The 71,617-nt window shown below is 44.3% G+C and overlaps 3 protein-coding genes across 3 annotated transcripts in view; 1 reads left to right on the top strand and 2 right to left on the bottom strand.

Moving 5' to 3' along the window:
- The first annotated feature begins 28,580 nt into the window (after nt 1-28,580).
- On the top strand, nt 28,581-31,105 carry LOC104563933 (homeobox protein NANOG-like). Its single transcript, XM_061988823.1, has 4 exons — nt 28,581-28,749; nt 29,098-29,369; nt 30,104-30,193; nt 30,689-31,105. The coding sequence occupies exons 1-4, from the start codon at nt 28,581-28,583 to the stop codon at nt 31,103-31,105; spliced, it is 948 nt and encodes a 315-aa protein (XP_061844807.1).
- A 7,710-nt stretch (nt 31,106-38,815) lies between these two features.
- LOC104563932 (homeobox protein NANOG-like) lies at nt 38,816-44,631 on the bottom strand. The gene is made up of 4 exons (XM_010210536.1): nt 44,451-44,631; nt 41,092-41,360; nt 39,615-39,704; nt 38,816-39,178 (listed from the first exon to the last, which is right to left on the bottom strand). The coding sequence occupies exons 1-4, from the start codon at nt 44,629-44,631 to the stop codon at nt 38,816-38,818; spliced, it is 903 nt and encodes a 300-aa protein (XP_010208838.1).
- Nucleotides 44,632-68,975: 24,344 nt separating this feature from the next.
- SLC2A3 (solute carrier family 2 member 3) overlaps nt 68,976-71,617 on the bottom strand; it is an 11,072-nt gene continuing 8,430 nt past the window's right edge. The window contains exon 10 of the mRNA XM_062007832.1: nt 68,976-71,617. This exon is cut by the window's right edge and continues 117 nt beyond it. Coding sequence (XP_061863816.1) covers nt 71,519-71,617 — 99 coding nt within the window. The 3' untranslated portion in view covers nt 68,976-71,518.

Consider the following 71,617-nt stretch of genomic DNA (forward strand, 5'->3'; position numbering starts at 1 on the left):
GTGGTCAGTCTCTCACAGATGGGCTCTGCTGCTTCAGCTGAAGGAAATTTCGAGGCCAAAACGGTGATGGAGCTCCAACTCCTTCAGTGCCTGAGAGATCAGCAGGGTTGCTATAAGGAGAAAAACAACAGCTAGCAGCACCTAAGTCCATTCAGGAAACACTGTGAGGAAAGCAGTCATCGTACTAATGTGACAGGACACAGGCATGAGTAGAAGGTGGAGAAGACATTAAGAGAACAGGTAGCCAGAATGGAGTGCTGGATGAGTCCTTGCTCTACATATCACCCATAACCTCTACATCACTGAGTTTAGGCACAAATTTCAGTCCTTAGGATATTAAAACGTCACATGTCTCAAGCAGGGAACAGAGAGGTCATAGTGCATAAGTGACTAGCACTAACTGTAGAGGTATCACTTGGGACTGGATTCAGGCCCTTCTGTTTCTGTGTACATATTGTTTCTGTGGTCATATTGTGAGTTACAGGTTGTCATTTCTTCTGTTTCCATGAGAACTACAAGACATCCAAGTACAGAACATCACCATTCAGCTTGCAGGTCTTTTTCCCAGCCTTGAATTTTATGTACCACATGGTTAAATGGCAATGTTCCAGCCAGCTATAGCAGCGAGAGTATTCTTCTGTTTCATGATTTGGCTTTTCTCTCTGCCAATTCAAAAGAGACAGCTTCTGATTTCAAAGTTACCATTGAGAAATATTACTCAGCTGCATCGTTGATATTTGGCCTATCAGGTCTCATTTGGTATGTTTATTTTTGCTATTACATTAGATACAGCATTCTGTATTTAATTTCCTTGTTCTCCCATACACACACACCCTGGGGAGAACTGAGCTGAATGTGAGGTCTCTTCTTGCTTACTGTTTGCCCACAGACTGATTTTCTAGACAAATGTGACTCTGAATGGTTTAAAATAAAAATTTCATCATAGTATTATAAGTAAGCAGAATCTCGATAAGTGACCAGGTGTCCAGAGACACTGTTTTCTGTGACCAAGTAACAGCAACTCTTGCCAGACTGCCAGGGCACAAGAAGGGCCAGCTGCTCCCTAAGGATGAGGACTCAAGTCAAGCAAGATAAAGCAGACAGCAAGGAAGAAGCCTTGCTAGCCAGAGCCCGTGCCAATGTACCCAGAAGAGTAGGGGCAAGCCTAGGGCTAGCAGTCAGAATCAACCAAGAGTCCAAGTATTCAGGCAGGCAAGACAGGTCCTAGGTCAAGCTGGGATGTCAGTCCTCAGGTCAGTATTGGGTCCTGTGAGGACAGCCAAGGTCACATATAGACCCAGTGATCACCAGGCTGGTCCAAAGAGATGAGACAGATCTGAGATCAACCTGGAAATTCAGTTCAGAAGTCAGGGAACACATCAACAGGACCCATGGCTGGCCAAGGGCAGAGATATCGGCATAGATGGGAGAGATGGAGACAAGCACACCTGCACCATAGCTCAGACAGGGAGTAACACCACAGACCTGAGCTTAAATGAAGCTCCTGGGCCATCTATGGGCAGTGTGTCCATGGAAGCCCCAAGTGAGGGTGGTCAAGGCAACTAAGGGGTTTTTTTAATGCCCTTGAGGCCCAAGAAACATGGATCATAATAACAGCCTTCAGTTTTAATTGTGAAAACAATTTGAGGGTTGCTTGCCTGTGACATAGGAATGTCATGGCCTTGCTTTAGCCAAGAGCTGATTATAATGCAAATAGGGGCTGAGTGTGGTAAGGTCAACAGGATAATGTAAACAAGAACTAAGCACAAAGATCTTTGGCATGGATTAGGGATCAACATGTGACAGAATCATTCCCATAGCTTCTGGGAAAGTATACTGTAATATCATTTGATTAGCAGACTGTGCCAACAACTAGCTACAAAGACCTTCAGCAGTAGAGACTGAGGAGGAACACTTGATCCACTTGATAAACTGAGGTGTGCAGCCTCACATTGTGTATCTCTTCCCCCCATAACTTGTGTGATCAATTTTTTCTACCTCTTTAAGACCAGCTTGAAAATACCAGCTCCTGAATTTGTAAGACTTAAAGACCCATTAAAGCTGCTGTTACTTAATTGAGGAGTATGGCCATATTGTGAGTTACAGGTTGTCATTTCCTCTGTTTCCATGAGCCAGATTCTCTTCAGACTAGGTTGGTCCAAAACTCTGAGTAATTCTATTGATTATATTAGAAGATTAGCAATACAATTGAGAGAAGAATCAGGCCAAATCATAGCTTTACAGTTTAATGACTAAAATGGGTATAAGTTAATGAATATTTATCCTAGTCTCACAAAAATAAGTCAGGAATAGGGTATGGAGAGATGTTCATTCCCAAGTACTCAGTACTGACAGCAGGGCTTTTACCTCTCCACAGTACACACAGATGGACAGGAGCAAACAACTTATCTTGACTACTGCAAGGGATGCAGCTGGATTCCTATAATTCTTTGTGTAGCCTAACATGCCTTGTTTTTCAAGGAGTTTCCAGTGGCTATATATAGTGGTCCAGTTTAAGGACGAGCTTGTGGATAAAAATACTTTCTTACTTCTTTAAGCCAGATGAGTGGAGCTGCTGAAATGCAATGGCCATGGATACTGTAATTACCATTCCAGTCACAGCAGTTGGTGGACTGAGGATTTGCTTCTCTTGCATGAAGCATCTGTGTATTTTTTAAGTTGCTCTTTTAAGATCGAATGCTGCTGTCAGTTACATGTCATAGCTCCCATTGAGCCAGTGGAAAATTCTCTAGGTTACCACAGTCTTTCAAATGCAGACAAGTGTTTCAGTGATTAATGATGAGACAAGACATTAGTATAGCAAGAACTGGAACTTATTGCGATCAGTCAGTCAGTTTAAAGCAGAGATAGCTACTTATTTACATGGCAAACTTCTGGAATCTGCTGCCTCAGTAAACTGTGGACAGAGATGGCAGGATGGGGTCAAAAGGCACCTGAGAAATTCATGGTAACAAGTCCATAAATACACACTTAAGTGACAAAGCATGGTTCCCAACTGCAGTCATTGTGGATGCTGAGGTAGTGTGACCGTATCATAACGAGCCACAGATAGTGGCTAGGCTTGTCTGCTCTCCCTAAGAAGCATATCCTCCTGCTACTATTAGATACAGTGTGTGGACTGTGCTCTCTTCCTTGAGGGGGCATTTTCTCTGCATTTAGGTTTACTTCTGTTCCTCTTGCAACATGAAGCATGAGACAAGGCTAGCAAGTCTCCAGAGATATTCCTTTTGGCACCCTGGCCTTCTCTTGCCAGAGATTAATTTTTCAAGAGTCAAGGAAATAGACTTTTTTCCTTCAAAATGCCTCAGTTGAATTGCTACAGTGAATTAATCAACTGTTTGGGTGCTAATTTAGCAGGTGTCTTTAAATTCCCTTTTCCCATCAGCCTGTGCATCACTGGGCTGCATCAGAGGAAGAATAATGTTAGCAGACACTGTCCCTATTCTGACTGCTAGCTGCCTCCATTTCCACATCAAGAAGCTTCTCATTGGGGATATTTAGCACTGTCCAGTATACTCAAGACTCTCCATGATAATCTGTCCATTCAGGATACTGGTGACTTTTAGAAACTGGGGAATGTTAGCAATATTTTGTTATCTTCTACATACAAGCAGTAGGGATGGCCATCTTCTGTGGGTGAAAACTCTTAGTAGAGGATCAGAGATAACATTAGTCCATTACTTGATGGGGTTGGTCCGCTCACAAATAGGAATATAGACAAAGCAGAGAGGTTTAATACCTTCTTCACCTCTGTCTTTAACACTGGTGATGGGCCTTGAGACCCTCAGAGCCCTATCTGGGAAGAGCATGACTGGGGAATAATAAACTCTTACCCAACCCTGAACTTGTCCAAGACTTGCTGCTCCATCTGGATGCACATTAATCTATGGGACCTGGTGAGATTCATCCCAAGGTACTGAAAGAGCTGGCCAATGTTATCATAGGACCCCTCTCCATTATTTTTAAGTGGTCTTGGGAACCTGGAGAGGTCCCAGTTGACTGTAAGCTGGCAAGTATCTCAACTTTCAAGAAGGTTAAGAAGGAAGACCCTGCTAATTACAGGCCTGTGAGTCTCAGTTAAATGTCTGGAAAAATTATGGAGGAAGTTATTTTGAGAGTTACTGAAAAACACTTGAGAGACATCAGAGTCATTGGTCATAGTCTACACAAGCTCATAAGGGAGAAGTCCTGCTTAACCAGCTTAATTTCCTTCTATGACAAAGTCATCAAACTCATTTACCAAGGGAAGCCAGTAGATATGGTGGGTTGTGAGTTTAGCAAATCTTTTGGTACTGTCTCTTGCAGTATCCTTCTGGATAAATTGTACAGTGCACAGTTAGACAAGGCCATAATATGTTGGGCAAGCAGTAGGCTGAGGGTAGTACATGGAGTTACATCAGGCTGGCAGCCAGTCACCAGAGGGGTTCCTCAAGGCTCAGTCTTAGGGACAGTGCTCTGTAATGTCTTTATAAATTATCTGGATTCAGGAATCTAACCTATGTTAAGAAAGTCTGATGATGATATCAGACTAGGAGGAGCTGTGGACTCCCTCAAAGATAGAGATCTGGATAGACTAGAATACTGGGCAATCACCAACTGTATGAAATTTAACAAGAGCAAGTGCCAAATTCTCCACTTGGGACAGTGGAGATGGACCACTCTCAAAGAATTACAGATTATCTCAAGTTGGAAAAGATCCATAAGGATCATCAAGTCCAACTCTCTGCTCGTAACGGGACTACCTAAAACTAAACCATGTAACTAAGAGCATCATCAAAATGCTCCTTGAACTCTGATAGGTTGGATGCCGTGATCACTTCCCTGGGGAACCTGCTCCCGAGAGCAGGATGATGCTCTTAGTCACATGGTAGCTACAGTGACTGGGAGGGGGTGTCAGACCACTGCAAATATTGTCAGAAAGTGGCTGAGTAGCATCAGTTAGTGAACAGAAATCCATGCTCAGATCTAGATTAGAGAAGACTGGAGTTTCAGCTGATAATCAACAGTTTCTCACTCTGGAGCCTAAAGGAGAAAAGCTGCACTCTTGGCCTTTGCTTTATAATATGATGCAAGAAAACCCACAGTACTTTTCTCTCAGTGGCACAGGAGAGTTCCTATGATTTTCACTACATTACTCTTTCCAAAAGCATACTGCAGCATTCTTTAAACTCCAACTAGATACAAACAGCTTCTTTCCAGGCCTTTACACCTCAGTGACCTCAGACTGCAAATCATTTCATGTGGTTCCCCCTATCCCTCAGAGTCTAACCTTAAAGACATCCTTTGACCTTCAAACAATTCTTAGTTATTTCTGGCTGAAAGCCCACAGTCCAGGAATCAGCATCTCCTTGGATAAAGGTTTTCCAATAATAAATATAGACTGCAGAAATGGAAGCAAGATGAATAACCTGAGTTTATTTAGATATCAGACAACTCGGGCAACAAGACTTTTTTACCTCTTTCTTATACTCATGACCCAGAGACACCTTGGTCAAGGATGCTGTCCACTTCACATTTGGAACCAATTCCATTCTCTCTGGGCATTTTTTTCCCTCTCTCTTCATCAGCCATCCTTATCCTAGCAGGTGCATGTAGTCCACTAGGACAAGGGAGAAGCAACCTATCTTCCATTCCCTCAGGAGTGACAGAAAGATAGTGTCTCTAAACAAGGGAGAATATTGGTACATGTCTGGTTGCTAAAAGTCCCGTCTCCCTTCCATTATAATATTTGAACATCTTTCTTTGGATGCAACACTCAGTCACTGAAAGGTGATGGTTGTACCCCCAAAGAAACTGAGCAGGGCACTGGGCACAGATAGGACCCATACCAGGTTCACCTATGCACGAAGTTCACCAGTTCATCCCTTCCCAGCCCCACAAAGCATAAGAAAACTTGCCTGGAAATTTTCATGCTCTTAATACTTACTCCCACCAAGCTCACAAGGTTCTTCAGGCTTTGGCAGATATTTTCATTTTTTATGTAAAAAAGCCGCACCACATATAAGTCTATGATTTTTGAGTGCACCTTTAAGAAACTGAGAATTCTACGGCAGCAGTTTGTATAAGGGCTCCAGGACAAGTACCATGTGATGGAACAGTAATTGGATCTTCTCGTCTGAAAGATCTTCTCCAAGAAGTAGAATTCATCACAGTAATGATAATTTTTGATCCAGTGTTTCCAAGGCTTTCCAGTCTCACCCCACTGCAGTTTGCATAGTAGGTATGTCTCTGGTGGAGCCTTATGGGGGTAAAAATTATCCTTTCATGCCTTATTAGTTATATACATGCTGAAACAGAAGAGAAACTTTAAGGAATCACTGGTTACAATTTTGTTTTCATTAGTTCTTCAGTACACAAAAAAGGGGGAGGGTGGAGGAAACAGAAGGAGAACTGAGAAGAGCAAAACATAAGAGCAACGCAAGGAAAATGGAGAGGCATGGAGGGTAAAGGAACCAAACCCTGAACCACCTAATCATCCCTTTGTCCACAATGGTGTGCAGAACTTTCACCTCCTCACCCCTTCCTATGTCTGTCTTCCTCCCCCTCAGTGTATTCCCAAAAGCTTCCTACGTATTTTTATGTCTCAGACATTTTTCCAGGCCTCCTGTGTAGTTCCTCTGAATGTAGGGAGCTGCTGCAAATTTTGTAAAAACAACAAGTATATATAAAGGAAAACGACTGATAACTTATGAAGCTGAGTATTTCTCCTTATTGGATTCTCTTGTTGTTTGTATTTTCATAAGCACAATAACCACAATCCTACATGAGTGAAGGAAGAAGTGCTCTGTATAGAAAGATGCAGCACCCAAGAATGGCATTTGCTAACAGATAGTCCATCTCTTAGGTACAGATCTATTCAATTCAGAACATACCTCCAAATATTAAGTAAATGTAACTCCACAACAACTGCCAGTTATGGTCATGAATGAAACCCCACCACTATCCGTACTAAGGACAAATAAAATCTTTCAGATCAAGTAACTGCTGTATATTCTCTAGTCACAAGACTCACCACCTGTGACAAAAATCATCTGAGTCAGAAAGCTTTGTCTTCTTATTATCTCTCCTTCCTCATCCCAGCCTCCTATATGTTAAAATACATATGTACATAAAAGAGTTGATAAATGACAGAATGTATCTGTTTATTTTCTCCATATAAACTCTGTGTATATAAACCACAGAAACTATGTATGCAGATTTCTCTATAAGACTTTCTATTGAATTTATGTAAATACAGCAAATATAAATGTTTTCACATGTTTAATTCCAGTAAAGGAATAATTTTGTTATCATACTTATCATACTTATGTTATCATACATTCTTCTAGTATGAAATTGAAAAAAACAACAGAGATATACAAAAGGGAAGCACAGGCTTTTTTTTTCTTCTGATTTGAGGAGGAAAAATGCAGCAAATATGCATTTTTTTTGGTATTTCTATTATGTTATTTGGAAGTTGGTGTTTATTAGCTTACATTTCTTTAAAACTTGCTGATTAGAGAACACATATATATTATAAGGATATAATATATACTATTATGTATTATATAGTACACATAACATGTACTATAACATGTATTATATAAAGACAGTGTGTGTGTGTAAGCGAGACAAATAGACAGTGGATGAAATTCACGAAAGAAAATACATCAAACTCTCCATATCCAAGCCAAATCAGTTTATCTAATTCTTACAGAAGGTATCTTTAAGGTTTTGAAAAGCCATGTTACAATAGATTAGACAGGTCTGATTTGTTCAAAGGTATCTGTACTTATTGAAATCTGACTGTAACAGACAGGTTGCAATTTACAGGTCTTGCTTAAGCTGGTCTTAAGCACTCTCTTGCCTTTGTCTTGACTATAAAATATTGCACTTTGGATAAGCTATTGCAATGTGTTTCCTGTGTGTGTTTTCGGGGACACAAAGCTATTTCTTTAGAACAATCTTGCAGTACACTAATCTTCAAGGAATAGCCACCTTAAAGATGTTAAGCCAAGCAAAATGTATCGTGTAATCAACTTAATGGAACAGAAACAACAGTCTGCATTCTTATAAATATTTGCCACAGATATAACTTGCTATTTTTAAAATAACAAATTAATGTAAATTTAAACAGATCTAACAGAAGGATAGACAATAAATGTTTAAAACATCATTAACCATTCCCACAATACAGAATATATATAGAATCTCAGCACCTATTGCGTGTTCTCCTCAAAACAGAGCAGAATATACTTAAAATAAATTGTGAGTTTACAGATAAATTGGCCAAAGCCATGCAATCACTTTGATTTATTTTTATTTTTATAGTTATGACAAACAGTTCTTGCTGTTGAGCACTGTTCTGTGTGGTACACATAGAGTTCAACTCAAAAAAAAATTAAGCACTTACTAGCTGGTTCTTTGATACAAATATAAGATGAAATTAAGCAAATAATTTTTTTTAAGTCCTAAATCTTCTTAAGTTTTCTTTCTCAGTTTGGATCATCAATCTTGTGAAGGTGAACTTGCAAACCTTTTCAGAATTTAAGGGCTGGAGAAAAATACACCAACTGTAAAGGCTGATTGAGTATTTGAAAGGTGAATTGTTAGGAGAGAAAATGGCAGAGTGTTGACAGCCAACATAACTGTCTCCTAGACTTTATTTTCTTTACCATTAATATGCAGCTGCTATGTAAATGTGCACTAAACCTTGAAAATATATTGACTGTTTACAAATATCTTTTAAAATGAGTTGTTTATACCTTTTCTTCTTTCCCATTATCCGTAACTTGAACAGGAATGCAATGAGCTTCTTTTAAAATATACTAATATTATGGAAGCAGCTCCCAAAACTAGTATCTCTCATTAAAACTTTGTGTAACAAACTGCATCATCATGGATATTTAATAATTTCCCTTCCTTCCTCTAAGATTTTTTATTAGAAACTATTTTACATTCTACTTCTTGCAAGGCAATAACAGTAATAATATCTAAAAATGTACAAGCATAGATGTATCAAAATTTCTTTAACCTGCGCTCCATTGCTAATGCTTTGCACTCCTTAACTTTGCAGTAAAACTTGTTTTTTCCCCTCTATGAAACAGAAAATGTTTGGTCTGACACTTCCTGTTTGTTTTGTGGCACAGAAGCTGCTTCAAGACCTTGACACAGTTGAAGGGTGAAGAGGCACTTTTGGACTCACTTGCTGCCCAGCTCTTTCCTTGGCCCTTCCCCAACCCACCCACATCTTTCTTTTTACTGGCAACTTTTGTTCCCCCACCGTTTTCTGTTTCCCGTGATGGTTTTATACCAGCAGGGACTCCCCCAATAGGCTTAGATTTTGGTGTGCCCCTCACCCACCACAGTTACACCAGGGACCAGCGCTCCCACTCAGATATGCTGGCACCAGTATCAGCCTTGCCCTTCCCCAAGCAAGGCAGAGATTTTGCACAGACAGAAAGCACACCCTCAGGAGACTTAATGAGGTGTCCTTTTGGGCTGGAGCAATGACAACACAGAGATGAAGCATTTTTTGGTTTTCAGTCAGAAACTGGTTTTTTACCCTCTCAGCTTTTCCTTGTTCATGGCTTCTCCTCTCCCTGTGCCGTCCTCCTTTCTGTTTCTGTGCATGCAGATGGGTCCCAGGGCAGTGGATGATGGACCACACCCCCAGACTATGCTGGCACAGGCTGATGTAAGAGGAAAGGGGGGAAAAATAGCTTCACTGGTTGCTACCGTCATGACAGGTCTTTAGAAGTCTGCCCTTATCATTATTCTTTCCTCACTCCTTAGCTGGGGAGTGAGGGTTAATAAATGTTAAAAAGGTAATGATTGGCAACCTCTTGAAAGCCTGCATGTGAATTTGAAAAGGATGATAATGCTCTGTTGGCAGAAAAGAATGAGACTTATTCTTCTGTGCAGGAAACCCCTTGTAGTGGTGCAGCTGTTCTGTGGGGCATGCAGGCCTTTGCTCCAAAGCACCCCAATCTCAGCTCTGTGGAAGCACGGGCATTCCGTGTCGCCAGATCTTTCCATGCTGTCAGAGCTTTGTTAAGGATTAAACGCTCACAAGTGCCCCTGATGAGAAACTTCACTCACAAGGTATCAGCAAAGCTTACTCGCCTTCCCTGCCAAACCCAGAATGGCCTTACCATTATCTACATGTGCAGCAGGAAGTTTGAACATGCTTTAGGAACAGAATTGTGTTCCTTTAAGAAAATATATGATAGCTCAGGTGACCAAAAAGGGGACGGTTCTCTCCACAGTCAGGATCTTGATGCCATGGAGGTGCCAGTCAAAACTCAATTGCCAATGGGACTATTAAGCAGGTAATTCTTTATTGCAGTGCTGGGTGCATGGGGGATTTTTCCACCACATGTGCCTACCCTAGCCTTTAGATTTTCAGCTCATTTTTACAACAAACATGCATATTCGCTACATTTCCAAGAAAAAGTTGGGTTATACTAATTATTTCTAAGAATTTATTATCATTTATTCTGCCCATAGTCCCACCTTGGTCCACCTAAGTTACGCCTCTGTCATGCTTCCTTCATGCCTTCCTCCGTGGTCCTCAGGGGTTGTTGAGGATGAAGATAGTTGTCTTCCTCACATTATCAGTTTCACTTCTTGCTGTTGGGCTGCTTTCCAACCCACAAGTCCAGAGTCAACCAGTTCCAGTTCTGTCAGGCATGACAGGTAGCAGAATAGAACAGTGAACAATGTTACATTTATGCAGATTCAAAAGCCATGGGAAAGCAGAAATGGAGTGCAGAACCAAGACAGTGCTGAGACTGGTTGATATCAAAAAAATATCAAGATACGGAATTTGGAAACAGAGCAAGGACATGAAAGACAGAAGATTCCTTTAGCTAATGGCTACTAATAGTTTAATCAGTATATGCAGCTGTGGCTTATGTAAGGCAAATATAGTTTATAAGAAACATGGGGAGAGCAATAAAATGATTCTGCTTGCACTTGCAATCGGGGTCCGTGCCATCAATCTCCACACAGTTCCTCTTGTGATCCTTCATTTTTCTTCATCTTCATTCTGATTGGTCCCCAGTTACTTAATATAGGAATTTTTAGTAACAGAGTCTGCAAGCTTTTAGCAAAGTCTGCAAGCTTAGCAGTTTAGCAAAGCCTAATTAAATGGATTTTAACAACTTCTACTTATCTTAAAACTTTTACTTATCTTAATAATCTTACACAAATCATTCTCTTATTAATCATTGGGTTATTGATTTCTTGAGATACCTTATGTACCTATTCTTCAAACTTAATGCATCTATTAATCAATCTGCTCAGCATGCCATGGAGAAATCCATCAGGGGTCTGCCCAATGCTGCACGAATGCAGAGTCTCCAATCTCTGAAGAGATGTTAGATTTACTCACTGTCTATATTCCTCCTCTTATTCTGTCTCATTAAAACAGCTGTTTTATTAAGCTATTTGTTGTTCAGACCTGTCTTCCTGAGATCCCTGCACCATCTCTCTTGCACAGAAGTGATCCTGTCGCCAGGCCAGCTGAGATGCACACATCCTTGTGCTGGTGAGTATACAGATAAGAGTGCAAGAGGCAAAATTCATCTATTTTGAGATTTGTAAAATAAAATCACATTCCTCTCCTTTAAGATCTTTTGGGGTTTTGTTATATTAATTTCCTATAGAGACATCTAGGAAAGATAGTAGCTCCCAAATCCCACAGAGTTACTACTGTTCACCTAACTGCTACACTGGAAAAAAAAAGAGTGCTGCTCAGCAACTTTGACAGCCTTCTTCAGAAAACATGACCAAGGCAAAACTAGCAAGGCCCAACAATCCCAGGGTGACACCAGGGAGCAGCTACAATTGCCAGTCACTCAGGAGGTCATATTCTGCTTGCAGATTAACTGCACTGTGGATTCAGAGGCCTTAGCTGGTTCCCTGCAGGCTAGCTGGGTTCATTAGCTGAGGCATGGCACTGCCTGCTCAGGTCCAGAAACATTGCAAATACTGTCACAGGACACCAAGCCTAACCTAACATGGACCAGATGTGTCTGCAGTGCTACAGAGACTCTGCAGACATGTTCATGGGACTAGGAGCCCAGGAACAGGAAGCAATGACGCTGGATTGACCCTTCACAGACTCGTGAAGGGATCAGCTCTTGCCCTCAAGGCGAGCCCTCCATGCTGGCAGTGTTCTGTAGTCTGGGAGAGTACCTTACCTCAGGCTCGACACTGCTTGGATGCACAGAGCCAGGTCTGGCATGGTACAGTGAAAGAGCTATTCAGCCCTCCAGAAACTGGCCTTGGGTTTTTTTTTTTAACATTACGCAACATACCCCAAAATTGCATGAGTTCTGGTTTCCTTTTCTCTTTTTATGGAGTACCTGAAGAAAATTGCTGAGCCCTTTCTCTTCTGAGAGACAATGAGCCTCAGTGATTTCAAAGCTGGACAGATGTTGACACCAGCTTGTCAAACTCTCTTGGCTCAAATGCTGGCTGCCTCAGAAACCACCTGCCTCTATGAGGGACAAAGCGCACTCTGAGGGCTGTTGGCTAACCAATGTATACCACCCTAATCTGACATACAGGCTTTGTGTATAGCTTGCAAAAGGATGCAAGATGTGTATGGCCAGTGTGTTCATTTTGGCATAGTTGTTTGTGCATCTATTGTAAGTATCTGGCAACAATGCAACTTCCTGAAAGCTGAGAAGGATCACAGATACTACCAGAAAAGGTCTGCTAGGAATGCATATACATGTGAGGTATTAAATGTGCTGTATCTGTCATAAGAAGAAAAAAAAAAAAAAAAAGGAAGCTTGCAGTAGAAACTAAGCTCAAGACTGTGATAAACTCACCTAGCTTTGATGGAAAAACCTACATTACTAAGGAAGGGGCCTCTGAAGATTTCAGAATGAGATGCACAACACACTTAAGATGATGACGCTCAGCCTGTAAGGGACTGAGTGGAGATTTGATGGGAAAATTTCCTGCAGGACAATGTGCAATATGTAGGTATGGGATTGTACTTTCCGAAACTGCAGCAGCTCTGATCACTAGAATGTGCCTACCAACGTCCTCCAAAAATGTAAGCAGTATGCGATGGGCTGACACCAAGTAATACATGTATCTATCTCTTCTCCAGAAGCCATTTCCTATTCTACACATTACTTTCATCTCTTGCTCCACAAACCATATTGCTTGTACACGTGACCCCTGAAAGCCCTTAGTGAATTGACACACACTCATTGCAATAGCTGTAATTTCTTAGGATTAGTGAATTTACCTGTGATTCTCACTCACATGCAACCAACATTACTGAATCACACAGGGGCATAAAACTGACAGCCTGAGATACAAGAACATAGCAATTGCTAGGTAAGGTTCTCTTTCAGTCTTCCAGACTTCATTATGTTCTTTATACTGCAACAGCAACAAGACATGCTCACGTGGATTTCACACAGCTTGGGGAAAGAGATACTCTTGCTGTGCTGTGACAGCTTCAGATCACATTGTCAAGCCACAGGTTAACCTTCCATGAGGGAGCTGGCAACAAAAGGCTGGATGTGTTGGGATTCCAGATTCCGAATACTCAGGGCTTGAATTGCCTCTTCCTGCTGCTGTAGTATTCTAGAACTGGATGAAAATGACATGCTGTGATAATAAGTTAGCCTTCCCACCACAGAGTGGGATCTCTTTACTTCATGTCATAAGATTAATGGTTGTGTCAAAAACAGATAGTCCTTTCCTGAGACTATCAACATGGATGCCCAAACATCTGCCTTGTGCAATTGGATGCCCAAACATCTGCCTTGTGCATCGTTGCAGTGCACAGCACAAGCCATGCTCAGTGCTACCTGGAGCACCAGCTACAAACATGCAGGGCATGTGCTGGCAGAAAAGCACAGCTGGGGGCAGTCGGTAGAGCCTTGTCAGGATGTGGCTGTTGTCCCACACTTGAGCTATAACAAATCTGCAGCAACTTCCAATGACCAAGAGCACTGCCTGGGGCTGGCACTGATGGTCAGGGGTCTGCTGGGTAATTAATAAGCCTTAAAGATGGCTCCTGTAAGAAGTTGCTCACAACTCTCCCCAGCTCTGAGTCAGACCCACTTCTGGGGCTGAGTCAATTAGACACCTCCATGATCACTTTTTAAGAAGAAGCTGGAAGAGGAGGTTTCTTCCTCCATCTTCTTCCTTCTTCTCTGCCCCTTATTAATTTTCTTCTGGCTGGTGGTGGTGCAAGGAGTAGGAACAGTGAGAGAAACAACCATGCAGACTCTAAGGTCAGTGATGAAAGAGAGGAGGAGGTGTGCTGGAGCAGAGACTTCCCTGCATTCTGTGAAGAGAACTGGTGAAGCTGAGATTTATTTTCATTTCTTTAAAGACGCCGCATTAGCGGTAGAGACTCATTTTACTAAAGCTGGCCCCAGACCAGGGGCAGCGATTCACTTCATTAAAGGCCCCAAGCCAGTGACAGTGACTATGGCTGGAGAAGGCCGTGTCCTGTTGGGGGGACCCAACCACTTCACTGCAGACCCCTAGCCAGGGACAGTGATTTTCTTCTTTGAAACTATGGCTGGAAGAGGCCATGTCCCAAGGGAGGGACTTGCAGAAACTGCAACCATGGGGAATGATCCACGCCTGAGATATTCACCACGGACTGCGTCCTGTGTGAGGGACCCTGTATCAGCAGAAGCTGCAGCTGCTGGGAACAACCCACACCAGAGAAGTTCATTAAGGACTGTGTCCCGGGGGAGGAACCCCATGTTGGAGCAGAGGAAGAATGCAAGGAGTCGTCCTCATCTGAGAAGACAGAAGCAGCAGAGCCCATCTGTGAGAGACTGACCACATCCCCCACTCCCTGCCCTCTGAGCTGTTGAGCGGGGAGGAGGTAGAGATATTGGGAGCAGTGAGCTGGGCCCGGGAAGAAAGGAGGGATGGGGGAGGGAGATCCTAAAGTGCTGGTTGTAATTTTCTCATCATCCTACTCCCTTTTTGCTTTTATTCCATTCTGTTTCTTGTAGAATAAGAGTCTGGAGTCTGTTTTGCCCAGAACTGTAATTGGCAGTGAGCCTTCCCTGCCCTTGTCTTAATTCACAACAACCTTGCTTATCTTTTTACTCACATTTCACTGGAGCCTCTGCCATCCTAACAAGGGTGGGGGCGAATGTGAGCACCGAGCAAGAGACTGTCGTGGTGCTGCTGTGCTAGCTGCGCTAAACCACGACATGCGTCCATCGCTCCTCTTATCCCCGTGCTGAAAATGCTGGAATTCCAGTCCATGGACAGTCCTTAGCTGCACCAGTACCAATAACTGTGGAAACCTTTCTTGGCCTGTGGTTCAACCCTGATGTCTGCAAGCTTCTTTTCAGACACAAATACATGAGCATCACAGAGACAACATGCTAGGCAGTGGAATCTGAACTCTGTCCCCAATTCATCTCTGTGTCCCATCTCTTCATTTGAATCTGTGTCTCTACAGAAGGAAAAATAAAGCTGCAGCAGTAGGTAGTAGATGAATGAAGGGAGATTCTCTAAGGGCATGGTGGCTGTGCAGAGGATGGTAGGACCAGGGGTTTTAGCAAAACCCCATGGAAGAGAAAAAAAAATCCATAACAATTCAAGTGAAATCTGTTGTGGGACAGGGAATGAAGGAAATTGTTCTTCTCTCTGGCCTCAGTTTGTCCTGAATCTCTAGCCTTAGAAAAATACATCATGAGCCAGAACAGCTTTATCCTTACTTCAAGCAACAGACTGTGTCCATACTAGGATTTTGTCATCATGCCTAAAGGAGAAGGAACAGGGTTAGCTGTGAAATGGGCTCAAATCCAAATCCTAAACAAGTTAAAGTTACTTTGTTGGGTTTGGATCCTATCTTTGTGAATGGTTTGAAGCAGGATAGCTCCACTAACTACATAGAGCTCCGGCAGGACTATCCCTGTCTGTCTGTTTGTTATGGCTATTCTGCTGCGAGTTAGAGCCCTTACAGTTCTGTTATTGGGAAGGACAAGATGAATGGTCTCCTCCATAGATTTTTTTAATGTTTAACTCTAATCCTGTCAGTTCTGCAAGAGGTAGTAAAAGGGCTTAGAGAGCACCTCTGCAAAGGAACAGATGGATTTGGGCCAAAAAATAATCAAGCATGCAAGAAAACCAAAATGGAAATCTGCAGTGTGATATGAAAAAAGGTATCACAAACTTGGGAAATTCCATTTTCCCAGAAATACCTTTCCAGACTGACTTCAGCTAAGCTTGAAGACAGCTGGCCATAAATTGGCAGGTTTTTTTCCTAGAAAGTACCTAGAAATTTTTCCTAGTACCTAGAAAGTTTTCCTAGAAAATACCCCAATGAGGTATTTTTATTCTGATTTACAACACAAACAAGATCCCCTCCTTCCCTTCCCTCCTTGCCACTTAGCTTCCCTCCCAGTTAGCTTCTCACCTAAATGCTGTGTTGTCTTCTGAAATAGCCGCTAGCCCGGGGCATGCAGCTGGGATGCCACAGAGACAAGTTTAAAAAAGGAGTATGAACTTAAGTCTCACCCAGGAGTGGCTACCCAAATAATCTACCTCTCTTCAGCCTGGAGATCCTTTCCCAAATAAATAGCTGAAAACCAAACCACAGAAACTTTTTGGTTCTGTCCAAGCAATCTTCCCTATAAAAGCCAAAAAAATTCTGGTCAGCTCAGCTCTCATTCCTTCATGTACCATGATGAGGTCAGTCTCTGAATTTTAAATAAGGGGTAAGCACTGTCAAAGCCAAAGGGAATGCTGAGCTAGTTGGTATTCATGGCACACTGAAAATACTATGGATATTCAACATGATAGCATGGTAAAGTCCTCCTGCCCTCAACAGTGAATGGCCATGAACTCCTAAACCTCACTGAGCTACAGCCACAGAACCTTTGCTTTGGTGGTGCTAATAGATACTCTTATCTCCTCCAGTCTGGAATCCTGTCACCTTACCATCAGTCAGGAAAGGAGTTCCCATGAGGCTGTGTGGCAGGACATTAGATAGGTGGATAGGGCTTTCTTCTGAGAAGCAACACAATTTGACACAAATAAGGAGCATCTGCACACATGACAACATTGAAAGAACTGGAAGCTGGGCATTTTTTTAAAGAAAGTTACTTTGGCTCTTCTGATCATGGAAAGAAGCCTGGTACAATCTGACTGATTTAGGAGGCAGAATTGGAAAGGAGGCGAAGCTGCCAGGCAGATACCATGCCCTGGTTTGCTTGGAGAGCAAACTATTGCTCTCCAGAGCATTAGTGCTCTAGCAATCATTGCAGATTGCCACCATGCCAAGGGGGGGACCTACTCCTTCATTCCTCTGTCTCAGGACCATCTCTCTCTCAGGTCAAGGCCACAGCCACTGAGCCTGGATGGGCTCTAAGCCGCAGGGCTCGTCTGTGGTCATGATCACACCTTCTTTTTTTCAGGTGTGAGATGGAGCTGATTGCATAAAGCAGAATCCCCCTGAAGAGATGCTTACTCGGGTTAATGCAGTTACTTGGACTGATGTAAAGCAACTCACTTTCCATCTGGAATGGTGTTCTCTCAGAGGCTGGAAGGGATTTGAGTGCCATAGCGGCCCAGCCCGGATAAAGCCTCTCTCTAGGAAGCAGCACAATACAGAAGTGCACTAAGGAAGGCCCACAGCCCCACTGCAGTTGTGTTTTGGGATAGACAGCAGCCAGCTTCTACACAGCCCTCCTGGAGAGGGGGGCAGGTGTGGGCATCCATCCCAACAACCCAGCTAAGGTCCAGAGGAGAAGCTGTTTTAACAGGTACACAATGAATCCAAACAGCCTCCTGCCTGCTCAGTGCAGCACCTATGGCTAGGGTACAAACAGCAGTAGTGTCACAGACTGTGTACTCTCCCTAAATATGAACAACAGTCTGGGCAGGAGGTACTGACAGCCTGTGGCCCTCAGGCCAGATCTTCACCTCTTCTCTGACTAACACATGTGAATTGCCTAATGCTTGCTGCAGGACTGGCAGGACCACCACAAAGCCTGGTGCCTCAGCTTCCTGTCAGGTTGGGAAAAAAAATAAGGCGGCATTAGCAGTTATCCACTACTAAGTGCAGTGCCAAAGGTAGGGCAAGGAGGTGAGTATTGACCTGTTTGTGGGAACTAATTAATTAGGACTGCATTTTGCTTTTGTCAGCTACTCTGAGGAGTTGATTTTCAGTCCTTCCTCTAACCTGATAACTTAGATCATTCCAAGCCAGGCCATGAATATATTATTTTGTTACAGAACTACCCAATGCAAGCACTGCATTTGCTTGCAGTTTGGACACTGCTTCTTCAGGTTGCTGCCAGAGTATTTAACCAACATCTCAGCAGGATTTTGCAGCTGCTTAGTGCAAACTTCACCACTATCCATAACCAAGCCACAGAGTTAAATGCTGGCCTGGGGATGTACCCAAGAACAGTGGTCCCTGTGGCAGTCTTTCACTGATATTGAAAGCTGCCTGGAGCTGGGTCTGCTGAGGAACATGGGTTTGTGATGGATCCAGCACAGTGAGATGGTAGAGAACCTTCAGCTAGCCTGGACATCTACCATATTCTAAGTACATCACTTCCTAAAATACTGGATCAAAAAAGCTGGCCAATTATCCCTCTTCTGACAACTTATGTGAAGGGAAACTCTCCTTCTCTTGCAACATTGGTTAGCAAACAGTGTTGGCATCCTCCAAAGTCAACTGACTGCAGCACAAGGACAGGACTGGGTTTGTGTTTCCCCCACCCACATTGATATCTTTTTCTTTGTATCTGACCCGTGTTTTCCAACTGAGGCTGCCTCCTACATCTAACTGCCTAATTCATGGTCTTCTTGCTGTCATCTGTGGTCTCAGACCAGCACACAGAAATTCCTTTAAGGCTCTGAAGGCAACAGCTGGCATCTCCTCCTGTCAGCAGTTCCACTTCACTGGTACAGGGGAGATCTCTAACTGTGTGAAAATATAGTCTAAGCAAGAGGCAGAGCTGTCTCAAGGGTAATGCTGTGCTACAACATACCTGATCTCACCACTTTGCTTTCTAAGTAAAAGGTGGACTTCCCCAACGTATACCTCAAATAGAAACAGCCATGAGCATGTTATGAACAAGCCTCAAACCAAGCCTACTAACCAGAAGTGAAATCCTCTACAACATGTGCAGTCCTCTCCCTGTGGAGAGGATGAGAAAGAGACGTAGAATCACATGTGGCAGATTTGAGTCAGGGCATTGAGTACTCCACGGGAAAATGCTCAGACACCATAACCATAAACGCAATCTAGGAACCTAGATGGAATATGTTGGTTTTCTGTTCTTTTTTTCTTTATCCTCCCCTTAATTTAATGTGGCTCACCTTTTTTTTTTCTTTCTTTTTTCTATATTTAACTATATTTCTTTGTCCAGGAATACATGCATTGCCATATTTAAATAAAGGGTCAGATTATACACTCAGGTTGTGTTATAAGCACAAAAAAAATTTCAAACTTCAGTTTCCCCTGAGCTGCTGTGAAACTGCCTTTGACTGTCAATAGGACCAGAATCCAGCCCTGCTGAGGAATTCTCTCACTAACACTGAAGGAATAGAAATCAGCACCTGGACCACTGGGCTAATTCCCTCTCTTTTGGCCATAGCTTCAGGAAGTTGAAACCAGATGTTCATATGTTTCACCATAGTGGAGATCTTAAAGCAAAGAAGAGGATAAAACAGCCTGATTTTCTTTTCCTCCAGTCAGATTGCTGTTAAGCAGACTGCCAGTAGGCCTTGGTATTTCCAGGACTGCATCTTTCAGGGCTGTAAGGGACAGCTTTTGGGTGCTCCAAGCACCTCTCTCAAGCCACTGGAATGTCATTATATGAAGGACACATGCAGGCGACAGGACTTGAATTGCATGACCAGTTTACAGTATTCTTTGAGCATCTGATCACAGAGGAGTGCAACAGGGGCTGGCCTTCATCACTGCACTGTGCCGGGTAACATGCTGTTCAATAGCCTGCTCTGGCAGCAGAGCAAAGCTGCTGCCTTGTACCCATACAGGGTGCAGCTGGTGGACAGACCAGAGATGAGAGCTCCAGCTGGGGTCAGCACACAGCTTCACAGAGCAGATGGGTACTGATACAAACCGAAATCTTCAGAGGTGTCAACGTGCTGTTTGTGAACTGCAGTGGCTGAGGAGAGATGAGCTACATCCGACTTGGACATTTCTTCTGCAGAAGTGGGGAAGTTTGGTGGGTGCAGTAAGTGAAGAGAGACATCCTCTGAACATGATGTTACCATGCCAGAAGGCCCTAATGGATCGAAAGTCAACACCTGCATGCAATATTCTGCAAGACTACTTTGCATCTGAAGGCAATTTTGACACTATTATTAGACTGTTTACAATTACAGAAAAGCAACTTAGTCATGAACGGGGTTAAGAGAAGGTCTTCTCAGGCCTGTCTCAGCCCCAGAGTTTGCATGAAGAACACAACTGGGATTAGAACACAAATTTTTAGCAAGATGTTTATCCTAACAGACAGTCATGGCTGCCTCTCCTCCTTCGAGACTAAGCTGTGCTGGGAAAGTATTTTTATTTCATCACACCAGACTCTGGGGATCTGAAACTCTTTCAGTGTATGACTCTGTGGCTTTTTTTCTGACCTTGCAGCCTGAGAAGAGACAGAGTCAATAATATTATCCCTTTGATTTTTTCTTTGCTGCCCTAAAAGATGTGCTTTGACAGCCTAATTGTCTCCATGGACAATCTAAAAAATATTAAAACCAGATAATTTTTACTAAATTTTACCTTTAAACCAGTAGCTATTGTCAATGCTATATTCCCCTTCCCAGTCTCCACTCTTCACTGGATTCAATTCCTAGACAAATGATACCCAGTTTTTAAAAAGTTACAGCCTCTCACTCTTTGTCTCTTCTTTGTCTCTTTCCATCTCAGTCGACATCTAAATATTTTTAGACAAAAGCAGGTAAATCTTTTTTTTTCCATCAGTCCCAGACAACATCCACTTGAAGATCCCATTCCACAGTCCCAGGCTTCATGGGCTCTACCATTCAAATGTAGAGCAGGTGTCAGCCAGGTGGGAGCCTCCCAGGTGGGAGCCTCACACTCTAACACTTGCTAATTGCTCATGAATGCATGTGCAAGAGGGGTCATGGAGAAAAGGAGAGGGTGGACAGATGGGGCTAAGGGCCAGGCAATGTGGGGATCCCTGTCTCAACCTCTGATACATTTGAAAGATAAGTGTCCTTTTCCCTAATCCCAGCCTTCCCTGCATTTAGACACTTGACTCACAGGTGATCATCTCTCCTGGGGACTTTCTGTGGTTTAAAAAATCCAGATGGCACAGATTGGGCATAGTGACCTGCCTGAAAAGATTATGTTAACTTGGAAGAACTTTGTCAGTGGGATGTGTCAGCAGTACTTGCAGACTCTGTGTCAACTTACGACCTGCACAAGTATCATTACACTCATGATGTAAGCCTCATTAGTTCTGTTCTGATATTCACTAACAATGCTGGGATCATGGGATCAGCGTCAGTTGAGAGGTGTGAAAGAAAGCAAGTGTCACAAAACACAGTGAACCTAAGAGCCTTCAACATATGTGGAATCTAGCTACTGCTTCAGTGCCTGCTCAAAACCAAGTCTCCAGCAGAAATGGATTTTGCAGGGGCTTTTCCCCCTGGGTGAGCTACAGGAAATTATCCCTGTCAGAATGGGGAAGATGTAGCAAGTAAAGACACAGACCCCAGTTATGGTGCAAGCAGAAGCAGAATTGGAATAATTTATTGTACAAGCATCCCCTTTACTTATACCCCCCTTAGTTCCTTCTAATCAGGATAGGTTTTGTTCAGCGGCCTTCAGAGCAGCTGTGCTGATAACTTGTTTGCTACTTGCATCTCCCGCTCAGGCAGAGGCTCCTCCAAACAGTTAACATGTGCAGGCTGTGTTCATGAGCCAGTCCACTTCTTTCTCACACTGTATCGAGTCCTGCATCTTGGTTTCCCACATCTACCCCTTCTTTGTTTAATTGCTGAGGAAGCAGCACAGTCTGTATTTGAGCATGCATTACTTTATTCATTGTTCATGTAATTGTAAAGTGCATAAATCCTGCAATACAAGGCAAGCAACAGGCAAATGCACCCAGCACTAACAAGAATGCAGTTCCCATCATTAATATTTGCTTTAACTGAGCACCCAGTCCTGACCACAAGCTCAGCCTGAAAAAGGATTCCAGTCACTCACTTTGTTTGATGAGATCCTTCAAATCCTGAATACTCGTAAGTACTAACTCTGAATGATCACTTGAATTCATACAACGTATGCCTTCAAAATCCTCACAACCGGGTCCTTGTGCTAGCAATAAAAGAATCTATGGTGGCTCTATTCTGCGAAGTGACATGTCTGATTGAGTCAACATAGGTAACAATCCAGTTAGCACTAGTTAAATTTTGCAAGCCAGCATCCTAATTTATTAAGCGTTGCTAAACCTTGAGCAGTGTCAATACTAGAAAAAGGGTTTGTATGCGTAGCTGTACTAAGACAGAGTGTATCTTGTCCCGTGACATTTGCTAAGGTGATCCAGACATTCTATCAGGGCTGCATGACTACTCATCCTTTTGCTGTTACCCATAACAGTACTTCTGCAAAGACAAAAATCCCATTCATGTTAACTCCTCTTGTGTTGCGCTGCTCAGTGTTATATTCTTATTTTTCAGATGTGGCTGAAGGTATCGTGCAGGAACCTACTTTGATCCTGTGGAGCCACAAGCATACCCCCATCCCCAAGTTATTAAATGCAAGGGTCCTTCCCATTGACCCATAGCCATGTCTCGGACATGGACCAAAGGCTGTTTCCAGAACACAGGTGAAACCACAAAATGATGATTCACACCTGTTACATCTCCATGTTTATGATTTAAAACATTTAACACAAATGTGGCTTTCCATAATTGTTCAGAAGGTGTATCTCCCATATTCTCCTTCTTTTGTTTAGTCAGCATTTGTTTAAGTGTTTTGTGGATACGTTCAATGGTAGCCTGAGCAGTGGGCGAATGTGGAATTCCTGTTGTGTGTTGGATGCCCCATTCTTGTAAACATAGTTGTGTGGCTCTTAATATATATGCAGGCCCAGTGTCAGTTTTAATATGCTGTGAGGCTCTCAGATGCAAAACCAGCTAATCAGTGACAGTGTACAACTTTTTTCCCCTGTGTGTGCGGTGGCAGGCAAAGATAAATGCAGAATATGTGTCTATGGTGACATGCACATATTTAAGGTGATCAAATTCAGTAATATGAGTTACATGTTTGCCAAATCTGTAAAGGAGAGGTGCCATGAGGATTGACTCCCATTTGAGGCACTGGTGTGAGAGATTGACAGTCGGGACAAGCTAAGATTATGTTACAAGCTTGTTCTATGGTTAATTGAAATTGTTTTTGTAATGCTTGTCTGTTTGGGTGAAAAAAGTTATCCAGGACCCAGCTTCTTGAGGCAGCCCTTCCTGGCTGATGGGACCGTGAGCAGTTGCTTCTGCCTCAGCACCCTGCGCTGCTTCAGCGCCCACCACCACCGCACAAACCATTCCGGGCTCCTTCCCGCCATGCCACTCAGACAGAGTGAAGCCAACCAGTTAACCTCTCTACACTCATCATCTGGGTGACATAAACTCTGTCCTTGCTCAGAATCAATAGAGCTAGGGTCAAAAGGAAAAATATTCTGCTCCTTAGAATCTGAGTGTCCCACTGCCAAAAACTGTAGCATCTTTTGACTCTTTACACATTTCCTCTAAGGCTTCAGACACCTGATGCCACACCAGCAGATGTTGTGCAGCCTTTTTAACAGTCCTGGTGGCTGCATCACAGAGCTTTTCACCTATTTTAGTCAATATTGCCCTATCAAAAGTACCCATAGGAGGGAAGTCTGGCACACTCTTTTGAACTCAATCAAGAAAAGTTACTAAAGAGAGCGCAGTCACAGTTCACTGCTGACTGTCCAAGATGCATCATAACACACCTAGATTTATTTGCTGTTTCTGGATAATTGAATTCCCCATGACTCCCCAACCACTCACCTCCTGTCCTTCAGAAAGGCAATGATGGGTGCAGTGTGTGATCCTGATCCCCCTATGGTTCAGTCGGACTATGCTGCCAGAGCAGACTTCTGAAATCCTCTTGTGAAGTCTTTGCCTGGGATCCTTAATGTAAGGATCACTCTGCAGGGGGCCCTTAATGTAAGGGAAGCCCCACGTTTAGCACCATTTGCAGCGAGTCAAGACATGGACCCTGGTTATGGTACAAACAGAAGCAGAATTGGAATAATTTATTGTACAAGCATCCCCTTTACTTATACCCCCCTTAGTTCCTTCTAATCAGGACTGGTTTTGTTCAGCGGCCTTCAGAGTAGCTGTTTGCTACTTGCATCTTCTGCTCAGGCGAAGGCTCCTCCAAACAGTTAACATGCACGCTGTGTTCACATGCCAGTCCACTTCTTTCTCACACTGTATTGAGTCCTGCATCTTGGTTTCCCACAGGAAGCCTCAGAAAACAAAAAACAAACAAACAAACAAAAAAAAACCCAAACAAACAACAAAATCACACACTTCTATTTCACTTCAAAAATCGTAAGCAGCTTGTGCTTGGGGAACAAAAGACAAACCACCTGACACAGAGTATCATTTTGGAGCACCATGGGGGAAGTGTTTTGGGTTTTTTTTTAAGGCTTCATAGGACCTTCCTACACTGAGAAAAAGAATTTGATATTCTCCTCTGGTGGTTGAAACAGCAGAAAGGATTTGAACACAGCTATACCTCTAACTATTTCCTTTTAATAAGAGAACATCTGACTAAGCCTGTAGAAACAACTACACTATTAAAAGGTTAAAGCGAAGACAAGAGAATTCAAGCAGAGAGGATGGTTGGAAGGTCTTTGTCCAATATGCACAATCTCTCCAAGTTTCACAGGACTTTGTACAACCTTGGCCCCAAGTGATGTTGCTTCCCAAGTCTTCCCTAGTCTTCCCTCAGGGAGACTATTTCACTATTTCCTATTCCAGCTGATAGGCACTAGTAGAGAAAGCTTCCTGAGAAGAGTGCTTACAACCACAACACTCCAGCATCATGTGTGGCAGGCATGCATGAAGTGTTGGTTAAGAAAGAAGACCCAACAAACCCTATAAATTTGGGTTGGCTCCATTATCTACTTCTCACATGTTTTTTGGCACTCAGTTTTCCTGACTTTTCAAGAGTGCCTTGATTTTGTGCCATGGCTCCTCTGTCCCAGTCTGCCTCTCCATTGTTAACAAAGGGCCACATCATCCAGTAATTCTCAGGTGATTGAGAGACTGGGTTGTTAATGGGAGGGAGAAGCTTTGTCCTTTTCTCCACCTGCTCCCCCAAAGAGTCAAGAGAAAGAAAAACTGTATTTTAATATGAATGAATGTCTAATTTTTGTTATTTTTTCTTGAAGCCCTTCCTTCCACAAACACGATATCTTGGGTCTAGACTGTGAACTGTGATCACCCTACGGGTGGGCAGGCTCTCTGGAGCCAAGTGCTAGGTGATTACAGAGGGCTGCAGCGCTGGAGAGTTTTCATAGCCTAACTTGATGAGTGATCAACCTTGGGGGAAAAAAAAAAAATCAAAAGTGCGTGCTTGAGAGAAAAGACAGACAAGCTCAACAAAATACAAGGGAGGGATTTCTACCTGTCTTCCTCAACTAAGTACATTCCCGACAAAGGATGATGGCTCCCGGGAAAGAGGCCATGGTTCCCTGTTCACTAACACCAAGCCTGCACTCAGCTTCCGAGCAGAAGGACACAGCGACACTCAGTGACACTTCACAGTATTCACCAAAACACGGATGGCCCAGGTTAGAGCTAGCTGCAGGATGGCAGAAAAGCACTTAATCTACATAAAATTTGATACTATCTCTATCGGTGTAACACTAAGCTGCTGATTAAAATGAGTTTAACAACATCCTGAGGTAGGAACTCATTAGCATTTCTGACCCAGCAGTATGAGCTCCAGAGCTGGATTTACAGTGTCAGACAGGTGCTGCTTCCCCAGCTCCAGTCTATGTAAACTGTCTTGTTTGCATCACTTCGGCACAAGGTTGAGCTCCCTACTGACACTAATGAATCCCTTGCAAGTAGAACTGGCTGGATGAAAACATCTTCCAGGCATAGTCCTGTCTTACCTGTACTTAGGCCAAGACCACTTTTAGACCTGAGCTTCTGTCTCTACCGTTGAAGGACTATGAAGACCTGTAAGGGCAAGTGTCAGCCCAGTGAGTGGTTACATTTACTGCCATACACTTCATGAGCCAGCTTGCACTTAGTCACTTGACTGATAGTTCACAGTATTAGGCACATGATGAATTGAGAACTGCAAGAGAGGGACTGGCCACAGTATGAAGGGAGAGTGGGACACAACCTTGGGCCAAAAACCCAAATTGTTGCCGCTATTTGGTCCTATTGAAAAGAACAGGGCTAGACTAGATTTGAACAGTTTGCTGTTCCACCTGAAAACAATGCAAAAAAAAAAAAAACAAAAACAAAAAAACCCTATTAGAGGATACTTGGCATCTTCTCCATAAGTCATAATCAAAATGTATTTTTTAAAAGCATGCCACAGGGCAGATGTCCCACATCAAGCATTCTCTTAAACATCTGCATCTTGCTTCCCATAACATCCTCTGTGCCTGTATGACTTCTGGATTTACCTTCCCAAGATGTTTTTATGCATCTCAGCTATGTTGGGGGAAATAACTGGATTCTTTTCCTAAACCAGTTCTGACTTTGGATGCTATGGTTTTATGCACTCACACCACACGAGTCTTGCTTATCTCACAAAAACATTGAAATATACATGATTGGTCACCTGATTAGAGGTATTGGGGAAATGGAGCAAATTAGCCTCACTGGAAGGGGATATATATGGAAAAGAAAATAGATTTGGCAGTTAAAGCATAAAAATCAAAGCAAAGGGAAGACCGGTGGAATGAGAAAAATCAAAAGGCAAACGAAGAAGAAAAAAAAAAAAGATGGGAAATGAAGTAAAGTTCCATGAGCACTACAAAGCAGGGAATCTGATTTATACATTACAACTCTGCAACCCTATGTTTTTCTCTGCCTCTAGCTCTGTATTTCATTGCCTTTGCCCACTTATAACCACTTTTCCACTTTTCCCCTTGTTTCTAATCATCGCTCCATCTGGACCCTGTTCAGATTCTAATTGAGAAACAAAATCACTGTTAATTAGGAGATGATCAAAGGTGGGCTAGAGAAAAACCCCTCCAGGCAAGCAACACCCGGAGGGGCGGGGGGGGGGGGGGGGGGGGGGAAGGGAGGAGGGAGGATGGTAGCTACCAGCCGTGGTCTCAGGGCACCAGCTGGTGCTCATTTCTCATCGTGACTCAAAAGGGGAGGGAGGAGGAGATATATGGAAGTCAAGGATAGTTCCTTTGTCATCTCTAAGAGATTTTGGACAGTGCAAGGGGCTAGTAGCTACTGCCTGGCCTTGGTATACAAGTAGGTGCCTGTGTGCTGTTTCTTTGCACTTGGAAAGGTGGAGAATTTTCTTGATACGTCACATTTGTACATTCCCCAGGTGTTTTTTCTAGGTTTTGCAATTCTCAGTCTGTGAGATCCTCTGAATAAGCGCTCAGTTTCCTTAAAAGGAGCTGTATTGAGGAGAGGGGTGGAAGGAGAGTTTTATCTTCCCCAAGCTGTAAGCCCTGTCTCCAAGTCCTTAAGATTTTTATATATTTGTAGGCTTTTTTCCTGCTGCACTTCTCTCATTTAATTTGGAATCTAACCATGTGATTCCCTCATGTATGGCAATTTTTTAAAAAAAATTGCTTATTTCAAAAGAAAAAGTGTCAAATAGTTGAGGAAAAGAGCCTGAAAAAAAGGTGAAGTGTCACTCCTCTGTGCCCTTGCAAAGCAGGCTTGCCTGTCTCAGGCTTGGGCTAGCTGCTGGAAAAGCCCTCTTCCCTGCAACACAGACAGAGGTCAGCAGCACCATCCCTCCTGTCCCGTCTGTATTCAGCTATGGGAAGGTGAAGGGCTTATCTGTTTGCAATGATAGTTGCGATCTGCAATGCAGACACTTAGAGTCTCCGCATACCCCGGGGCAGGTTTTGGGTTCCCCTCCATTCTTTCATTTGAGTGGGGACTGGTGAGGAGGTGGGGAGGAAGAGTGTTAAATGTGGGGGTGGAGGCCAAGCCCTGTCCAACTCACCAGCTGGCTCTCTTCTGGCCTTCTGGCCCCTAGGGGAAAAATCGGCCCTTCCTCCTGCCCCCCAGCAGTGTTGGCAGTCAGAGCGTGTTGCCAGCCACTGCCTGATCCCCACCACGGCACTTAGGAGCCGAGGTGGGAAGCGGTGTCTGGTGTCCCAGCCCCACACCCCAAAGCCCCTCCTCTCCAATCAATTGACTTTTAACATGACAATGGCCATGACAATTCCTTCTAGCCCAGGCCGGGATGGGGGGGGGGGAAACATAAAGCGTCCCCCCACCTCCACCTAATGGGGTACTTTGCCTGCGTGCTGCCTACAGCTTCCATTGCCTGCTCCGGGGCTGGAAGTCCCGGCACGACCATGAGCACCCACCTGGCCATGCCGCCCTACCTGCCTTACACTGTCCCGGTCAGGTATGGAGACTACTACTGGCTTTCTCCAGGGAGCACGGACAGCGTGCCCGCCGGGGAGGCGCCAGTGGCGGATCCTGTCTCCTGCCCCGCGGCGGCAAACACTCCCAACCACGCAGGTAGGGCCCCGGAGCGAACGTGCAGCCCTCGGCGGCGCGGCCCTTGTGGCCCTGCCCCGGGAAGGGAGGAAGGACGGCGGCGGGAGCCGTCCGGCTGCCAGGGCCCCTGTGGCCGGGCGGGACGGGACGAGACGGGTTGAGATGGGACAGAGGTGCAGGCAGGGAGCCGCCTCGGTTCTGCCGCCCCTAGGGTGCCTGAGCCCGCTTCTCCGCGCTGCCTCGCCTGCGGAGCCCCGGCGAGGCCTCAGTGCACCCGCAAGCTTCAGTTTTCTTTAAAAGTGGGACTTGCAAGTCCTTTAACCTGATCCGCCTGTCTCTGCTCACCTCGGTTTTCTCTTTTCTCTTCAGGGGTGTCTCCGGCCTTCTGTAGCTCAGGGACACTCATCCAGTACACTCCCGACTCTGCCACTAGCCCCACCACAGAGTGCCAGTCTCCCCACCCGTCTTTCCAGAATGTAAAGGGGGAGGATGGTGTGGCTGTGGTGAAGAAGAGCAAGAGCCGCACGGCTTTCTCTCAGGAGCAGTTGCAAACCCTGCACAAGCGGTTCCAGAGCCAGAAGTACCTCAGCCCCCAGCAGATCCGGGAAATGGCTACTGCCCTGGGGCTCACCTACAAGCAGGTGAACATCTTGCTTTGAGTTGCAGCTGAGTTGCGTCCCTGGTATGAAGTGATCTTGTGGGCAAGTTTTTGTTTGTTTGGTTTTTGGCAGTTTTTCTTAAACTCCTTAGTTTCTTTTGTGGTCTTGTTTATGCCATTGCATACATGAGAGCAGAGGGTGTGAAAATTTATGACTCAGTCTTGCTCTTATATTTGGTTCTAGAATTATCCACCCACTCCATGCAGGTGTTTGAAAGTGCACACAGAGCAGGGCTATGCAGAGTCAGGTGATTGTGTGGACATGTGTGGTCTCTGAATGTGAAGTCAGATACTTGCACTGCTATATGAGCTTGCCTTAGTCAGAGCAGCACCTCGTTCTCCCCCTAGAGAGAGGGTCCTTGCCTCACTAGCTGCTTATGTCTGACTGAAGGAGTGACTCACTTGTGAGTCTTGATGCAGCAGTGAGATGCTGCTGCTGTACAACTTGTATCTCTGCGGTTTTCTCGGCCTGCCTTTCAGGTAGGGTTTTTGATGTCATGAAAAATCCCATGGTGATCTGAGGAGTAAGAGTCTTAAGTTTTTCAAGTCTCAGCTCTGTGATTCCACAGCTGCCTGCGTCTGCTGCATGTTGTTAGCAGCTGAAATTATGTACAGCACCAGAAATATGAATACAGTAGAAGGTAAACCACTTTTAGGTTGTGTAATAAGCTCTGAGAATAATTTTTTAATACTCTGTCCTTTCCCCACCACTTCTAGGTGAAAACATGGTTTCAGAATCAACGAATGAAATTTAAACGTGGCCAGAAGGAGAGACGGCGGGTGGAAAGAGTGTTCTATTTACCAGAGGTAAGTTAATTCCCCCATCACCACCAGTCACAGTTTCTCCAGTCTGTAGAAAAAGTGCATCATCTCCAACTTGCTAACTTGAACAATGCACAGGACTTTGTATTTCCCAGCAAATTATATTTTTCATAATGGGGCTTCTTTTGCAGTGGCATCTATTTTAAGCCTCTCCTCATACTGAAAGTACTTCATTTCCAGTTCACTTGCCTCCCAACATGAAACTGGGTAAAAAACAATGTCTGCAGAGAGCCAGCAAAGGCTACTCATGCTGGTTTTGTCCCCAGCATAGTGCTTCCAGGCATGTTGAGTTGGAAATTACTAATTTAAGATCTTGTCTTCTTCTCTATTATTACTCTACAATGAGAACATTGAGTACAAAAAAGATGCTATTGTTTGGCTTGGATGAGGAGGCAGAAGGAAAGCAGGACCCATCCAAAGGAATGGGCACAGCTGATGTGATACTTTGCGTTATTGAACAACCTTCTCTGTCTCTCCTAGAATGCATTTCATCAGGCTGGGTACCTGGACATAACACACACATTTCACCAGGGCTTCCAGGTCAGTGCCAACAGAAGCCTTCAGGCTGTGACCAACATGCACCAGGCTTACAGCAGTGGCCAGACTTACGGGAATGGACAGAGCCTGTACTCGTTCATGGCTGTGGAGAATGAAGGGCTCTTTGGAAAAGATGGGACAAGCTGCAATGCCCAGCAAGCCATGGATTTGTTAAGCCACCAGATGAACTTCTATCACAGCTACCCTTCTGATATGGATTGCGTCAGCCTGGAGTCAGAAGATGCCTGTGGCTTCCAGAGCACCTCTGACAATGTCACACCCTTCTTGAGTTCTCCTGCACAGCATCAGTACCAGACCCCTTGGCATACCCTGGGGACCCAAAGTGGTTATCAATCTTAGGTCTAAGTGGCTTTCTCTCATGGGCTTTCTAGGGTCTTGATTCAGGGATCCAGTTTCTCGTCCTTTCTCTTGCTCTTCCTCACCTACTCCTGTTTTAACCATGGTGGGGCTCAGCACCCTGCTGCCTTGGGCTAGTTTTCTCTTTAAAGGCATCCGTTTATAGCTAAGCCTTGGCAAGGGTGTGTTGTGTGTGGATAGATGAAGCTTGATTCAGGGAGGAAAATGTGCAATGCCATAGCCAAAAATGGCAGAGGTGGGGAAGATTGTCACTTACTGACCAAGTCTCACATTCCTCTGCTGCCTCTTTAGACAGGTGATTTCTGATCCTTGATCTGTGTGTCATGTGGTGGAGCTTTGCTGGAGAAGATAATCCTATACTTTAGCATATTTCTGCTAGAAATACCCTGTTATAGCCCAGAATCTGTGTTGCCTGTTTCCATTGCTACCTCAGTCAGTCTCTCAGCTAATAGGTTCTTCATCTGCATCCTCTCCTCCTTCACTGGAAAGCTACATGAAATCATCTGATTTCAGATGATTTTATTCAGTTTCTCTCAACAATTCCTCCTGGAGTTGTCAGCATCTGCCTACCCCTTGCCTGATGCTGTCCTGCATACACAGGGCAATTGAGAGAAGGGGAGGAACTGAGGAAAGTGGAATGTAGGGTATTGCCAGTATCTCATGTGGAGATTTTAGCTTCCAAAGGTACTAATCTGTGCCTATCAGCTCATTCAAGATCATGTCTCTGGGACTGTCCCCACCCAGTTTAGATCTTGCCTGTCTACATCTCTGTTGAGAGACTGTTTGCTTGTCTCAGCCTGCAAATTGCAGCAGAGGCTAGCCCAAACTTCCACTGTTGGAAGTATGAGAAGCTCTGAGAACAATCTGCTCATCTGTATGTGATGGTCCCCTAGCACTTTGCAAACACAGCACCACTGCAATGCAGCTTTCCCTGGGGTAGAGGCAGGCAGCTAGCTAAAATACTTGTTATTTTAAAGGTGATGTTTAATGTTGCTTATCCTGGAACCCTGATGTTGGAGGTGGACAATCCTCTTGAGTCTCAGTGGAGTTGTCATCCCAAGAGGCTAGAGCAGGATGGTTCCTCACTCTGTCTAATCCCAGTTTTAAGTATGTAAACAAGTTGGATTTTTGTCCCTTCCCCAGGGCTTAGTTGTCTCCCTTTTTTTTGTTTTGTGCTTGGTGCACAATTTTTACTGCATCCCTGTCTTCAAAAGCCTGCAGAAGGGTTGTATGTTGAAGTTAAACTTTCACTGCAGTGGAGGCAAACATTTGTTGTACCTGAATAGTTTTTCTTTAAGTGTATTTTCTTGCAGTGATCTCAAGCATGTTTTATGTTATGTGCATGTTGTCTTTTATTACATTGTTTCTACTTAATGTTCTTAGAAACTTGAAATAACATTAAAATAAAGCAATTATTTTCAAAACAGTGTCACCAGCTTGCATCTGAACAGCCTGCTACGAGGACGGTTATTCTGCACAGGGTAGAGCAGCAGTACTCTGGAAAGGAGGAAAAAAGTAACCTTACCATGTTTCTCCCAAGCAGATGTTTAAAAAGAGTTGGTCCATCAGCCTTGTTTTTAACATGCAGGTGTGTTTTCTAGTGCAAAGGGCGTGCTTCAGGGATAGGCAGCTGGACTGTTAAACTGCTATATGTGCAGCCACATAATATCCTTGTGTTGGTCCTTAAACTGCAGTGCTTCAAAATAACTGCTGAAGTATGAGTGTAGGAACAAAAAAAAAGTGTCCTTTGAGACTGTGTGGCCACCTGCTGCTGCTCCAGAAGATGTGTCATGGTTTGACATGAAGCTGTTTATGATAAGGGGGAAGGGGCTGTAAAGAGGGCTCATGTAAGAAGTTGCTCAAAACTCTCCCCAGCTCTGAGCCAGACACACTTCTGGGGCCGAGCCAATTAGACGCCTCCGTGATCACTTTTTAAAAAGCCAAAAGAGGGGGGCTCTTCCTGTTCCTTCTTTCTTCTGTCCCATCTTCCTTTCTGGCTGGTGGTGGTGCAAGGAGTGGGAAGAGAGAGAGAAGCAACCATGCGGACTCCAAGGTCAGTGAGGGAACAGAGACTTCCCTACATTCTAAGGAGAGGACTGGTGAAGCTGAGATTTATTTTCATTTCTTTAAAGACCCTGCATCAGTGGTAGAGACTCATTTTACTACAAAGCCTTGAGCCAGAGGCAGTGATTTTTCTTCATTAAAACTATGGCTGAGCAAGCCATGTCCCATGGGAGGGACCCAATATTCACAGAAGCTGTGTAACATGTAACCCATGACAAAGCAGCTCATTAAACTTTTGCCCAGAAGAGGCCTTTTCCTGAGGGAGGGACCCTAAAACTGCAGAAACTGCAACCCTGGGGAAGGATCCATGCCTGAGATATTCACCAGGGACTGTCCCCCGTGTGAGGGACCCTATAGCAGCAGAAGCTGCAGCTGCTGGGAACAACCCACACCAGAGAAGTTCGTTAAGGACTGTGTCCTGGGGGAGGAACCCTGTGTTGGAGCAGGGGAAGAATGCCAGGAGTCATCCTCATCTGAGAGAGACTGACCACATCCCCCACTCCCTGCCCCCCTTAGCCATTGAGGGGGGAGGAGGTAGAGATACTGGGAGCAGTGAGCTGGGCCCGGGAAGAAAGGAGGGATGGGGGAGGGAGATCATAAAGTATTGGTTGTCATTTTCTCATCATCCTCCTCCCTTTTTGCTTTTATTCCATTCTGTTTCTTGTAGAATAAACGTTCCTACTTTCCTCTCTAAGTCTAGTACTGGAGTCTGTTTTGCCCAGAACTGTAATTGGCAGTGAGCCCTCTCTGCCCTTGTCTTAATCCACAACAACCTTGCTTATCTTTTTACTCCCATTTCACTGGGGCCTCTGCCATCCTAAGACGAGTGGGGGTGGATGGGGGGCACCAAGCAAGAGACTGTCATGGTGCTTCTTTGCTGACTGGGCAAAACCACAACAGCACTTCCATCTGGAGGTCTGGAAGTGCTGCCTCATGGAGACAGCACCTCTCCTCAGGTTCTTGTGCTAACCTCAAGTGGCAGCAGAAGTTTGTGTATGAGTACCTGAATCCTACCTCCAGCACCAAAGTAATATAAAATTGTTTCTTTCCCTGCTTTGCCCCAAGATTGCATTTATCTTCTCTTAGTAGCTGGGAGCAATGCTTAAAACACTGAAATATGTGAGGCAGACATACTGGGTCTAAGCAGCCACCAATTTAGAGACTCAATGACAATCCTTCTCAGTGAACTGTGGTTCATCTGAGCCTTGCTTTCCTTACATACCTGTTTGAACACCTGTCCAACTTGCATGCAACTAAGGGATGCAAGTCTACAGGATAGCAGCACTAATAGAACAAGGCAGCTGTCTGATCAATGGATAATGATGGAGCAGTGGAACAGGCTGCCCTGAGGTGTTGTGGAGTATCCTTCCGTGGAGGTCTTCAGGACCCACCTGGACATGTTCCTATGCGACCCGATCTAGGTGAACCTGCTTCTGCAGGGTAGTTGGACTAGATGATCTCTAAAAGTCCCTTCCAACCCCTACCATTCTATGACATCTATGATGCTACTGCTGTATCAGCAGAACCAAGCTCCTGATAACAGCCATAGTTTAAACTAATAACTATATTTGAGTTTAATATCAAGTTCCTTAAACTGCAGTACACCACCATAGCTTTTCAGCTATCTGAAACGGACAGTTCAATTCCTATTTCCTCAATTGGCTAAACAGGTTGCTGACTGCTCAGGTTCAAACTGCCACAGGTCCTTTGCTGAACTCTTGAGTGTCAAAGCATGTTCGCTTTCCCTTTGCAAAACTGTAATACTCTGCTTCCAAGGATGAGGTGGAATATGTGCAGGAAGAAACAGGAGTGGAGGTTTGAGCCTGTAGACGAGGAAGAAAGACTAGATTCTCTATGTATGAGCTTCAACAATAGAAAAAGGTGTATCTAGCCTGGAAGACGGCATGATTGCAGAGGGTGCTTGCTACAGATTACCTGTGTTGTTAAGCATGTTTCTCTTCCATGTTCCTGACACATGGTTAAGGAGGTAGCCAGAACTCTGCTGCCAGATGTCTTCAGCAGAAACTGTTATTGTCACCCTGGGGCTGAAACAGCTCACTATGCATGCTGTGGTTTAAGTTGCTGTATTTACCACGCATTCCATGGAAACTGAGTGTTCCTTCACAGGTGTTATTCACCTGCCTGTGTTGCACTCAGATTTGACAAGTGCATGCAGCTGTAGGAGCTGGAGAGAATATGCAGAGTGGCTGTTGGAATTTGGGGTGGTAGGCTGGAAGGTCCTGCTTGTTAGCTCAGGAGGAGTTTCTAGAAGCTGTGAAATGAAGTAGGATGTTGAATTTGCCTTTATGTGGTGTTAGAGATCTGTTACCAGTGAGCCACATCACCAGTGTGAAACAACTGCACAGGTTATTGCAGCACTATGACCAAAATGGGTTGATATGCAACTAATCTCTCTGGACTCACACTTCCAAAAGGGTTTATATCAGTTTCTCAGAGGAAGTACATGCATCTCCATAAAAGCCATTTCTGTTGGGATTACATTACATCTCTGTTAGGACTGATGCTTCTTGTGGCTGTGTGGTGTAACAGTGATTTCTGCACATTGCAACTGTGTGCCAGCAAATCCTTTTAGGATCAAGCTATAAGCCCATATGGAGCTCTTTATATGCATAATAGCTTGCAGGAATACACTGCACTTTTGCAGTATTTATGTTGTGTCAACAATCCAGTTTGTCAATGCTGCAGATGTAGCTCCAGTGGTGCAGAGAATCCCATGCAAACAGAAGAAATTAGATCTAGTACAGACCATGTAGACCAGGGTTTATTCTCTAGTTTTCTGGGTTTCCTTTACTGTCCCATAGGCAAAATACCAAGCAAACAGAGTGGTGTAAGCAGCCTCATTCCTCACTCTCTGTGTCAACATGGCCTGCAGCAATGTTTTACAAGCTACATGTTTCTTCTGACTGGCCCCAGCTGACTCTTGAGTGCAGATAAAAGGCATGATCTTTGTGTTAATAGGCTCTTCCCTACAGATATGTGTTAACATTATATTTAGTTATCTATCTACAATACATGACTCAAGTGCTAAGCTAAGAGGGTTTCAGAAATTTTCTGTAAGGCATTACCACACGTCTTACTTGGCCTGTCACCAGAGGCCAACGGTGTCTTGGCTGTTACTGAGCAGTCAAGATACAGGAAGGACCCAAAATCAAGGCACTTTTTTTCCTGTGAGGGCCATAATGTCTGTACACTGTGTATGTTTTGAAGAGCCCACTCAGGTCATATCAGTGTATCTCATAATCAGGCTAGAATTAATTTCTCATATTTGATGGAAGTCCATCTGCTCACTGAGTGTATTTGCAGCAGCTGGACTTGATCTGAGTCACTAAATCTTTTCCAGATTACAACATCTGTACTGCTGCCTTGGGTGAGCCCTAAGATTCAAGTTATTGCTTAGATACCAGGGAAAGATGAAAGAGCAAGTCCCCAGTGTCCCTTGCTGGCTGACTGTCTATCATCTGAAGGACTCCTGTAACAGGAGCTGCATTCCTACTGCTATTACACAGGACATCGGGAATGCAGCTCCTGACACAGCAGACTTGAACAAACTGCCTTCCTGGAAGTTGCTTACCTGCTTGTTGGAGTTGCTGCAGGCAACAGTTTACAGAACTGTCTGTGGCAATAAGTTCTGTCTTTGAATGATGACCTTTGAAAAGTTTTATGGGTCTCTTGAGTAAACTACAAGATTTGGTAGTGTTTGTTAGCATAGCTTTGAAGGTCAATAGCACGGAGATCATAATTGTTGCTCTTATAGCCAGTATCCTTCTGCAAGGCAGTCCCAGAGACTTCACAGTAAGATCCTACCATCCTGAAGAAAGCCTGAAGGAACAGGGCATGACTGGTGACTCCTTTTTCAGTAACTTATTAGTGAGGATGATTAGCAAACTCTTTTTTTTCACCTAGGGTAGCCTTTGAGTGGGGTGCAGGGAAAGATTTCAGATAGTATTCAGGTTAGTAGCAACACTGTTAACTCCAAAGGAGCTAAAAAAATCTGGGCACTCATGTAATGTCTCTGATAATTGCTGCTATTGTAGTCCATCTTCAGATGTTAACCAGCACCTTTTCAGTTAAGCTAACTCAATCCATCCCACCCCTCTGATGGTGCAGTGATTGCAAGAACATGTCTTTCCCAAGCATAGGTGTGTAGGACATGTGTTTTTGGGCTGTGTTTTAAAATGGATCTCCAAAATGATAGGACACTTACCCTGCCAAAAGCCTTATTTTTCCCCAAATTGTGCTGGTCATACAGTTTACAGTACAGCTCCATAAACATACAGCTCCATGACCAACTGAAGGGTCAGAGTAGTATCATGAGGGAGCAGGGGTGGGAGCAAACAGCTGTGAAGCAGAGGGACATAAACCAGTTTTGTCAATAGAAAACCATGCCCGTTATTACCCTAGTCACAGACATTGATTGCCTTCAGTTTATGCTCACTTTTTTTTTTTTTTTACCACAACAGTTGCTTCATCCTGTTACGTTGAAGTCATTGTCATAAAAAAGAGTAATAGAAAACCTATCACTCAGGGAATCATGACTCTCTTATTAAATATGCACCTAGTTTTAGGTACTTAAATATTTACATAGTATGAAGTTTAAAAAAATATGTTTACTGGTTTGTCCAGTCCCAGTATTAAATATTGCTGGGTAGGGGAAGTTCTCAAGATAGGTGGTAGTCACTCACCTTGTCTTTTGACTCTTTTGACATCTGGCATTGCCAAGACTCACGAAGCTGATCCACCAATAACACAGAAAAAAATCTCTTGTCTATAGCTTCAGTGTCAAATCAGTAATAGCTATGGCATACAGTTTCTATGGCTATTTATGCTCCCTCTGGATTTCATATTGCAATACTCTATTACAGTGGGAAAAAAAGACACAGAAAAATACATAATCCATCTCAAAAATGTTTTATTGTTTGCCAAATTGATGCAGTTTGGTTTTCTTGAGGAAAAGCACAGAAAGATATACTAGAACAAAGAGCTTTTTTATAATTTTGATGCTTATAAGATTACTTTACCAACGTTTCTGCAAACTACGTCATATCTCCCTTCACGAGACACTTCATCAATTCTATACCTTGCAGCTGACATACAGAACTGTGGGTCTAACCATCAAATTGATGCCTGGCGTGTGATAATAACTTCTCCAACTTGAAAGATATGTGACCAGCACCTCTCCATACAGCCCATGGCTTCATGTGTTATGTATACACAACTGTACAGTCATATGTATAAATGAGATTCTCCAAAGGAATGTGTGCCTCCTCTGAGCTAAGTTACAATAATTTAGAAGATCCAGGGGTAGCAAGACCTAGGTAGCAAGATCTTGGGTCTTGACATAAGAGAAGTTTATTGTCTGTGCTAATAAAGAAGGGGGAAGGGGGTATACATGTGTAAGGGCATATGAATGAAGGACTTCATGTACATATATGAGCAAACAGGTGCCTGTATATGTATGTGTCTGTGCACGCTTGCAGGCATGTGTTTGGGTGCCAACCAGGTTCTAGCTACACAATACCCCTGAGTTGGAGAGCACATGAATAACAAAGGGAGAGATGAGAAAAAGATTTGATTCATAGGTGCCCAAGTACCCCACATTCACAGTGCTTAGGAGTGATAGAGATGATGGCCAGCAGTGGTTGGGAAAGGAGACCCCATGGTGGCGGAGTGGCGAAAGTTACAGCTGTCACCTGTCTTTGTGCCTGGGTATTCCACACTGCCAGGACAGCTGTGGTAAAAGTCTACTTTGTGCTGGGTGATGAAGCCCACTGTCTGCTGGACGCTGCAGGTGCCCCCACCTTTGCCAAAGATCCCTCCATCCTCGCTGGTCACAATGGTGTAAGCGTTCTGCCCTGCTCCATAGTGCTGACGGGAGGGAGGTAGAGTTTGGATGTTGCTGGCTGTGGTGATCGGGTAGCTCTGGTGGAATTTGGGGTGCACATCCAGGTATGTACTTGGCTGGAAACCACTCTGAAAGGGAAGGACGGTGAGTCAAGACCTTTAGCTTCTCCACTGGTGTACACAGGCCTGACCACATACTGGACTCTGCCCCTTCACAATTCATGTTGTCTCTCAATCAGCAACAATGGCATTGGAAAGAAAGAAGCAGCATATCCATTGCCATAGCTCAGGGGTGGATACAGTCATGTATATATATGCCATATATATATATATATAGACACACATATATGATGAAAGTAGGATTTGTCTGGAAGCATTTCAGTGGCATAGCCAGCCCACTATTAAGCTACAGAACACAGAGAGCCTAGTCAAGCCTTTGCCCCTGCCCTGAAGCAACCAGAAGTCAGGGTACTGCATGCTTAAGTTGCCCCCGTGGATGAAATGTATCTTAGGACTTATCTGCCCAGACAGATGGGCTATGCTGAGTCATGTGCTGTGTTCTTACTTGCATGAGACACTGGGCTCGTTCAGTCCACAGGCTGTGCTTCTGACACCTTTTCAGCTTCATCCTCCGGTTCTGGAACCAAGTCTTCACCTGAGTGGGGGAGAGCAGAGACAATATCAGCAAAGGAGAGGGAAGAGAAAATGGTATCAAATTCAGGCAGGAAGAACTGAGGGGAGACTGACCAAGTAGCATAGATATATAGGCAGCAGCAGATAAAGGCCTTTAAGAGCTCCCTGGGGTTGTGGCCAAGGGGAGATGTCTGTCTGGCAGCCTCAGCAGGTGGCTAGTGAATCTGCATAGAGGGGGAGGGGCAGCATTGTGTCCACAGGACAGTCATAGCCACGACAAATTGACTCATTTCAATCACAGACATGAATTGCTGCTACAAATTAGACTCCCCCTAGGTCTCTACAAGCCCCTGTGATACAAGTAAAGCCCCTAAGCTACAGGTAGCCTTGTAAGACGCTGTTTCTGAATGCTTCTGCTCAGAGAAAGGAGAGGCTTTCTCCTTGCACCCAGCAGTTCCCAAATTCAAAGCTCCTTGCTGGGTTGAATTCCAGAGCTGTTTCCCCCCAGGGCTGTGTCTGTGTTGTGAGAGCAGCCTTTGCAGGGATGTGGATTCAAAGAAAGAGCAGATTGTGACACACTGGTCTTGTTCCTGACAGAACCAGTTGTGTATCTGCTTGCATATGCATGTACCTACACTGCATATCTGACTTTTTCTCAGTCCCAGGACATCCTGAGGTATCTGGCCATTATGCCCATCTCTGAGATCCAAATTCCAGGAGGCAGATGTTGGACTTGTAACTTTGAGCACTTATGTGTTGCCCAGTCCCCTCTGCATTAGGAAGACACCATTTGAGCCAGCACCAGTTCACTACAGACAACATACCTGGAGATCAGCAGAGACCTTGAAGGGCTGCAATGTATGAACCTAGCAGTACCCACAGGGAGGGGGGAGCATGTGTCAAGCAGCCAGGCAGTACTGAGTGTGAGATGTTAATAGATATTGGACAAGATCAGCCCTGGAAAACATTAGCAATAGCTTTCAGCATGTTGCAGCCCAGCAATTCAGAGTACTGATTGTATGGCAGGTTTTCTGTGAATTTCACCAGTACATGGAAAAAGTCTGAAGTGCTGTCAAGCCCAGAGCAGAGGATGTTTGTGTCAGACAACATATTCATCACCATGTTTGCAATTCTACTACAGGTGTTGGAAACAGTACCCTTAACTGATCCCTGACTGGGGAGACTCCATTGAGGTGCCATTGACTTCTCTGTCCCTCGGAAGTGCTTTTGATCTCTGGGCATGAGTAGGCAGGTGAGCAACTGTTAGCTGGCACCTTTGCCTCTACCCTCTACCTGGGACTTGTCTTTCCATCCTGTCACTGCCATATGTGAACACTCGGTTGCTGTGTAGTAGGGAGCCAAAGTGATGGGTTCAAATACTATGGGTCAAAGTCTTTGTCAAAGTTCACCTGCTTGTAGGTGAGCCCCAGGGCAGCAGCCATCTCGCGGATCTGCTGGGGGCTGAGGTACTTCTGGCTCTGGAACCGCTGGTGCAGGGTTTGCAGCTGCTCCTTGGAGAAAGCTGTGCGGGTTTTGGCCTTCCTCACCCCCTCCCTGCCATCTTCTCCACCCTTCTGAGACTCAGGCAGTGGGGACGAGGATGCTGAATGTGGACTGGTGGCTGAATCTGGTGTAAATTGGCTGAAATTCCCAGAACTGGATGAAGCTGGGGATATTTCTAGAGATAAGAAGACAATGAGAAACGATATACAAGACATAATACACAGCTGCATGGGAATGAGCATGCTTCCAACCTGCTGAGGAGATCCTTGCCTACCAAATAGGGACTCTCTTGAAGAAAAGGTTGCATCACCCTCCTTCCTTCATGTATGTGTGAGCACAGACTAGCTCACTGACAGCAAGTAGCTGCTCAGCCTGGCCCTCCAGTATGTCTGTGGCTCCCTTCTGCCAGGTGCAAAAGTCAGGGCAGGGAGGGGAGAATGGTGCACAGTGCATCTTCCAAAAGGCCCAGGTAATATTTTGGTCTCAGGGTGGTATAAAGAGGCCTGGTCATAACTACAAATACAGTTTTTGGTTGTTGACTGGGGTCCCTGAAACTGGCTGCCCAATAATTTCAAGGCACTTAATAGACAGTGGTAAAGCAACCGACCAGAGCGTACAGTGGGGCAAAGCAGTTAATGCTGGTGGGGAGCATCAGTCAGGCCATGGATATTGGCTCACTCCTGTTTTCCTGTGGCTTTGGCCACAGACTATCCCATTGCTGGAAATGTGTATATATGGAGAGACCTATTTGGGTGAGGGTTGCTTCTGTCAAGAGAATGAAGGGGAGAAATTTGGCATGGAAGTGAGGAGGGAGAAAGGAAAAGTAGATGTGTGGGACACATGAGAAAAGCCATTAATCCTGTACCAAGGACAGGGGAGGGAAAATTCAAGAGTGCAGAAGAAGGTGCCCAAGCCCCTTCTTATTTGTCTTAGTATATGTCTTAGGGGTCTCTGTTGAGGACAAAGTTGAGATAAAGATCTCAAGAAAAAACTTCCTAAACACTCTGGGCTACTAGTCCAGACAAAAGCTGCCAAAATGCATTCAGGCTGCCTGAATAGGAAAATGCTAACAAGAGAGATTACACTGGCACCTTTCTGTCAGGTGGCTGGTTGCTGGGCTCTGTGACAGGCTGAGACATTTGCAGGCCAGCCCTGACAAGGGCTGTAATGCTGGAGTCTCCAATCTTCCCCATAACTGCTGTGGTAAACCAGTCCATCCAGCTTTCTCCAGCTATTCCTCCACAAAACCTTCTGCATGGCCCATCCCCTCTCTGACATTTCAGGAGAGAGGAGGTGCAGTGAATGGGACAGTGCCATTTTCAGTACACACTTCTGACTACTGAGTCCAGCCAATAACTCCCAACCTTCCTTCCTAGCCAAGCTGTGACTCTGAAGCTCACTGAGACACCCTCCTCAACCTCCTGAATGTATGTCCAGTGCAAAGTAGTGACACCCTCCTGAGCAACTTGCTCCCTGTCCACCCTACTAAACCCTTCCTTCTTCTGTCCTAAGCTAAGAGGCTACTAAGCAATCACTCAAAAGCCTTGAGGTGCTGCTGGGCATCAGGAATGTGGCCATATCCATGGTATCTTTTCCCCTGTTCCCTTCCTGTCAGAGGCACACCTGTCTTTGTGGTGCCTGTCGCTCAAGGGTTGCCAGCTCTTATAGGCCTGCTCTTGGCTATTTCCTATCTCTAAGGAGATGATAACTGCCGAAAGCATGGGCTGTGTGAAGAGGCAAGAGTGTAGTAGGACAGGTTTCTGGTGCTGGGGAACAGGGCCATGAGGATTACAAAGGGATGCTGCCTACAAAGAGAAAGGGATCATCGACAGAAGAGGTACAAGGGCCTAAGGTTATGTGCATGGGATTAGACTGCAGAGCCTGCAAGGACCTGAATACCTGTAACCTGGATGCACAGGAAGCTAAAATTTCATATGAGACCAGACGATGCTTGGCTCCTGCAGGCTATGTAGTAAAAACCTTACAAGTAGGAAATGAGCATGTTGAGAATGTGGGCTTGGAAAACAGGAAAGTCTTTTGTCAGAGAGGAATCACAGAAAGGCACCATAGAGTTAAAACTCCCACATGTTCCTACTCAGTGTGTCATCCCAAACCCCCATATAACTACCTGCAGCTCAAGCTCAAGGCAAAGGCACTCCTTCTCCCATGAGAAGGATGAATGAAAGAGGAAGCATGAAACACAAACAAGTGCAATAAACCTGAAAATCCAAGACAGACCCACTCCCACAGTCACTTAATATATGTAGGCCTTTGCTTCCATGACTGGGCTCTTTCTGTAGAGACACATCAGAAGAGAGAGTTTGAGGATGGGGTTTTAAGTTATATATGTCAGGCCCTTTAAGGGCATAAATGCATCAATCTGCCCATAGGCTTTGTGGAGCCGGCATCATGCAGGGAACCTAAGCCTTTCTCCAAACTACATGGCAAATAGCTGCATGCCAAGCAGCCACTAGTCACTCTCCTGAGCTCTCCAAAGCATCTGACAGCTTGAAACCAGTATTCCAAAAGCTTGAGGATTACCTGAATGGTCAGCAGGGCTGGGCTAAAACCTGGTTTCATCAGCTGTTCTGTTGCCACTCACTGGAATGGGAAAATTGCAGGAACAGAAAATGCCACCATGTTAGGGCCTGGGATTTTTTGGCAAAGCAGGAAAGGCAAGGCAACAAGAAGGAAATTGAGAGAGCAAATTGGAGAAGTAAATGAAGCAGAGAGTAACAACGTTGGATTTAAAGGGAGCAGATTTCCCAGCACAGTGAGTCAGAGCATGCCTTTGAGTTTAACAAGCAAGGGTGCTCATTAAGAGTATGAGGAGCATGTAAGGGGAAGAGGGGATAAGTGATGCCACAAACAGAATTGCCTTTGGGATTTGTTTCTCTCCATAGCACATATGACAGCATTTGACTAAAAGGAGGTCCAGACATTCCCGCACCAAGAACCATGAACTCGCATGAGGCGCTGTTGTCACATTACCCTTCAGAATGGAGTACAGACCTGCCGGTGCCTGGACACTTGAGAACTCTGCTGAGGTTTAGGAAACCAGTTCACAGCCTTTAAAAAAAATGTAGCATGGAAAGATGGTGTGACTGCCTAAGGTCATCCATCCTGCTTGCTTATCCCATCATACTTTGCCCAGCTCACACGTTAGGAAATCAAGGCAAGGAGAGAGAAAAAATTGCTCAAGGTCATTAAATGAGTGGCTGACCTGAGACCACAGCTGTCCTAATGATAAAGTTCAAGGCCTTACCTGCCGCCTGCCTTTTCCCTCCTGCCTCTGGAAGCTGACTGGCACTGGTGGCTGCCACTGGCCCGGCCAAAGTGGGGGCATGTCCTGCCTCCCCCGATGAATTCCAGTAGAACTCCAGGTACCCCATGCCGGTCCCGCCGGGGTAAGCCTGGTAGGGGGGCAAAGCCAAGTGTGCACACATGGGGAGCAGATGAAGGAGTGGTTCCCCCACTTTCTAATAGATGCCACCTTCCCCCAGGAACAGGTCTCACCAGCAAGCTGAGGCAACTCCTAAGTGTAGACAAGCAGTTACCTTTATAGCTAGTACACCCTGCCTGGGACTGCAATGTTCACCATCCTTGTCTCCTCAAGGCTCTTTGTCATGTTAAAGAGGTTGATTGGTGGGGTGGGGACAGAGCAGAGTGGGGGGGAGGAGAGAAAACCCACACATGGCATCAATGCTAAAATATGTCCCTTTAGAATGCTTCCCATTCTGCAGGTTCCTCAGTCAGATTTGAGCAGGAGTCTGATCCAGAGCACCTGGAAACTGTCTCCCACTTGTGTCGTTTGGCTCAACTCAGTTTGTCCTGTCATAAAACAATCTCCTGAGCACAGATGTCCTGTACAAGATAGGTGTTCACTGCACTGGGAGAACAAATCCAAATCAATCTCCACCACCTAGGAGTGCACAGGAGAAAGATTTGGTGCTGAGCTGCTCAGTATCATGCCAGGCAAACCCAAGCCCTGGCTCAAAGTTATGGAGAGTTCTGAGACCTTTGTTTCATGGCTTGTGTCACACTGACATCCCCACAAGACAGACACACATACGTACCTTTCCAACCTGACAGCACTTCCCACACTCCTAGAGCAGACATCAAAGATGGAGCAAGGGGGAAAAACAAGTGAGAAACAGATCTGGGGAACAGAACCTACTCTCTTTTTGAAACAGAAGGGATTTCCTTTACGCAGGCATTTGAGGGGGCCAGCTGAAAGTGTGTCTGGCTATATTCCACATGTGTGTGCAAGACCAAACTCAGAAATATTGGACAAATCACAACCAACACCAGATCTCATTTTGCAGAGCAGAAAAGTGGAAATCTCAGCTATCTGGTGTACAGAGGTTTAATCAGCAGAGACATTTTCACTGTGAAGGTAGGAAAAGATTTATTGCAGGTGAGGTCCACAGCTAACAGATTTGCTCCCCTATAGCCTCTGAAAGGTGTATCCTTTCTTTTGCAGTCTTGGCTGTGGCCTTTGCCAGGCTGTCACAGGCTGTCTGGAATAAAGAAAATTAAGGGTTTCCTTTCAGGCAGGGTTAGCTGATGTTTGCTGATATATGGCCCACCCAAGGGGACAGGCACCTGTGGGGCTGTTCATTAAATAACTAGAAGTAATTGTGTGAGCCACAGAATTCAGCTATGGGCCTGCAGGGTCTAACTATATGTCTGCTCTACAGGGTTGCTTCAGTCCCCTCTTCTCAGGAGATTTTGTTGTACCTGTGTTTATGAAGATTTCATGAATTTAATCTCAAAAGACATTGAGAGTCTGTAGCTAATGTCTGTATTTCTCAATGCACAGACAGAAGTCCCAGAGTTAATTCAAATATTTCTTGCTAGGGCCAGCCATACCTTGGCACCAGGACATGTGTGTGCCTCATGTCAGAAGCCCAAAGATGAGGGTGCAGATCCACAGACATGTAAAATGATTTAACTTGGACTATCTCTGTACCCCTCTGTGCCTCATCAATCTACAGATGCTTGTTGCTGCCTTCTGCCCAAGTCTGTGTTAGCTCAAGGCCCACAGGCTAGCCCAAAAGGCCAGAGTGGCGAACCTGCTTGCTCTGAGAGTGTTTGTCTCGGCATGGAGAAGAAACCTGCAGGTGGGGGTGAGCAAGACCATAGGAATTGGCATTCAGATTAGTTTAAAAGGATATAGAACACAGCTTCTACCAAGACTTTTGATGCTGCTGTGTCCCAGTGCAGGCTACTAGTCTGTAGAGCAGGGAATCTTGGGGGCCTTCTGAAATGGCTGCATGGGAAACCAAATGGAAAGGTAGGATTGGCCTGTGAGTGGACCTGAAAATCAATGCAGCTGTTCTTGAACCATCATGATCAAACCATTCAATTCACTTGCCACATCATAGCATGATTTTGCTCCTCGGGATTGTCCACTTTCCCACAAGGTGCAGACTGGAGAGGACTAAGGGCCTGGCTAGGATCTCTTTACCTTGATGCTTGGCATTACATTTTCTGGTTGCATGAAACACTTTTCTATGTCTACAAACTGCAGGGTCTGACACCTCTCTGGACCAGAAGTGCAATTTTCAGTATGGGATCAACTTCAAAAACTTGAGGCAAAAAAAGGGCTTTAGAGCACATCTGCCATGACAAAATCCCAAGAACACCCTGAATATGGCAATTACTCTGCAACAACCTCTACATGGTGGTTTTGGCTCATGCTTCCCTTCTGAATCATTCCACATTTCAGAGCTGTAGTGCCACTAGGACTCAGATCACCATCCCTCATATCCGCCCTCAGGCCCTAGCTAATTAAGCAATGATACCAATGATATGAGCTGTACAGAGCTTGGGACCCTGCTGAGCAGATCCAATGCCACTAGACAATGTCGTGTATTCCTTCTTATTGAGGTCTGGCCTGTTACCCTATGTTGGTGTTCAGGTTTTCATGGTCTTAGGTGCAGTTAGAAAATGAAAACAAAGTTGCAGACCCAAAGGATATGGATATAGCTTCTAAAACTGTTTAATCTGAAGTCCTGGCAGAAAAAATGTCATGGGGTGCTGGACTGGGTAGCACTAGGTACTTGTTGGGAATCTCACTGGCAGAGCATTTAGCACATAATCTCCTTGATTTCAGCTACTTCTGAAGGTGTCTGGGTTCTTTCTTGCAAAATGCCCAGAGGCCATAATAAACTAGCATAGTCACCTGCACTACAAAGTCCCGCTGGGCAGACGCCAGGGAGGAGAATGGTGCTGGAAGTAGTCACCCACCCAACTGGACCAATGAGTGGGCCAGCAAAGGGGTGGGAGTGGGACTGAGAGGAGCTGGAAGAACCTCGGGCCTTACTCCCCTGGTTTCAGAGAAGCACCATCACTCAGGGAGTGGCTTATGTCTCCTACCACAGCCTGTGGCACAGGTAGAAGTTCCCTAAAACCATCACTGCAGGCAGGTGACAGATGTGGCTTGACATCAAAATAATCCAGACTTGTGTTGGTTTGGTACCATGTTATTCCAGGCTGGGCCCAAACACTTGTCTCAAAATGACCTCCACAGAAGCCTTCCCAAGGCTAGTGCTCTTGGCTCTCTGGTATCTTAAGCAATCTTTATCTACTCTTCTGTACCATGAAGCTGAAAGCACACTTCAATAAAAAGAGGGTAAATTGTTTACAAGCATGTTAGTAACATGATCTTTCATCAACAGCTAAGTCCCTTGCTTTCTTCTTTGACACTGAACTATAACAGGCACAGCAATGAAACAGTAGCCTGCAAATGATCAGGTTTCCTCTATAGAGACAGTGAGGTAGGAAGACTAGTAATTAGAAAAAAACAGGAGGAAAGAGGAAAAGCCCTCACTCTCTGTCCCTGTGCCCTGCACAATGTGGTTGTATCTTATGCTGACTTGCCCAAGACAACAAAGTAGTGAACAGATGTGCTAATGATAAGGTAATTTCAGTGACATGGAAGACACGAAAAGCTGAAAAAAAATACCTTGAAAACTGGACTGGGATTATGGACATCATTCAGAAGGTGCTGAAACAGATTAAAAGATGGAGAATATGGTTATGGAAATGGTTTCTGTGCTTAGGTCTTTTTACTGTACAACCCCTATGGTTGTAACAACCTGATTTTCTTGTGAAAGTCCCTGGCTAGTAGTGTTTGGCTACTTCCCTAATGTCTCCTACAGTTTTCACAGGTGACCTCAGCAAAATCATCCTCCTGGGCCAAAGATTTTTACTTCTCTGGGGGTTTTGATTGGGTTGTTCAGGATTTTTTCTTCTGCTTTTCTCTGAGATTTTAGATAACAAATTGCTTTTCACACCCCTTCCTTCATTTGGCATGCCGCTCTTTTCTCCTGAAAGAGGAATCAGACAGGGTCAAATGGGAAAACTCGGATTTGGATAAAGACACTGATCAGACCTGACTCTTGAGCTGTCTGTGTTCTGGCAAAGTGTCGCAATGGCAGCTAACATGCAAACACAGTTTGATGCGTACAGCATGGACATAACACAGAAACAATTGGAAGTTAAAGCTCATGGCATCCTGAATAGACTTAGGTGTTCAGTCACAGCTTGAGCCCTTGCAGCTCACCTCTTCGGTGAAGATACAGCTGATGCTACCAAACAGAGTATGTGTACACCTTCCTGTTTGGCAGAGTGGTGGTACTTTGGGATGTGGGCGTTTAGAAGTCCTTATTGCTACCAGGAAAACACTAAGTTTCTTGGAGGCTTGGCCTCATCAAATGCCATTTAGGGGGTGAATGGGGAGTACCACTTCCCAGAGGTACTCCAGGTTTCACCTGGCAATCCTCTGGAGGTTTTCTAGACCATACATTCCACAGCTAGTAGCATTAGTAAATAAGCTTTTTTTTTTTTTTTTCTCTCTTTTTTCTTCTATCCAAGTTGGTTTTTAATCAATCATGCTTTTCAGTCCTTGAACTTGCTGAATGTGGTTTTAGTCAAGTATTTAAAAATAGTTAATGCATTTCTTTTAAGAAAAGGGCTCTGATTAAACATTTGCACTGGGTTTGTGATTGCCTTTGACAATATTATCTTAATCTCAAGACATTTTTAAGAGCAAAAAAAGCGGAAAAGTGATACAGTTTGAATGATAGGAAACAAAGTAGCTAAAATATTTCCATGTGTAACATTCCCACTGCTTCCCTTTTAGTCCCCTAGCTCAGCATGTTCATTAACTGTACCTTGACCTTGAATTTACTTCTCTTAAAGCATCATCTTTTTCTCCAAAGACTTTTCTCTTTTTTGGTGATTTATCATCTTCTACAATTTTCCTTTGCTTTGTGTGAGACTGTACCATAATCTAGTCAGATCCACCTGTTTGCCTGCTCTCACAATGGCCTTGCAAATACTGTTAATGAGTCTGTACCAGAAAAGGATTCTTCCCACTCCTCACCACACCTCCACCCCCACCTCCACTCCCCCACTCCCTCCCCTGCGAAGACATTCAGCTTTGCTGTACTGAGGACAGGCAGTAGAAAGGAAAATTTATTCAAAAAGCTGCTGCTTTTTGGAATTTTTAAGTGTGTCTCGCTTGGATGAAAAAATTCTGGAAGAGGTAAAATATATTCCCAGTGAGATAATATAGCTAAGTTTCAGTTGGGTGATCAAAAAGGAAAAGGATTCCCTTTTTCTTCTTAGGCTAGTCTGGGCCTAGAGCTAAATAGGGTCAGAGCTGCTACTTTACTGTACATAGCAGCCTCAAGAAAAAAAAAAAGTAAGGGCTGTAAGTGGAGCTATGGTAATACCTAACTTAAAAAACGACTGGGGGAAGGGCGAGAAAGTCTGCAAACCTTAAAAAACAGTCATCAGTATTTCCTAACTGCTTTCAGTTTTTCCTTCTGTAAATGTAATTTAGGAGTCCCATGTTCAGTTGGAAGGGAACAGCCTGCAGAGGCTCCTTCTCTTAATTTATTCAGAGTAACAAAAGCTTAACTTACTTTGCTGTGCAAAATTTTTCAGTAAAATCAATGAAAGGTAGAAGTGAAAATCTGTGCCACACCCACACAGACATACATATACATATTTTTAAATCCTCTCCCTCTGTCTCTTTCTCTATCTCTTTTTCTTTTCTTAAAAAAAAAGAAATCAGCTCAGTGCAAGGACATGCAAGGATCAAGAATTGAATGGGCTTAGTTTCAAAAAAAGCAGTTTAGGACAAGCTGTTGACAACTATCATGAGATGGATTTTTCTGCTTGTTTATCCTTCCTGAAATCTTTCACATGGCAAGATCCTCTAAGAGAAAAATAATTTTACCCAGATGCCAGAAAGGTGGTGAAACTGGGAGAAAATAACTTTACCAGCATTGCCAGCACTGCCACAATCTCCTGAGACTCACCTTTGGGATTTTACTTCCCTTATCTGATTAAAAAAATGTGATTATAGCAGGCAGAAGAGAGGGCCCTGGACAGTGTCACCACATATACTGCTTTTAGCCTCATTCTGACATGTCTTGCAATGTAGGGGCTGATTCCTCTGTTCTCACCCATTCTTCACAAAGATTTTCAGTCTACCTTCTGTCTCTTGACTCCATGTTTAAAATGCATCTATAGTTATTCGTCAAAGCAATTTCTCTGTCTATATGGCTATAGGTTTATGGGCAGTGTTCTGCAGCAAATCCTCAGCTGGCACGCTGCTTCTGTATTTTCTGCTTCCCAAAGTGTCTGTCTATACCACGTGCATGCCACCAGCAGAACACAATGAGAGTACACCATCAGAAATGGAAGATGCTCTTTTCTCCTTCGTTTGTCTTCCTTTCCCTATTCAATGCATGCTTTGTCTTTGAAGATGTTTGTGTATAAAGTAACAGCAAGGCTATGCTTCAGGTGTGTCAATACTAACTCCCCTAGAATAATGGATATTAACTGTTGTTAATGTTATCTGTAGTATATTTTCTCCCTAAAAAGAAAGAGGATGAGGGATTTTCTAATACTTACTCTTTTTTTAGTACTTAAACTGCTTCTCTTTTCCTTTACCTATGAAGAATTTTAATGGTGGTTATTACCATGGCACCAAGCTGAGGTCTTGAAATCTCAGATCATGTTTAGCTGCTGTGTGTAATGCAGACTCACCCTCTCAACTCGTTCCTTGGCAAATCTTCCAAAGAATTCCTACTTAAGCCCAGTTTGCAAAACTTTGGGTCTCTATGACCTCTCTTCCAACACAGCTGTCAATCCCACTCATACAGCTCTTTGACACTAAGTTTTTGATCAAGATAGTTAGTAGGCTAGGCTCAAGCCAGGCATTCCATGCTCTTTTCATAGTTGTCAGTGCACAGGAATGGTGGAAGAGTCCTCAATATTTTGTGAGCATGTGGCACTGAAGTTAGAGGGTGATCTCTGGTAGGGAAATCTACCCACAGAACAGGAAGGAGATAATAGGAAACTGTATTGGGACACCTTGGCAGGCATATAAGATACAGAGAAGCAGGTGATGGATTTTGACAGGTGGAGAAAATTTATAAATCTCTCAGGTGCATTAAACAAAGACTGTTTTAAGGGGTTTACAGGCCCTGGAGCATCAAACCTTACAGACTCTTTGACATATCTAAGACTGGGAGAAGAATGCAGTATGCTCCTTTTCCAGTCACTGGCTCTGGTATCTGGGATTCCACCAGCCCAATGTGCCAGGAATTAAGTCTCCCCAGACAAACAGAGATAACATAGCAGAGCTCTGATCAAGGGACTGATATCAAAGAAGAAAATCTCTCAGCCCCGGGGATGAATCATCAGAGCAGTTTATTCCAACCTTTTCTCCTTTCAAGTATCAGGTTCAATTGCAGCAAGGGCAGCACAAAAGGCTTCATTCTAGGTCTGCAAAGACAGGAAAAATACAACCAGGAGGAATGGAATTCACAGGTGATGCAAGGCTGGGAGGGTGTTGCAAATACCACAGAGAACAAAGCAGCAATGCAAAAGGAACCTATCTTGCTTGGGCAGGGAGGAAGGAAGAAAGGTGGGGACTAGCCATGCACCTGGGGAGAAAGAATCCCAAAGGTAAGTAATTAAAGAGAGATGTCTAGAAAAGCACAGCATGAAGAAGAAGGGGAAAAAAACCCCACAAAGGCAAAAGAGATGCATGTTTTCCATCTGAGATATGTTTTCCATTTGAGATATACCAGTCCCAGCAACAGCAATACAATTTACGGGCATATGAGTACTTGACTAAGATCCATATAATCTCATTTTCATGGATGGGGAAACTGAGGCACCACATGATTGCGCAGCACTGGACACACCTTGGCTAGGCAGAAACACCAGATTGTCAATGCAGAAGACTTTTGTGTTAGAGCCTAAAGGGCAGTATCATGCACAGTTATGGTGAGATTACACAAAGAAAATTACAGTCTGGTTTTTGTGCCCTGCAAAATGAGAGAGATGAGGGATGCCCCAGGGAAGAGCAGCAGGCACTGCAATGTTATAAAACAATGCTTATCTGTGCCAAGAGAGTATCAAGCCAGAATTTCAGCATCTCATCCTCTCTACCTTTCAGCAATTTGTGGATCTAATCTCTGTTTACAGGTACAAGGGAGATCTGTCCTGCCTGAAGGCTGCTGCTCAGGTTGCCCTTCCCTCAGAGCAGGTGAAGACAGGTGGAAAAGGCTGAACTGTCAAACACAATGCCAGAGACGGGGTTTTGAACAAAATAGATAGGGTTGTGTGTAACTTCATCTCCACCAGTTCTTCACAACTATCTCACCTGTGTACTGGCCCACTCAGAGACAAGCTAGAGGCCTCATCACCATCAGTAACAGCTCTTTTGGATGATCTTCTAGCATGCCTTTACTGGGGCATCATTCATACCGTTGCTGGATCTTAATATATAATGTTAATGGGATGGGTTCCCCCATGAACTGTGTTAACAAGGCAAAGAGAAGCAAGACCATCAACTCTGTAGAAAAATCATTTCATTTCTGAAGTCCATAGCTCTGGCTCAGCTCCACAGCCACAGAAGTGGCTATAGTGGAGCTACAGTCTGGTTTGGGTTGAAGTTTGGAGTTTTAGGGTTTATGAGGGAATGGGAGGAGGGAAGGGGTTGCATGTTTTGTGGGGTTGTGGCATGGCATTCATGTTTTAGAGTAGCTCTGTTCTTTGGCATGTCAAGATTTACCTCTATGACCTATCAGTTGTTCTGAAAAATTGTTCCTAATAATTACCTTACAGATGAATCTAAGCTTTATAGGAAGAATTTTGAGATGGGAGTGAATGATAACCATCTATATGGACCGTTTGCTAAGGATAAGGCACTTGGGAAACATGCATCTTGCTAGCATGCTGCCACACAACCAGCCACGTTTCCATGTTACAGGCGAAGTAACATGGAGTCAGCACCCTCCAGTGAGGCTGCGCTTGGTATCTTGTGTTTCCTTCTGAGTGCTGTGCTCTAGCAGGAATGAGAGACCTCAGGAGCAAGAAAGCAATTCATGGCCCAAAGGTAATCAGTTTTGGGAAGATAATGTTAACTCATTGGGAAGATGACCAAGAGAGTGGGAGGCTTGTGTCCTGTGGAAATCTCAGCATGAAAAAAAAACACTAGAGAGTTTTTAAAAGAGACTCGGATGAGGAAATAACTTTTGCTCACAGAAGAGGAGGCGTGTAAAGAAACAAGGCTTTGTCTTGGATTTAAGCTCAGCAAGTCCCTTGTGTCATGCAGAGTTTGGGATGGGATTAATGCAAGTTTAATCACTGCCTAGGATAACACACCTCAAAACCTCCACACCCTCCTCCGAAGCTTTCTCCACAGAGTAATACTGAAGGAAACCCAAGGCAGAGGAAGGACAACAGGATGAAGCAGAGTTTAGAGCATGGCTTTTTAAGGGGAGACATGGAAGAGAAAAGGGAAAGCAGAGAAGTGGGGAAGAACAGGAGGAATGAGCTGAAGCATCAGGCAAAATGCAGAGAGATGAGATGGACCTGACACCAGGTCACATTCAGTTCTGTGTACAGGTAGACCCTGCAACACACAACATGAGGCAGAAGGAGCTACAGGAGAAATGGGGCCATCAGAAAGCATTGGGGAAATGCGATTTGGTTGAAGGAAAGAGCAAATGAGTTTCAGGCCTTGAGGTTTGAGAGAGAGCCCAGAGCTGGCCATGTAATGCAAGCTCAGCTCCAGCCAGAGTTCCAGTCTACCAATCCCTGCCCTACCTATGGCTGGCAGAACATGTCAGCATGGTGAAAGACATGTTCTGCCAGGTGGACAGAGATCACCCCAAAGTAGTATAGGTCTCTATCTGTGGGCATGCACATGTAGTTTCAGAGACAAATATTTTAGCCTGTGAGGAGCAAGAAGAACCACTGTGAGCCGGAGAGAAAGTAGTTTAGCAATATTCTAGCTACTTCCAAGGCCCTGAGTGATCATGGAAAGGAGAGGAAGGGCCCTGTTGGTACCAAGGAGAATGCATCATGTTCAGCTTATTGTGACACTGGTGGTGCTTAAAAGGTTAGAGAACTTTGCTCTATTAAATGGAAAAAGACCCTCCACCATATTCACTGTGCTTTTTCACTTCTTTTTGTTCTTCTTTTTTTCTGTGGTACCTGAGTTTCTGATGTAGACAAATTACGAAAGACCTAAGGAGCACGTGGTCTTTTCAACTCCAGTAATACAAACTTTCACATGACACCATCTCAGGTCTCTGTTGCTGGAAGAGAGCTCGGCACTGAATTGCACTCTTCCTGCAGGCCACCATGTACATCAGAAGCAAAGCCCAATGTTGTGGTTTAACTCCAGCCAGCAGCTAAGCACCACATAACCATTTGCTCACTCCTCCTCCAGCGGATGGGGGAGAATCATCAAAGTGAGAAAACACGTGGGCTGACGTAAAAGGTGCAAAGTTCAATAAGTAAAGCAAAATTCACACACACAAGCAAAGAAAAACATGAATTCATTAATTTCTTTTCATAGTAAGGCAGATGTCCAGCCATCTCCAAGAAAGAAAGGCTCCAGCATGAGACACACATAGTGACTTAGGAAGACACACATCATCACTCTGAATGTGCCTCCCTTCCTAAGCCTAACACCATATGGTATGGACTATCTCTTTGGTCAGTTGAGGTGTTGTGGTTTGGCCCAGCTAGCACAGCAGCACCACAACAGTCTCTTGCTCGGTGCCTGCATTTCATCCCCACCCTCGTTAGGATGGTGGAGGCCCCAGCGAAATGGGAGTAAAAATATAACCAAGGTTGTTGTGGATTAAGACAAGGGCAAGAAGGGCTCGCTGCCAATTACATTTCTGGGCAAAACAAACTCCAGTACTCGACTTAGAGAGGAAAGTAGGAAAGTTTATTCTACAAGAAACAGAACGGAATAAAAGCAAAAAGGGAGTAGGATGATGAGCACTTTAGGATCTCCCTTCCCCATCCCTCCTTTCTTCCTAGGCCCAGCTCATTGCTCCTGATATCTCTACCTCCTCCCCCCTCAATGGCTAAGGGGGGCAGGGTGTGGGGGATGTGGTCAGTCTCTCACAGATGGGCTCTGCTGCTTCTCTCTGCTCAGATGAGGACGACTCCTGGCATTCTTCCCCTGCTCCAACACGGGGTCCCTCCTCCAGGACACAGTCCTTAACGAACTTCTCTGGTGTGGGTTGTTCCCAGCAGCTGCGGCTTCTGCCGATACAGGGTCCCTCACATGGGATGCAGTCCTTGGTGAATATCTCTGGTGTGGATTCTTTGCCATGGTTGCAGTTTCTGCAGATAGAGGGTCCCTCCCTCAGGAAAAGGCCTCTTCTGGGAATAAGTTTAATTATCTGCTTTGTCGTGGGTTCCTCCCCACAGTTACAGCTGTGGATATTGGGTCCCTTCCTCGGGACACGGCCTGCTCCGGCCATAGTGATAAAGGGTCTCTCCCACAAGACATGGTCTCTTCTGGCCATAGTTTTAAAGAAGAAGATCACTGCCCCTGGCTCGGAGTCTGTAGTGAAGTGATTGGGTCCCTCCCACAAGACACGTCCTACTCCGGCCATAGACACTGTCCCTGGCTCAGGGCCTTTAAGGAAGTGAATTGCTGCCCCTGGTCTGCTTTAGCAAAATGAGTCTCTGCCCCTGATATGGGGTCCTTATCCAAATGAGTCTCTACCACTGATGAGGGTCTTTAAAGAAATTAAAAGAAATCTCAGCTTCACCAGTCCTCTCCATAGAACGCAGGGGAATCCCTACTCCAGCACACCTCCTCCTCTCTTTCATCACTGGCCTTGGAGTCCGCATGGTTGTTTCTCTCACTGTTCCTACTCCTTGCACCACCACTAGCCAGAAGAAGAAGAAGGGAAAGAAGAAGGAAGAAACAGGAAGAAGGAGGAAGAAGCCTCCTCTTCCGGCTTCTTCTTAAAAAGTGATTGTGGAGGCGTCTAATTGGCTCAGCCCGAGAAGTGAGTCTGGCTCAGAGCTGGGGAGAGTTTTGAGCAACTACTTACAGGAGCTATCTTTACAGTCCCCTTCTCCCTTACCAGAAATGGCTGTCATGTCAAACCATGACATGGGGTCAGCTGTCCCAGCTGTGTCCCCTCCCAGTTTCTTGTGCAACTGCAGTACACTCACTGGTGTGGTGGTGAGAGAAGCAGAAAAGGCCTTGATGTTGTGCAAGTGCTGCTTGGCAATACCCAAAACATCTTTGCATTATCAACACTATTTTCAGCATAAATCCAAAATATAGCCCCCTACTAGCTACTGTGAAGAAAATTAACCCCATCCCAGCCAAAACCAGCACATGCTGGCTCAGCAGCAGTTTTGTGTCTCCCCTACCAGAGAGATGCCCCATGGTGTGGCAGAGCCTAGGTCATCACTGAAGCTGCGCAAAACCCTTGGTTCTCTCTGTTGCAAAGATTGGCATATGTGAATGACTGCATGATTAGTGATTCAATTTTTGCCTTACTTTCCCCTGCAGGAGAAAGGAGGATGCAGATCTTCCAGCAGGTTCTCAGGAGGCCTTCATAGGGCTGGCTGGGTGTATGGACATTTTGCACCTTTTGGTTACGTGACTAGGGAGGACCAAGCATACTCTATGTGTGCAACCAAAGTGTTCACATCAACATCCAGGTCATATACCAGACATATAGTCATCATAGCTACACTCAAAAACCTGCCCAGGGGCACCCAGTTGTGAGTGCCAGGGAGCAGGAGACGTAGGACCTCTGGGTCCCAGACCTTCCTAGTCACCTGGCATCTCCTGCAGCCCTTGGTACTGGCACCAGGAAAGGTAAAACCCTGTTCCTTTAGGCCTCTCAGTACCTTGCCCTTCCATGCCAGACAACATAAGGCAATGATGCACCACGAGCTATGCTACACCTCCACAATGTCCTTCATGTCAGGGCACTGCACAAGCAAGTACATCCAGTGTCTGCACATCCAGTGCACATCACCCCTTTAAGGCTTCTTTCTCATGAGCTTTAGATTTTCTTGGTCTCCACTTTTAAACTTTTACTAACTCATTCTGACTCTCCCTTCAGGAGGAAAAAACATGACCCCTCATCTCAATTTAGTTACGAAAAAGCTGAATTCCAGTCAAGGAAAAAAAAAGCGAACACAAAGCTGTATTTTCATGGGCCATCATTGTGCACTAAATCTTTGCTAAAGCTTATTTCTAGCCAGCCCCAGCACGAGTGCTTTGGCTGCTCTGGCCTCACACACAGCTAATCAAGAGGTGGATTTTCCATACACAAGGAAAAATGTATCTTTCTCTTTACTCCCACTTTTTTTTCCCCCTTTTTCCTTCTTTTTTTTTAATTAATTAACAGAATTGTCCCAGACAATGTGTTTGGAAACACTGAAGCCTTACACTGATACAACGCTTGTAACTTGGTGTTACTGCTCTTGAGATTCAAACACTACAACATACACAATTACCTATGTTAATACCTATGGTATCAACAGTGTGGGTATTATTCTTGTGTCAGAGGGAGAACAAAAATTCAGAATGGGAAAAAGCCACAGGGTAAAGGGGGTGTGATGCTGCTCCATCACTGACAAATGGTTTTGTCTGGGGCATGAAATAAGGAAACTGGAAAGCATTTGTCTCAATGCTTTTGCACTGGCAGTTCTTCTGCAATGGATGAGCCCCTGCAGATTCCAATGCAGCCGTGGTGTCTGCCCAAGCTGGGCTTTGCTGACACTGGTCTTGGCTGGTTCTGTTTGTCAGGACCTCATCTTGTGTTACCCAAACAGTTAGGAATATACTTTTGCTTTGTGTTTATGGAAAGGCTGCTTCTGATATGCTACTCTGCTACCTTTAGTCTAGCTGAGCCAGCTGTATTTTGCATGCCAATCAGTTTTCCTTAGCTGTGGCACTTAAAAGGTCCTGAGTATTTATCAGTTTGCCCTTAGTCTTTTATGCAGGAAGTTCTGAATGGCAGCTGGCAATAAATTCCAGCAGTTGATGCTCTGTGAAATGTGTTTTATTCATATTTTCTTTGGGTTCATGTGAAAAATCTCATTCTGCAGACATTTGGGCATCCTAAGTTTCAGTCTGCACTATGTGAGTAACTTTCTGCAGAGGTTGATTGCTCATATCCTGTTGTGCAGTTGTAACATACCCTACTTGAGTGGTAAGATATAGTCTTGAAGGCGTTGCAGTTTTAACCCAGAGAAAATATAGCTATGGTGTGCTTAGTAGACATTTTTAATGGACACCCCATCATCTCTCACCAGCTCCCTTATCAATTTTTAAAACTTGGCAGTGCTGAATTCATGAAAACATGTTCAATTTCTTCGGGAACATGATGCAACTACATGGCTGAAAAAAAAAATGCTGTGACATAGGCGGAGACAGGATGAGGACAGATCCTTTAGGAAGCCCCACAGCCAAGAAACATGGCATGCCTACGTGCAGAGACTCAATGAGAAAGACAGGGAAAGACTCAGACAATATTTGTCCTTCTTCCTCTCCCCCAAGCAGTGACCATCAACCTGACTATACCTCTACTTTTAGCTGAAGGTGTCAGGATTTCATTTAGATGAGCGTGAACGTTGTGCACCGAATTCCTTAGGGCCATCACTTTGTTTCTGAAAATACCCAGGCGCAAGGAGAGGAAGTGCTTTGCTCAAAATCACTCAGCCTGTCAGCAGGAGGAGATGTGAGCTTCCGGACTCAGAGCTCCTGCTCTGGCCAGGAGATGGCACTGACAGCTTTTCTGCCTGAAGCTGTCGAGCTTTTTCTGCAACCTGAGTTCCCGTTTAACTCCTGCTCACCAAGCACCACCCCATTGATAAGACTTACGTGATCTACCTTGTTCTGTTTGCTAAATTTTCACTCTGATTGTTCCTTCTTCCAATGAGGTTACTCAGGTCAAAAGCCCAGAGAAGAAAACAAAACGTTTTTCTGCACTTAACAGCCACCATTCCTCTCGCTATCTACATGACCCTCATCCTTCTTTTCCCCTGCCTTTTACCTCACATCTGTCAGAAGTGGATAGACACCTCAGATAAGTGTTATGTCATGCAGTGTTGCTCTCTGCTTTTAACCAGCAGGCTCACTGCTGCTCTTGCATATCCAATATATTTGCAAGCACACTGGTGTTTCAACACCCTTCTCATCAACTACTGACAAGCTCTACTTTATCCACAAGATAAGAGGCCCAGAGCATACCAAGTCCTTTTTCTACCTAATGAAACAAGGTTAGCCTACAGAACACCCCTTACTCTATATGCTCCAAAGCTGTCTGCTGCTTTTTTTTTTCTGTTCATTCCCATGAACGAACATGCTTGGCAGCCATCACGTTGTACCCACAGAGCACTGTTGAAAGGGCATGAAAGAACTGGTTTTGATGGAGCACAGTGACAAAAAGACAAAGACTGCTGGGCAACAGTAAGTGTTGAGCTGCATGTTCTTGGAGGATATAGGCTAGAGGGTTTTTACCTCCTCTGCTTCACAGCCACCTGCTCCCAATCCACCTTGTAGTCATGATCTTATGACTAAAAAGTGAGGTCTCCTACTGATACACTTAATAAACTAGCTACTACTATCTGGTGGCCACTCCACCTAGCTTCATTCAGCTCCCCTCACAGTCATGCTACTTTCAAAGATTCTCCCATAACAGGGCCTTTTTGACCACTTTTCCCTTTGGAGACCTGACCACTCTTCACTGCATACTTCTCTCTCATCAGACACAGCTTCCTCCTGTCTACAGTTTTATCTACTAGACACACTGCCAACAGGTGATATGCTCCTCCTAGCTAGTTCACTAGAGTGACCACCTCTTCCTCGCTTTAGGACTCCCTTCTGGAGTCACCCACTGTCTCTGCCAGGCCTTCTGCTACATCATCTCTCAGTGCTTCACTCCATTCCATCCTTCCTTAGCTTCCTCTGTTCCCTAAACATCACCTTCAATTTTAGTTCAATCCAGCCCCTGATCCATCAGCTCTATGCTGCCTTTCTGAGCCTGGGTATTATTTTGACTGCTCTAAAACAGTAGAAAGTGCTCATCAGGCTTTGGGAATACGTTGTTCTTCAGTATGGACAAACTCCCTTTTGTCCACATTCACGTAATACAAAGGAAGGAAGGTAGGCAACTGTCTCTGCCCTAGAAATCTGTTGTTCCAGTCATGCCATCAGACACTCCTCCACTGATTTGCAGTGCCAGAGAGTTGTAAAAAGACAGTGACACAGCATCAGCAACTGGCCTAACGTCTTGCTGGGTACAGAGAGGTGAGGAATAAAAGGCAGCATCTTCGAACCATTTTGTTGTGCAGGTAATCTAGGAATTTTGGATTAAATGTATCCTGGCTATGGAAGGAGTTTAATAATGAATTTAAATGCAAAAAGTGTGTATGCAAGAGGTGGGAAAAAAAGTTAGGCTATGGAGAAGGAGGACAGAAGCCCTGCTTAGGTACTGAAGGGCAAAATCAGAAAGGCCTCTCAGAGCCCAGCTGCAGCAAAAACGTGTATGGGTGACAAAACAAGGATTCCGTAATTATCATAGTAGCCAGTCCAGGGTTTTCTAGGTTTCCAGGATTTTACAGGACTGCTGAATAATGGGGCACGAGGTAACGACAGATGCTTCATCCTTAGAATAGGTTGCAGTACTCAAAGCCTTCTTGTCTGTAGAAGCAAATCCTGCTGCCAGATCTCCGAACATCATAATGGTTTGGAAATTTGAGGGACATCCAGGTGCTGGGCATCAACAGATTCAGTATTGCTTAGAGAGGATTTACCGCAATGCATGGAATTGGATAGGATACACTTCAAGGGTGTTGGGATAGATCTGAAGCTGCTGAAGGAATTGCCTCATATAATTATCAGACTGCAGTCCTTCATCTGCCATCCACAACAGCCAGAAAAAAAAAAGGTAACATTGTGCCCAACTGTACAGAAAGCAAGCAGAATGACTCAGGAAACTCCAGCCATCCTTACCTCTGTACTGTGTTCCACTGTACCCAGTGCCAAATATGCAGAGGACAATGTATTCAGAAAAGGTTGATATTGGTTTACCAAGGGTGAACTGACTACCTTTTAAAATGAAAGAACTGGATATAATATATTAGGGATAGTGGCTGATAATACTTTGACTAGTTACAAGGTAGGCACCGTCTTGCATGGTACACTCCTTTGAAAGGAGGGAAAGGTATTGCAGCAATCCACTCCTTAGCACACTGGGAGATATGAAGATGTAAAATATCCCAGTGAAAGTGAATGACACCAAGAAGCTAGCCCTTTTTAATTCCATGCTTGGAATTCCATGCTTCCAATGTCTTGTCAACATTGCTCCAAGAGTGCCTTGAGCCACTCTTCACACCTTAACACCCTGACACAGGGTAGAATACATCAGACAGACTGAACATAGCACCTACACCAGGTGATTGTCCATTAAAATATTCTGACCATATAAGGTTGAACTGGAGACAGAAGAAAAGTTAGATGGACTATACAAAGCCATAAACAACTGATCAAATATTAAAAGATTTCCCCCAACTTCGTGATGAGAATATCTGGAAATGGAAGAAGTAGCCCACATCTATTGATACCTCATACTTCTAATGTGCTAAGGTACATCCACTAAATGTTGTTTTTCTTCAGTATGTAATTTGTACACATGCATCTGTTTGTGAACCATTTGACAGTTCCATGAAGCCAGAGGATATGTCGATGGAGAATTTGTAACCAGGTAGACAGAGTGAGGATGAAAGGCTTCACACTACCTTCAGTTCATGCATAATAGTCACAAGTTATTCCTTAAGAAAAAGCCGACAGTGCATCCATCTAGGCACAAGCTACTGGGCCCACTAAGCCCTTCTGGTACAGTGATGGCCATGGTGGGAGAGTCAGCAGGATGCTGAAAGATAGTAGGCCATACAGGTTAACTAGCATTTTCTGCCTCCTGGGGTGTAGAATAGGTTAGATCAATACTAGAAAGGTGGGTCAGACACTGTGACTTAGAAGGGCAAAGTGCAGCATGACATTTTCTATAGGTTAGTATAGATACGCAATGGCTGCAGATAGAACTTCATAGTACCTACTGGTCCATTTTCTGCCTCAAATGACTAGGTATTTCAGATAATTAGGCAAGATGTTGTTTTCATAGGGTAAAGAAGCCCCATATTCACAGGCACAAGCTACTGGGCCCACTAAGCTCTTCTTGGTAGAGTGATGGTCATGGTGGGACAGTCAGAAGGATGCTGTCTTGGACAGCATTTCTGTCTTGGACTCTGAGAATGAAGAGCTGGCCTTAAAAGCACAGATAGTATAGCTCCCAGTTCTAGAGTGGTTGAGTAGAATGGAAAACCCTAGGTTGCAGGACTATTTTGGAGGAACAGTTGGTTTTAAAAGGTAAATAGGGAGAAGGAGGCAGAGCAGAGTGCTCAGAAAGTCTTCTCCAGTGTCGAGACATCCCCTCAATTCACTCATAAAACCTCACCACCTGTCCCTCTTAAGCTTCCCTTCCAGAGACATCATTTTTCTTCATATCCAGCCCCTCCTCAGCCCCTGAGACACTGATTGGTCTCTGCCCACAGGACTACTGGTCACAACACAGCCACTTGCAGCATTGAACCCTAACCACACACTGTTGGCACTGAGGCTGGGAGGGGTTGGTAATGGGCTACATGCAGCAGGTCTTTGTGTCTTTCACTGTGATTGACTCGTTTGTTGTCTCATTTTACTTCCTTGAAGAGGACATCAGCACCTCTGTATCTCCAGGGTTCTGTAAGAAAAGAGACAGAAAGAGTTCTGAGGGTTTCTCACCTGTTTGTCAAGGTTTCCATGTGATCAAAGGGGGAGAAAGAGAACAGAATTTCAGATGATGTTACTTAAAAAAAATGGGAGAGATAGGAAGTCTCGTTTAAACACACACACAAACATCTTCTATCCCAACTCTATCCCTGCACTTTTAATGTCCTACTTTCAGCAAGTAATCAAGCACACTCTGTGTATGCAAAGTGTTCACACCCTCAAACTGCATATCAGATATTTTTACTTATCTCAGAAGAAAGACCTGGCCTTTAATAAGAGTCTCAGCTGGATTTTGCAATGTTTGTGGGAAGTCACTTCAAACATGGCTACACTCCAAAACCTGCCCAGGGGTACCCAATTGTGAATGCCAGGGAGCGGGTGACATACGACCTTTTGGTCCTAGACATTCCCAGTCACTTGACATCTCCTGCAGCCCTTGGCACTGGCACCAGGAAAAGTACAACCCCGTTCCTTTGGGCCCCTCTTTCAGCACCTTGCCCTTCCATGCCAGGCAACATAAGGGGATGCTGAACCATGAGCTATGCTACACCTCCACAATGTCCTTCATGTCAGAGCACTGCACAAGCAAGTACACTCAGTGTCTGCACGTCTGATGTCAACAGAATGTGTTTGGGTGTGACCATTCTTGTGTCCCTTTTAACTTCCAGTCCAGCAAGGGTGTCCAGGGAAGTGATATGCGTCTTGCTTACTCTCCTGTCCCAGTTCAGGCTTCAGCAGCTGGTTCTGGCTGCTAAGGGCTGTTGGCATTTCCAGGCATAAGTCTCACCTTTACCTCCTTCACAATCCTTTCAGCCAAGTTCACTCCTCTAAGACTTCCCATGAGATGGACATTTTCTCAGTCTCCGCTTTTAAACTTTTACTAACTCATTCTGACCTTGTCCTTCCCTTCAGCAGGAAAAAACATGACCCTTCTCTTCACTTTAGTGAACCAAAGTTTAGGATCAAGTCAATGAAAAAAATTAAACCGGTATTTCCATTGTCCACCATTGCACACTAAATCCTTGCTAAAGTTTATTTCTAGCCAGCCCCAGCATGAGTGCTTTGGCTGCTCTGGCCTCACACACACAGCTAATCAAGAGGTGGATTTTCCGTACACAAGGAAAAATGTATCTATTTCTGCTTCTTTTTTCTTTTTCTGGTTGCAATTACACTTGGGAAAAGAACTTCCAAACTCCTTACACAGTAGAATTGTCCCAGACAATGTGTTTGGAAACACTGAAGCCTTACACTGATACAACGCTTGTAACTTGGTGTTACTGCTCTTGAGATTCAAACACTACAACATACACAATTACCTATGTTAATACCTATGGTATCAACAGTGTGGGTATTATTCTTGTGTCAGAGGGAGAACAAAAATTCAGAATGGGAAAAAGCCACAGGGTAAAGGGGGTGTGATGCTGCTCCATCACTGACAAATGGTTTTGTCTGGGGCATGAAATAAGGAAACTGGAAAGCATTTGTCTCAATGCTTTTGCACTGGCAGTTCTTCTGCAATGGATGAGCCCCTGCAGATTCCAATGCAGCCGTGGTGTCTGCCCAAGCTGGGCTTTGCTGACACTGGTCTTGGCTGGTTCTGTTTGTCAGGACCTCATCTTGTGTTACCCAAACAGTTAGGAATATACTTTTGCTTTGTGTTTATGGAAAGGCTGCTTCTGATATGCTACTCTGCTACCTTTAGTCTAGCTGAGCCAGCTGTATTTTGCATGCCAATCAGTTTTCCTTAGCTGTGGCACTTAATAGGCATTTGTAGTGTCGTCTTTCAAGCAAGCGGAACCCAAGTGGTGAGGCTCCACTTCAAGGAATGCTGCAGCTCTGACACAGCTATTTGTTTCAGCTGCAAAGGTTTTTGTGGGCATTCATGGTCGGGGAGACACCTGTATTTCCCTTTCCCTCAAGAATTAATGACCTCTTGCCTGTAAGTCATATGCTACCAGAGTCCTATGGGGCTTATGTTATTTTGCACACAGTTCAAAGGCCCGTTGTTTGGTGCTGTGGCTGTTGCCTTTCTATCACACGTCCTCTTTCTCTTCCTCACTCTCTAACCTGCATCTGTCAAAGTTTATACTCCTCTCAGGCCCTGTTCCACATTTCCACACTTCTGGATGCCTCACTTTCCTTACAGACCTCAGGGGTTTTTTTAGTTTGCATCTCATTCCTCCTTTCCTTGGAAGTCAGCATTCCTTGGAGGAGAGCAACGACTGTTCCGTTTTCATAGATTGCTTCAGTACATCCTCATAACCTTTACCATTTTCCTTCTGTATTAAGCCTTATTTGAGCTCTTTCAAACATCATATACTTCTCCAGTCACACTGCTGCATCCATATCTCTACATACATTAACAACTGCTTCCAGCTTTCACCCTCTCCTGGGTCTGCATTCTTAAGCCTTCCTTGGTGGAAAATTATTCTGGTGACCATCCTAAACATTTTCAACTCTTTAGGTCATAGACTTGCATCATAGATTAGACGCAAAGCAGAGCTACAAGGTTAAGTCATGTCACTGAGAAGTGTAATCTATATGAGAAAAAGCACTTTGAAAGAAGTAAATAAAGCAGAAGGAAACAAGGACATTCAGGACATCAAAGTATTTAAATCTTGAACCTGTTGATGTAAGGAAAACTTGTTTGTGTTGGAGAAAAGAAGAATTAACAGGATGAAACTGAGACCAGTACAAAATGAAAGACTGAGTGGTGCCTGATAAGGTACATCACTGCATGGATGACTGTTATGTGATTTGCACTGGTCCCAGGCTGCAAGCCCCAGTGACTGGTGCACCAATGTGACTGCCTACACAAATCCACATGACCATTTGCTAAACAAAAAATGGTTGTGCAATGCAGGCAGACAATAGACTTAGCAGGTCAGTCATGTGTCAGGCATGTCCTATAGAGAAAGAAATGACAGTTCTTGCAAACACTGTATTTTAGTGAGGTATAGAATACACACAATGTTTACCACATCAAGTTTGGGTTTTTGTAAGTTTTTTTAGAAGTTACACTGACTTCATCCTCTAGACCTGGCACACTGTAGTCATTTAAGCCCAGTCAGCAACAAAGCACCATGCACTCACTCGCTCACCGTACATACCCTCATCTCCCTGTGATGGTCAGGTGAAGGCCCCAGTGAGATAGCAGGAGAAAAGATAAGCAAGGGCCTTGTGAATCAAGACAAGGCCGGGCAGGGTTCACACACCAACTATGGTTCCAGGCAAAACAGACTTGACTGCTCAACTTAGAGAAGAAAACAGGAACAGTTTAATCCACCACCAACTAGAAACAAAAGAGAGAGAAAGCAAAAACAGAGCAGAATGATCAGAAAAATAAACCCAACATTTTAAGATGTCCTTCCCTCATCCTTCCTGTCTTCCCAGGCTTAGCTCCCTGCTCTCAGTATCTTCCCCTCAGCAGCACAGGGAATAGGGAGTGCAGTCAGTCCCTCACCCATGGCCTCTGCCGCTCAGTCCCCCTCAGGGAGGAGTCCTTGCATTCTCCCCACTCCAGCATGGAGTCCCTCCCACAGGATGCAGCTCTTAATGAACCTCTCCAGTGTGAGTCCCTCCCAAGGACTGCTGCTCCTCAAAACTCCCCCAGCATGGGTCTCAACTCCAGGCACATTCTGCTTCATCACCACCTCCCCACAGTCACAGTCCCTCTGGGCACAGTCAACCCCTCTGCCATGGGCACGTAGGAGAAGATGCCAAGAAGCTCACAGGTTTTGTAACTGTAGGCTGTTGGGCAAAGAGAAAGGAAGTGGCCAAGGGAGGGAGTTTCGTCCAAGACTTATTCTCTGATTGTGATAATGAAGGAAGTGACAATTTATTCTCCTTTTGTGCTCCCTTTCTCCCTTCCCTTGAAGGTTCAGTTAGGCAATAGGATGTAGAGCCTTGGACTGCAATGTTTCCCACCACAGGTGATAGCTCCCCAGTTACAAATATACCCAAGAGGTAATGTGGGCATAGTAGCAGGAAAAAAAACCCTGCTGCACCTAAACCTTTCTCATACCCTACTCTTGGGACTAGTTTGATTTTCTGGGGCCTATACAATGCGTTGAAGGTTACTGCAGTGCCACTTGTAGGTAGTCCCAAACACTTATCTGTCCAAGCTAGCTCTGCTACTCCATCAGCGTTGAATGACACTTTTGTGTGTGACTGCAGCCGTAAGAACTGCCTACACATTTACTTAAATATGATGAACAGTTTCAACTGAAAACAACTCATCTTCAAGCACTGACTGTTTAATTGCAAACATTCTTCTTGTTTTCCTCCCTTTTGAAGCTTCCTTACAATTCTCAAAAACAGACAGATCAAAACCAAAGATTTAATCTCCAAGCAAAAGTTTAATCATAAACTACACAAAACATCATCACGTGCTTTGGCCCTGAATGATTTTGCTCTCCAGTTCCCTTTTTGAAAAACAAAAAAAACCAAACAGAAACATTAGAGTGAAGTCTGACCAAGATATGTGTTTGGATGTCTTGGGTTTGACTCTTTGCAGCTCAATCAACCATAGAGCTAAAAAACAATCACACGGAGCTTAGCCCAGAACACTTCCCCAGCTCTGACATTGTCTGCATAGCAAACTTTGCAAAACACAGACATGCAACAGTCAGTAACAATCAAGTTTCAGAGAAGCTGTACTGGCCCTGTCATGCTGAGCCTCTTCAAGGTTTACATTATGCCCCACTGTTTATTACTGGTTGTTTTGTGTGACCCGCTGGCTCAACTTTTTTTTCCTCTAGCGTACTTTGAGTTCTGACATTTTCCTCCTTCTCTCTTCCCTCCATCCTCTTCCTCTGAAGGATATTTTATCTCCTTACTTTTTGATGAACTGTTACTCAGAGTTTCTACCTGAGAAACACACCTGAAGACCCCCTGGACTTCAAAGATGGCTGTTGGGTAGGGAAAGGAGTACATTAGAACAAGAGCTTGTTGCCTTTTGGCAATAGGTGAGTGCTCAGTATTCCCTAGGCAAGAGAGCAAGAGGTGAAGGCACCCCACACAGACCTGTCAGGTCAGGAATGCCACAGCCTCTGGGGTAAGGGAAGAGCTCCTGGGTCCTGGCCTCTTTCCAGGCAATTGGGTTTCCTCTTCACCACTCTGGTCTGTTCAGGAACCCATTACTGAATGTACACAGGCAAGATTTGAGGAAGACATTAAGGTCACTTCACAGACAGAAGGAGCAAAGCATTGTTTATAGTGCTCCCTCTTCACATTCATAGTACAGTTGAGAACTGCCCTCAGGCAGAAGGTTCAGGTGTTTCAGCTCTGGGCAGGATCCCTAACCTCTAGCCACTTCCTTTTCCCCTCCTGTTACTGAGAAATACTGGGAAAAGACATGGTTGCAAAGAAAAGAATTTGGTCAAACACATACCAGAAGCACATCTTTTCAGTCTAACGGCTCTTAAGGAGTAGTAGCAAGGAAATTAAGGTGAGAAAATAAGGAAGAAAATAAGGCTGAGAGAAACGGTAATTTTCACTAGAATAAGAAGCAAATACATAGTGCTAGGCTAGCTAGAAAGGTTACAGGGCAGAAGTCAGGGACATCTCAGGATGTAGACCCAGGCTGTGATAAAGGAGTAATAAACAGACCACATACAAGGTAAAATCCAAACCAGTCACTTAGTTCTATAGTTTATTTTAAAAAAACAAGGAACAACCACATTAATAAGCATATAAAACCCATCCAAAATATTCACAATGCTGTTACAGAAGAAAAAAGTAACAAAGATATACCATGTGAGAAAGACCTACACATTTCAGTCCAAGCCAACATTCATCTCTGATGTGAAGTATGGAATGCTCTTATGCACAGTTATAATGGGAATTTCCCAACACATAGATGCCCAGATAGAAGTCTCATCTCTGGGAGTGCTGAAAGGTCAAAGGAAGAGCACAGAAATCTGTATAACTGAGCCAAAAGGTGAAAAGCTGGGAAAGAAGTCTATATAAAACTTCTGAAAATCTTTGGCATGGAATCTTGATAGAAAGCTAGGGAAACCTGGATCTAATAAGATTGTGTTGTACAAAGCTGGAGGATTTCAAATGAAGTTCCAGGAAGTATTTCACAGCAGCAAACGTTACTTATTTTTGCAACCATTTTTCATTAAGGAAAGTAGAAGTATCATCACCCTGGTTACTGAAAACACCAGACATGCTCCCCCAGACAATACATCAATGTGAACTTTTCTGACCTGCTCTGAAGTATCCATTGTCAAGAAAGCTTAGGCTATCCATGCTACAATTTTGCCGTCATTCGTGCATTTCTGAGCCTTTCTTTTTACCCATCTTGAAATCTGGGGCCCTATCTCTCTACTAGGATGCCTATCAATCTCCAGCATGAGTTTGCAGGTTGGCACAAGTCTGATCAAGTCTGAAAATGAAGAGGATCATAAAGCAGGAGTGTAAGTTGGATCTATGTGGTACCTTTTGGTAGCTCATGTGGGTCTGGACAGACACAGGCCTGGAGTCTCTGCAGAGTGCTACAGTCAGTGAAACAAATCTCCCATCTCCTGGTTTCAAGTATACTGTATGTGCTACTTTTTGCCTTCCTAAACTGTACTAAGTTTGGCAGCAAGGGTAGACATATACATACTCTTAATTGCCTAGCAGTATGACAAGCAGGAAGATCAATATTCACTGATGTACAATGACTGTCTGCCATATGCCTTTAAACAGAGGCACTATTACAGAGCTGTACACATCTACAAAACACACTGAACACTGGTGAGCACCACAACATCACAAATGCCTTCCAGAGAGGACATGAGGCAAGAAAAACACTTGGCCTGCAACTAACCAGTGAACTTCATGCTACAGACCTTTCACACTAAGCTAACAGAAGTTCCAGTATCTCCGGCCTATAGTCCTGTATCTATACCTTTATGATCTTATATATGCCACAACTGACCACATCCAAGTCCACAAGGGTCATGCTATACACCTTGGTCAAATATAAGAATTGCTATGAAAACACAGTTTTTGAAAACACAGTTTTGTCCTTGCACATCTTCAAGTAACAATCTGCAAATTTCAGACTCTGGCTTACTAGAATACACCAGAGAAACAAACAAAAAAAAAAAATAGAAGGCAGGAAATGTTACCTTCTGGTTTGCAAACACCACTCTCAATCATCCCAATACAATGCTTAACCACGACTGAAAATATAAACTAAAAACACCCATTTGCCCCAAGAGAGCAAAAGTCTCCAACCAACACTTAGGAACAACATTTAAAACTGCCACCAAAAAAACCAAACAAATTTTGATGGACAAACAAACATACCTTTTCTCACTAGTATGCAATTCTTGGCATTTCTTTCCAGCAGGCAAAAATTAACTTAAAGGCGATGTGCATATTTGGCTATGTTGTATATAACATCCAAAAATGCCCAATATCTCATTCAGTACCACATTTCTCCTTTACAGTCTTATTGCACCTCAAGTCTGAAGCATCTTTTGTTAGAATAACTATTTCTCTTAAACATCTTCCATCTCACTATCTGTACATTTTTTGTACACCATTAAAAAAATAAATATTTACAAAGTGACATACAAATAAATAAACCTAAGTAAAAGTATGCTTTCAGTCTGTCTACACAAAAAATAAAAGAGCAGGAAAAAAATATGCATGTAACTTGGTCCCCTTTTTCCTGAGGCTGAAGAAAGTGCACACTGGATAGGAAAAAAACAAGGAGATGGCTTTTTGGTAGGCTTGTTTAAATTCCAGTGTAACACCACACACACACACAGAGAGTATAGACTCAAAGGGATGGGGACTTGTTTAGTGGGCCACTTCAGCTCACTACAAAAATAATAATTAGATTCAAATACAATAACTGTCACTGCATGCCTAAGAATGTTAACCCAAATAGCAATTACAGGTGAGAAAAGCAAAAACATTGCCAGCTCTTCTCTGTTCTCCTGATGTTTCTGACAGGGAAGATGAGATTACTTTTGCCAGTGCCAGGTGCCTTCCAGAACATGAAAAGGGGATCACCCATATCAGATTTAAGTCTGGCAGAACAGGCAACTATGTGGGTGCAAAAAAGAAAATAGCAGCAATTGAGGGGGAGAGAAAAATGTCCCAGTTCTCATGGTTTTCTTTGCTCATTCCTTTAATGACTCTAAGCATGTAAGAGTCGAAAAACGGGTGTGTCACAAATCTTAGGCATGTTCTTTGTCAGTTTGTATGCTGTTCAGTTCTACCATGGGGTTCTTCTCTACAGATGGTGTGGGATCAGATGGTGATCGTCCTTCAAAGCC

This window comes from Colius striatus, chromosome 1 (assembly GCF_028858725.1).
Source record: "Colius striatus isolate bColStr4 chromosome 1, bColStr4.1.hap1, whole genome shotgun sequence".
Lineage (NCBI taxonomy): Eukaryota > Metazoa > Chordata > Aves > Coliiformes > Coliidae > Colius > Colius striatus.

Excerpts from the sequence above, each read along its gene's own strand:
- LOC104563933 (XM_061988823.1), top strand. The coding sequence starts at position 28,581 with ATGAGCACCCACCTGGCCATGCCGCCCTACCTGCCTTACACTGTCCCG. Across the intron at positions 28,750-29,097 it reads AAACACTCCCAACCACGCAG|GGGTGTCTCCGGCCTTCTGT; the intron begins GTAGGGCCCCGG and ends TTTTCTCTTCAG. Across the intron at positions 30,194-30,688 it reads GAGTGTTCTATTTACCAGAG|AATGCATTTCATCAGGCTGG; the intron begins GTAAGTTAATTC and ends TGTCTCTCCTAG.
- LOC104563932 (XM_010210536.1), bottom strand. The coding sequence starts at position 44,631 with ATGTGTGCACACTTGGCTTTGCCCCCCTACCAGGCTTACCCCGGCGGG. Across the intron at positions 41,361-44,450 it reads AGGGAAAAGGCAGGCGGCAG|AAATATCCCCAGCTTCATCC; the intron begins GTAAGGCCTTGA and ends TCTTATCTCTAG. Across the intron at positions 39,705-41,091 it reads TGGGGCTCACCTACAAGCAG|GTGAAGACTTGGTTCCAGAA; the intron begins GTGAACTTTGAC and ends TCCCCCACTCAG.